The sequence below is a fragment of the Adiantum capillus-veneris genome, chromosome 1, assembly GCF_014529385.1.
Source record: "Adiantum capillus-veneris isolate H3 chromosome 1, ASM1452938v2, whole genome shotgun sequence".
In the NCBI taxonomy this organism is placed as follows: Eukaryota; Viridiplantae; Streptophyta; class Polypodiopsida; order Polypodiales; family Pteridaceae; genus Adiantum; species Adiantum capillus-veneris.
In genome coordinates, this window is record NC_140931.1 from 44,367,387 (window position 1) to 44,439,475 (window position 72,089).

At 42.7% G+C, this 72,089-nt stretch overlaps 2 protein-coding genes across 3 annotated transcripts; one reads left to right on the plus strand and one right to left on the minus strand.

Moving 5' to 3' along the window:
- Positions 1-14,556: 14,556 nt before the first annotated feature.
- On the plus strand, positions 14,557-51,937 carry LOC147464631 (serine/threonine-protein phosphatase PP1 isozyme 2-like). 2 transcript variants are annotated; one of them, XM_086516123.1, is made up of 4 exons: positions 14,558-15,033; positions 15,694-16,253; positions 16,329-16,550; positions 51,531-51,937. In XM_086516123.1, the coding sequence occupies exons 1-4, from the start codon at positions 14,856-14,858 to the stop codon at positions 51,543-51,545; spliced, it is 975 nt and encodes a 324-aa protein (XP_086372249.1). In that variant the 5' UTR covers positions 14,558-14,855; the 3' UTR covers positions 51,546-51,937. The 2 variants fall into 2 exon arrangements, with proteins under 2 accessions (XP_086372241.1, XP_086372249.1); XM_086516115.1 differs by lacking the exon at positions 51,531-51,937 and having other exon boundaries at positions 14,557-15,033; positions 16,329-16,604.
- Positions 51,938-66,701: 14,764 nt separating this feature from the next.
- LOC147464632 (uncharacterized) lies at positions 66,702-67,576 on the minus strand. Its single transcript, XM_086509818.1, has one exon. The coding sequence runs from the start codon at positions 67,319-67,321 to the stop codon at positions 66,857-66,859; it is 465 nt and encodes a 154-aa protein (XP_086365944.1). The 5' UTR covers positions 67,322-67,576; the 3' UTR covers positions 66,702-66,856.
- Positions 67,577-72,089: the final 4,513 nt, after the last annotated feature.

Here is a 72,089-nt window from a genome sequence, read left to right on the forward strand (position 1 = left end):
AGCCGTAGCTAATGCATCCTTGAGAGCATCAAAACTTTGTTTTTGAACTTCTCCCCATTGCAAGTTTTCCCCTTGTCTTTCAGCTGGTCCGTCATCAGTGAGCAGCAAACTTAATGTGTACTTGATGATGCCCTAACTGCAAGTCTATCTTCGTAAAGATCCCATGGTAATCTTCACACATATGCATACTATCATCTTTTTTATTCACCAACAAGATTGGAGAGGCCCGTGTGAAGAATTGGGTTGTATAAACCCTCTACTGAGATAGCAATCAAGCTGCCTGAGAATGACTCATTCTATAGGATGGTTTACTTACGGGCTTACTACGTGCAACCATGTCTATGCCATATTGCACAACACGTGTCGAAGGTGACCTTGGTGACAAATTAATTGGGAATACATCGTCGTATTCCATTAGTAAATATTTTAACTTATTAGCAACATTTTCTTGTTATGGAGAGAGATAAGTAGCCGTAGTGGGAAGAGAACAGAGAGAAGCAGGTGACATTGAGGAATTGTCATTCAAAACATTATCAACAATTGACTGAATAAGACACAGTAACACAAAAAGAGTTCTTCTATTTCATCTTGACAAGAGAGATTCATAAGATTGACTATACAAATGAGTGGCAAGGAACGAACATCCTTCTCTCCAAACACTAGCACGTGCACTCTATAAGATTTGCACATCAAACTATTGTGCTCATAACTACGTGTAAGTGATGATCCTAGACTATGTAATCACTCCTGACTGTAGACCATATTTGCCCATTCATATTCATCACTTTAAAATTCAAGGATGTGTGATGCCCTTGAATTTTCAACGGTACATCTTTCACTTGAGTATCCCACACTTTGACATCATGGCTGTTAATCATCTCTACTATGTAACAGTGGTGGGAACTCAGAGTCTGTGGTAGCTAACTTAAAGTTTATGGGATTGTGAGAAGCACCATCATCCACCAAGATTTACACCTTGTGACCTCGGATAGACCCATGCATATGCACCATCTCATGTGGACCAAAGGTTAGTTGCCACATTGAGGCCGTATACAACCTTTGTGCAGCGCTTCTGTGTGTGTTACCTCCACATTGGAGAAACGAGAGCAAGACTTAAGAGGCAGTAGTTGCACCAAGTGTACCACTTTCTCCTTACCTTGGGCAAGAAATTTCTCATTGGGACAATTCTTTTTGCCATGTCCACTCCTTAAACATGTAAAATATATTTTTTCCTTTTTAGCCTTCTCAAACTCTTCACTAGAGAGAGGGCCGCTAGACCCCTTTGTCTTCTTGGATGCCTCAGATGCAGCTACTATAAACTTTCTTTTCTTGTGCCCATGTTGTGTACGTGCATTTGCATATGGAGTGTCAAGTATATGAGTGTTATGGAATGCTTTTTCATTGGGATTGTCATGTATATGCGCTTGCATTATGGCCTCCTTGAGCGTCTTGGGGTCATCCTAGGTTTTGACATGCTTCTTAAGCTTTGGTGTCAACCCATGAATAAACCCACACACTTGTTGAAAGGTGTCTAAACCCTCCAGCTTGAGAATCACATCACGATAGTGCAAGATATACTCCAATAGTGTCTTATGTTGACACATAGAGAAGTTGTCCCAAGCATACCAATTTCTGTCCGCTTCATTTGTGGACATAAATTACTTTCTAAGCATAGTCTCAAAGGCTGCCCAAAGATGTGTTATGATGCCCTTCTCCTTGAGAGGACGAGTGAGAGAGACAAAGTGGCTAAAATTATTTGAAAGAAAGGACCAGCAATGAGATAGGAGATGGGGCAAGAAATTCGATTCACTAGTGATGAGGTTGTTTGGTGTAGAGGAGTGAGAGGAGCAGGATCCAGGGACTTGAAATTGCTTCCAACCTCTCACCTCAAGAATCCCACCCTTCCCTAATCTGCCTCATCCCTTAATCATCCCCCTCTTCTATATGAACCGCACATGTTTTCAAAACATGAAAATCCACATTTTTTGTTAGCATCAACAAGGGTACTTAAAACTATAGCCCATTCCCTTTAGGCATGCCAAAAAGAATATGCTACAAAAGAACCTAAAATACAAGACGGTAAAATCAATCTCACTACACTTCTTATCATAAAACTAAACATATACTCAACTTAGATATGATTACCACAGACTCACCTACTTGCATATTATTATGTAATTGTCATATTTTGCTACTAGCTCGACTTTCATTACACCAAATCTCTCCAAATTCCATTGACAAGATTAGCTTTCTCTACAAAAGCTTGTACCCAAATTTGAGGATCAACATTAGGACCTGAGCGCCAACCAAAGAACATTTCGCCTGAGGAACCCAATGAACGGTAGGATCAACATCGTAGTTGACGGACTTGCGACCTAGATGCCTCTTACGTACGTTTTTGGTAAGCATGTCAAAAAACTCCATATCTGTCAGCTCTATATGTGTCTCTAGGGAGCAGACCTACTGTACCTCAGCCTGTACAAATTCTGACAACACCTGTTGTGTCTCACTAGAGCACTACCACTCTATCTGTATCTTTACAGAGTCTACTAGCACACCCTACGAAGCTAAATGCTATGTCTCTTGAGCATGATGGAGATCACTGGCAAAAAAGACATGTCTTGTCTCTCGCTCAAAGCATGCTAGCAACAAAACCGAGACTACATCGTCTCGAACCTCAGACACATGCATAGGATATACCAGGCTGTTGCGGGCTCCTCCTGACAATTACTAGTGAACCGCAATGCATCTGAAAAGACTGCTCTCTAATCAGTACCTGACAACCAAAAGCTACCAACTGTCTCACTGAGATCAATTGAGATCAAGCTTTGTCTCAACGGAGGAACATAGCGCACATGTCGTAGCGTGTATGACGCACCACTGGGCAATGACAAACAAACATCTCCTACACCCTCTATGTCAAACGTTGAACCATTGGCCAAGTGCGCACAACCAAGTCTCCCACTAGAAAATGTGCTAAACCACTCACGACATGGTGTGACGTGGAAAATTGCATTGCTATCTAGTAACAACTGTGGAGAAAGTGTGCTATCCATAGACAAATCTGCAAGAGGTACACTCGAGGCAAGCATGACATCACCGTCATTGGCATACACTGCCACTTGAACTGCCTCTCTAACATCTGTAAAAGCCGTATCCGCACTACACGTACATCTCCGTTGTCGTCTCATACATTTGAAACAACGACATCTAATGTGCCTTGTGTGACCGCAATGCCAACAACGCATGTATCGGCAAGAACGAGACCGCCTTCTCTCAATGTCACACATGCCTGCTGCCATAAGTGAACGACAAAATGGCAACAAAGTGGGAGATCACTCGACCGCTATACAATCATGAAAAGCATGATCAATCGCATCAAAATTGATGCTCACATATGCATAAAACCAACTCTACAATCGGCAAACTCTGCAAGCATAAACTGGGACAAACTGCTCAACCGAGTGTAAGGCACATAACCATATACGCAAGTAGAGAGCAAACTAGCAAAAAACGCATCCCACAAGAGAAACTGCTTGCAAGAGTGGGTACAAGAACACCAAACTGTGTCCAAACTGACAAAACCTGTCAAAATTTGTCAAAGTGAAAGTAAATACTCGATCACTGTCAAAGTGGGAATATATCGACCATTGTACAAGATTGTATAACACTGCAAACTTTTATGGCAAGAAGACGGGGAAAAACGAACGAAATTTCCTTTGCAAAATGAGTCAAAACTCAACTAAAACCGCAAGACAAAAAATTGCAGATAACTGCCAGAGTGGGAGTCAACTCGACCACTAAACCATCACAAAGTAAACTATGAATACGTGCAAACCATGGCGAGAATGAGGGGAAAATCCGGCAGAGTTTCCCCTAGAAATTGAGCAAAAACTCAAAAAATCTCACCAAATAGCATGAAAACTATACACACAATGTCTCAGTAAACATATCCACAAATGGTCTACAGCCAAAAGCTTGACAAACTGGCTCACTCCCGACCGAGCGGCTCTTTGGACGTGTATCTGTCCAAAAACACATGTAAACATGTAAAATTTGCTATCTGCGAGCTACACCTAGCTCAAGTTGTATCCACATAAGCATACATAGCCTGAAACTGCACAAAACCGTGCAAAAAACTACTCTCGAGTGCTCCCCACAAGCTGCGCGGCAACCTGTGAGCAAAACCGTTGAAAACTGGCAACTACTACCTCATCGATCGGTAAACACGCCAATCAGAAAAACCACTCAAGAGTTGTCGTGCTCGAGGGAGAAATCCGCTCTGGAATGGTCTGTCAGAGCCGTATCTATGGGTATGTGCCATCAAAGCCGAATCTGGAGATGACCATCGAAGTCGAAAAGCCGGGGATGGCCGTCTTCTGCCATCGGGTGGAAGTGCCAATGCTATGGCCGCCTGTGCTCAAAGTCGAGAAAACGCTCGATGTCGGCTTCCGTCGCAGGCGAAAGTGCGTTAGTCGAATAGCTGCCTGATCGATGTCGAAATCGATGCGCTAGGACGGCTAATCACCGAGCTCAAGGCCGATCCTGATCCAATGCGAAACGCCGAGAAGAACCTCTAAAGTCGAGCCGCTAAATCAGTGCCGAAAACTGATGCCAATGTCGCCTCCAGCCGTCGGACGAGAGTCTTCGATGCCGAGAAATGCCGAGGAAATGGGCCGATGCCGGGTGATGTCCGGGCTTACTTGCCACCTGTGCCGAACACAATGTGTCTGCTCTCTCTCAATCTCTCTCTCTCTCCAAGCTGCGGGTGTGTTCGCCGATACCAGGTCCGGCCAAAAACCTATCCGCTCTCTCTCTCTCTCTCTCTCTCTCTCTCTCTCTCTCTCTCTCTCTCTCTCTCTCTCTCTCTGGGTGAGAGAGTCGTGGTGTGAGAAAGGGAAGGGCCGCGGTGTCGAGGAGTCGGAGGGGGAGGGGGAGGGGGGTGTCTCTCGCGGGAATGGACTCTTGCACACAATCTCAAATTTTTGTTTTAAAAAACAAAAAATTCAAAAGCTGACGAGCCAGCCTGCCTGCACACTATCGGTATTCTGATGAGCTAGGGAGGGGGAGGGGGAGGGGGAGGGGGTGTGTGTGTGTGTGTGTCCACACCACCACAGAACCAACTCCCAAATTGCTTGCAGCCCTGCTCCAATTGCCAGCACTGCCTCCTCAATCTGCTTGTGTTGCCTTTGACTATGAGCTTGATTGTCTGCAACTCCCAGCCGACCTCTCAAGCTCAATTTCCCCCTCAATTACCAGCGCGAGCTCGACCTGTTGTGGCTCTGTTTGGTCGATTGCCCCCTTCTGCTCGCTCTTTGAGTGCTTGACTCTGTTGACCTGTTGCCCGCCTAATACTCCATGCCTTCGATTGTATTGCAAGCCTTATTGTTGAATTCCCCTTCGATTCAAGCCTTCAAATTCCCACCATGCTCACGAGCACGGGCTCCTGCTTGGTGTTGATACCTGGCTGCTTCGGCTTGCATACACTCTCTCTCCTATGAGCTTCCAACTCACTGCTGGCCTGCCTGATGTTGCTCTAGTGCTCGGATCTACTAAATTCTCCCCCTAGCTTGAAGCCTGCTCGATTCTACAGCTCGATGCTATGTGTGTGTGTGTGTGTGTGTGTGTGTGTGTTGATACACCACATCCCCAAACTTGCAATGCCCGTAAACTCTACCTCCGTTCACTCCTCAATGCTCGATTTCCTGCTGTCTCGATGTTGTGTGTGTGCATCACACCACCAAGCTTCAAGATCTCCTCTTGCTCGATTGCAGATGCTCAAGCTTGTGAGTTCCAAGCTTTTTCAAGAACTCTGTTTTCCTGCTCCGACCTCTGCAGATCTACAATTTCTCCAAGATTCTTCAAGAATCTCCAAGATCTCCCTCCAAGCCAAGAGGGGCTGTGCGCGTCGAGTAGCCGGGAACTATTGACCTCACCCAATCTCTCTGATCCGTGTTGGATCCGCCCCGAATCAATCCGATTCGGTGCCATGAAGCACCGAGCTCCGATCGAGCTCTGCCATCGTCGAGAGATCTTGACCACCACCTAGCCGTAGCTCTGATACCAATTAATGAGTGTGCGTGTGCATGTTTACGTGCGTGTGTGTAGTGCGGTGCATGCGAGGAAGGGAAGAAGCACAAACCGGTGTGGGTGGAGCAACTTCACAAGACTAAAGATGGATAATGGACGTCCGGGCAGGCAAAAGACAGAGCGCCTTTACCCCAACAAAACACACCCCCCCCCCCCCCCCCCCCCCCCCCCCCAAAAAGAAAAAAGAAAAAAGAAAAAAGGTAAAACAAAACTTTTCGTTCAAAATCAACTCCACTAACTTAAATTTGGAAGCAAAAGCATGGCCTTTCCTTTTCACTTTCTCTAAACCCAAGGGATCTTTTAAGATTCCTATTAAAAAGACACGGTACATACTTACTATTTCTTTTTGAGCTAAGAAAGTATATTTATAGCATCAAAAGAATCTCATCCTGCTTATTTCATAAAAACTAGTGTAAGGAATCACTTCATATCTTTCAAAGTAATGATAATTTTAAGTTAAGAAAGAACTCACTCATCAAAAAGTCATCATCACTTTGCATTTAGCAGGAAAAATTAACCTCACCACATAGTCCTTCCTTTGGGGGAGGAGAGAGATGAGTGAGAGAGGAAGGGTAAGACGCACATTTAGTGCTTTAGGATGAAAAGCCGTACAAACGCTCAAGAGAGATCAAAGAACCGATACTTTGAGCATTTAAAATGCTCCATACGAGCTAGGCTTTCTCTCTCTCCCTAGCCTTGTACAACAACTTGATTTCTTTTAGAGAAAGCTATGGGAAAAAAGGAATGTGTGGCTTCTTTTTTAGAGAGTTAAATAACTTTCCAAATTTCCAATCAATGATGAGTCCTCGGGATCGCACAAATCTCATCGACCTTCACATTTCATGGTTGCTCTGGATCATTCAAGATCACAAACAAAGCTTGCCAAAACCACTTCTTCCTTTTCTAACCCAAGAGAAAAACAGAGAACACTTGAAATTTCTCAAATTTTAAGCCAAATTTTTTGTTCTTTACACAAAGCCTATCAGATTTGACCTGTTCTCAAGGCAAATTCAGAATGTAGCCAAGATTTTGCAAATTGAGCCAATTAATTGTTATGACACGCGAGTGTCCACGAGTGGTTTTTGTTTCATGCTTGGCATTTAGTGTATTTCATGGTTAAGCAAGAAGCAACCTACTGTGGCCACTTCCAGTTGTGAGGTTGAGTACAGGACAATCTTCACAGCTATGGTTGAGTGTGTATGGCTCAGACGCCTTATGGATGATTTGGGTGTTGGACAAGACATTGCCAAGATCATCTACACTGACAGTCAAAGCGCATTGGCAATTGCGAGAAACCCAATTTTTCATGCTCGCAAAAAGCACATTGAGGTGCATTACCTCTATGTCAGGGAGAGGCTCTCAATAGGAGAGATTAACTTGGCTTATGTGCCAACACATGACAACCTTGCAGATCTTTTCACAAAGGCATTGTCTCGTGAGAAGTTCAAAGCTTTTCGCAAAGCTTTGGGCTTGCTCCCCTTTGTAGATTGATCATGTCCTTAGGGCATGGCACTTCCCTTTACTCTTCAAGCGAGCCCTCGTTCACCGCATCACTCCCAAGGGCGATTTGTTACCATATACATGTGGTAGTGCTGTGTGTGAACACACTAGGACCGTCGAGGCATTTTTTCCCTCGTTAGGAGGTTTTTTCCCCCGTGCATTGTATATACGCCTATAACTCTAGGGCTATCCATCTTTCCATTGCACACTAAGTAATACACGCTCTGTTGTGGGCCTTGAGCTTCCTTCGTCTTCTCCAAGCTATGTGTGTTTCCCTGCAACCCTAATTCCAACAGTACTTACTACTGCAAGTGGCAATTTTTTCACACTTTTGGATGCTTTGTATGTATCGAGGATCAACGAGAACCTTTTGTCTATATCTGCATTTGCCACACTTGGTCTTGTAGTCAAGTTTATGAATGATAGATGTATTTTGCATTTCTCACTGTGGGTTGTATAAGTTCAATGCTTCCAAAAAAATTGTGGATGATTCAACATGCAGTTAAACAATTTCATTTACAATTTCAAATGCAAAATTTTGGCATGTACATATTGGTCATGCGTATTTTGCCAATATGCTGCATTTGCAAAATTCCGACATGGTTACTCCATTGCCACTTGATTTTCAACTTGTATATAGTGATGTTTGTGGTTTGATGCATACTCTTATCATTTGTACTTCATGATTTTTATTGTTACTCTAGGCATGCATGAGTGTATCAACTTAAGGCAAAGTACAAAGTATTTATGTGCTTCAAGAAATTTTTACTTATGGATAAAAATGTATATGGCTATACTATAGACACCCTATTGCCCGATATAGGAGTATATGCCTAAACAATTTAATGCATCAATGGTGAGTCATAGGATAAAATACCAAAGCTTTGCCACATGTTTTGGCTTGAGACTGTCATGGGTGCTCCTAATGATTAGGCAAGTTTTTGACTAAAGCTTTGTAGCCTATCACTCCTTATGAGGCTTGGCCTTGCAAGATGCCAACGATTGGTCAATTGCATATGTTTTGCTTCTTGGCTTGTGGTTTAGTGCATGAGAGACAATACCAAAAATTGAATGATAAGGCTATGTAATGTATTTTGGCTGGGTATAGTCTAGAAAGCAAAGGTTGCAAGTTGTATTTTCCACAAAAAAATGGATCTTGATTATATGTTTTTGTGGAAGATTCAAATTAGTCCTTGTTAGTGCTAACGAGGCACGCAAATGTGTAGCCTATGTAGGTTTAAAATGATGTTATAGATCGACCATCTTTTAATGCAAATTAACAAGATATAATTGATTAGGATAGGGTTGAAAATGACCAGGGTAGAGTTTGCCAAGATGGCTAGTGCAAACCTTGCGTGATAGCAAATTGGGTGCACTTTTGTCTAATCTTCCTCGCTCATGTTCTCAACATGCCTTTATGCATCAAATTGTTATGTTTTGACCTTGTCTAGTATGTGTGATGATCCAAAAACCTTTTTTTTGTGTGGTGAAATTCAACATTGGAATTTGTGGCTTCCATGCAATCTGACCATGATGTTATCATGAAGAATGGCACATTGTCTTTGTGTGACTTATCTCTAGGAAAAAAATTCATCGATACTAAGTGGATTTTCAAGTTAAAATGTAAGCTTGATGGTAGTGGTGATTACTATAAGGCTATGCTTGTGGGAAAAGGGTAGGCTCAAGAGAAGGACATTGATGTTCATGAGACTTTTGCTCCCACTTGTTGAATGACTACCATTAATAGCATTTACACATTGGTAGCCCATCTGGTTGGAACATGCACCGATTGGACATAAAAAACGTGTTTTTGAATGGGGATTTGAACCCAGCAGCGTATGTAGTGTAGCCTCATGGCTTCATTCAAAAAGGGCAGAAAAACAAAGTGTGTCGACTTAAGAAGGCTTTATATGGTTTGAAGCAAGCTCCATGTTCTTGAGATGCTAGACGCTCATTAGACCAAATGAGAGAGAGACATATTGTTGATTTTAAGGACAATTTTTGAATTCCTATCTTGACTTGTCATATTTAGGGATTTTGCATCATTATTTGGGCATATAGTTTGAGCAAGTTGATGGAGGCATTGATTTTTGTTAGGCAAAGTACATTGAGACATTGTTGTCTAGATTTGGTCTTGAAGATTGCAAGCCTATTGCTACTCCTCTAAAGACTCATTTGAATACTCTTCATGATACTGGAGACTACTTCTCTATCAATGGGTTGTTGGTTGCATGATTTATGTATGCATTACAAGGCTAGGTGTTTAGTATGAAGTCTTGCATGTGATCATAGCTATGCATAGCCCATGATCTATGCATTGAAATACAATTAAGTGGATCTTTCATTACTTGATTGACACTATACTTCTCAGGTTGTTTTATCCCAAGGGGAGATCATTGCCGCCAAATTACATGCTTTCTCAAACTCAAATTGGGCTAGTTGCTATGATATATGAGTGTCCACTAGTGATTTTTGATTCATGCTCAAGAGTTCATGCAGATCTTGGTTGAGCAAGAAGAGGTCTACAATGGCCTTTACATGTTGTGACAATGAGTATAGGGTAGCGTTCATGGCTATTGAGTGGATTTGGCTCAGAGGCCTTTTGCCTGACTTTAGCGTTCGTCACCATGTTCTTCCTTGACAATTGGAGTGCTTTGGCAGTTGCAAGGAACTCAGTGCTCCATGCTTGCATAAAGCACATCTGAATATAGTATCACTATGTCAAACAGAGACCCCCTCCATGAGAAGGAAACTTTGCTTATGTGCATGAAGCACAACCCTCTCGACCTTCTCACAAAAGCTCTACCTTGTGAGAAGTTCGAAGCTTTTTGCAAAGCTTTGGGCTTACTCCCTTTGTGGACTAGTCTAATAAGGTGTCACTTCCCCATACATGAGTGCCTACTCACATTCAATGCATCACTCTCAGAGAGGGATTTTTTGCCATACTATGGTAATCATGTGTCTTAACACATGTCGGATAGTTGAGGCTTTTTCTTTCCCTTGTTAAGAGGGTTTCCCCCCCTAGCTTGTATATACGCGCATCACTCTAGGGCAAGCCTTACCTTTGTATTAGCACAATGGGTAATACTACTTCCTTTATTGTGTGCTCTTGAGCTTCTCCTTCATCTTATCCATCTTTGCGTTCAAGGTTGCATTTCGTATTCCAAAAGCATCAATAACAATCAAAAGGAGGTCTAGAAAAATCAAGCAAATGAAGGTCGGCTGCATGTATAAGAGTGTGTTTATCAAAAACCTTTTATTGGTTTCCAACCCAATGAGAAGTAGGTTTCTTTTTCAAAAAAAAATCATGAGAAGAACTAAAATCAAGGATAAATTTTTAACATTTCATGCAGTAGTTAGACAACCTCCAATAGTAGAAACCTTTTAAGGTTCAACCTTTATGACATTAGTGGAGACTATGTGGCCAAGAGATTTAATTTTGTTTTCAAAGAACAAACTTTTATGAGGATTTACATACAAATGGTTCTAAAACAGTTTTTTTAAGCCAAATTTTTTAAAAAATGTTTTTATGTTTTTCATGCAATTTTCTAAAAAGTACAATATCATCAAAAAATGCAATCAGATAATTTTGATTAATGAAGATTCACTAAACCCTCGATTAAAAGTAGAAAATGTATTTGCGAGACTGTAAGGAATCAAAACGCAGAATAAGGAATTGATAGTGACCACTTTGAGTACAAAACGTTGTCTTACAAATGTCAAATGCATGCAATCGTATTTAATGACAGCAGGAATTTAAATCAATTTGATTGAACTAAAAGTTTGTATCAAACCTTTGTCAAGTAGTTCATTGACTCGGTTTTAGACTACTAAGAATAAGGTAAATCCTATGTTCCACGGGTATAGAAAAGGGAAATGTGAAGGGTACTCTAAGGGAAAACAATTCAAATTCTATGAAAGATACTAGTGATATATGTACCAGTCTGCAAAGAAAAAGACTCTTCGCCCTTCTTAATAAATCAAATATCTTTTCCTACAATTGCATAAATTATTGGAAACATTCTTAGTGATTTAGTACTAGAGAGTGTGAATAATTTCTAATCATTTTTAAAATCACTCTATGAGGAGTAAACAATAACATGATTGCATTGATGACAAAAAGGCATACATAGAATGGTATCTATGGAATGCAAAATTCATTGTTTCTTTATATTCCTCTTTTTGCACTTCTAGGTTCTCAGTCCTTGTATTCCATTATATCTTGTGTCATGAAATGTAGCTTCAACAATATATGAAGATAAAAGAGTATTAAATTCTAGTTTATGAATGAGCCATTGAGGAAAGAAAAAGAGAACTTACATCATCTTGTAAAATACCAATTTCATTGGCATTGATAAAACCATGCATATGGACTAAAGTGTTTCAATATATTATGATTTCGTGGATTGTCAATGTTGATTTCATTGAGCAGAGGGTCTTTAGTCCAATCTTGATGCTCATCCTTATCCACGCTTGCATGATATATTTCACCACAACAATAAGAAATCTAACATTGGGGATATCCTTCGTCACAAGTGGCTTGATACAGCAATTGGGAGCAATATGTCCACAACCCTTTTAATCTTTAAACTAATAGGATGGTTTCTTGTGCACATAATTGTGTTTAGGTTAAGGATCTCCATTTACATTGACAAGGGTAGACATATTATCTGCATCAAATACGCTAGTAGAGGGACAAGTGAGTGCACGTGGTGAATTGGATTACTTGTTTCTATTGAAATAACTCAAGCGTCGGGGTTGTTGTTGAAATGAATGTAGTGAGCAAAAAAATTGGTCTTATAGAGCCTTGTAGTTGTTCTATAAGAAATTGAATCATCATGAAAAGACATAGTTGCTCCATATAAAGATGTGATTCTTGTAATAGCACATTACTTGCAAAGAACATACCAGTGAGAATACATGACAATTATGGTGCACTTGCAAGTAGCACAAGATGTTGATCATGAGCTTCCAATTAGATATGCCATTTATTGAATTGAATCTTTGAACACCATGTCCACTGACATGGCCATGATAAAAGAAAAGCAACAAAGAAGATGATAGTCTGCGTGCAAGTCATAATAAACTAAATGCCCTTGAGAACTTTTGCATGAGGTAAGATAATTTTATCAACATCCATCCATGGCTAAAGTGGTAGAAACATCAAATTACTTAAAATTGAAATTTAATGAGAGATGAGTCTCCACTCCCAGTAGAAGAGTACTGTCAACTCGGTTGCTCCAACAGATAGCTCTTTGAAGGATACCAATCCTGCCCTTAGAGGCAAATAAGAAATCACCTACAATTTGGTGGAAAAAATAGTACTTATATGTGAAAGTGGTGAAAGCAATGGGACTATCAGTGAAGGATGTGACTGGAAACACTGATCCTTGGGTCCAAATTACAATTGCATTCACATAGCCATTGTTCCAAAAAGTCTCAATCCAAAATGGTTCTCATTTGCATGTCCACAAACCCATAGTATGAAATGAAGACCTGGCAAATAAATATGTTTTCTTGGGTGTGATTTGTTTTGACCTTTAGGAAATCCTTGTGAGAGTGAGCAATGTGATGTGATTGAAGATAAATTATTATGGCAAGGCTACTGAAAAGCAGCAGCAAAGGGCACTCAACTCAGTTAGAAGGTAATAAAGAGCTACACAAGCATCAAAAATAAAAAATATAGATAAATAAATATGTAGAGAGAGGCCTTCCCTTTGCATCTAGTATAAATAGCCTGGAGCTTCATTGGTACAATCATGCTCGACACCATATCCTTCTATGCATTCTAAGGGATGACAAAGGCCTTCCCTTCCATCCAATTAAATTTGGCAACATATCCTTCTATGAGCTCTAAGGGATGACAAAGGCCTTCCCTTCCATCCACTTAAAATTGGCCGCATTTGAGAAAGGCATTCCCTTCGCATGGAGTTAAAATGCAAAAAATAATAGGAGCAGTGAAATATAGACATCTTAACAATATAGACAACAAGAGCACAAACTTCATGACGAGAAGTGAGTGGGAGGTAATGGATTTTAGAAAACTTGAAGGTAATGAATTCCTCTAGATGCATTGCATAACCCAAAAAAAGTCACTCTCCTTATACTAGAGGAGAAGCATATTGTAACCCTTCACCATTGGAGGAGGAAACAAGTATATAGGGGAAGGGCATGCTACCTACGATTTATGATAATTGGGTGAGGACCGTGCCGTAGTTTTCTTTGATGATGGATTAGCAAGCCACTTAAATTGTTTACTCATTGCATCAATATACATTTTGTACGAAACTAAAGCCTTTTCAAATTGCAACTAACCAAAAAAAGTGGCCATAGACATTAGGGGCAACATGCATGTGCACATTATTGAGGGGTTTTGCAGCTTAGCTGAAAGAGTGTTTGTCTCTTAAGGTGTGGGTTCAAATTGCTATCTCCAAGGCTACCTTAGGTTGGGTGACTCCGCTAGCATCAAAGCTCTACTTCCACTTTTCACCTTGCCGAGGGCGTCCATGTATGGAGGTCACACACATGAATGCTTTCTTTCTCCTATGCTATCATGATTAGAATCTATCGATTGGTTGGAAGCATCTTTCCAATCTCATGGGCGGGGTAAGTAGCTTGGAACAGTTATGTCTATCTTGTGCTGTGAGTCAGCTTGCCATGAGAGGTGGGTGTGCAGGAGGAAAACTCATGGGCTAGGAAAAAGTTGACCTAAGCTAGAGAACCTAACGCAACCTAAATTTACCAAATGATATTAGGAGGGGGTCCGATCCCATTGCCGTCAAAGCTCGGTGAGTTGATCAGCTGATATCACCGATTATATAATACTGAAGTTTTCCTTCCTATCGCTTGGTGTGTCAACAGTGTGTCATGTTTCAACATGCTGTTCGAATGGGCCATGTTCCCATTTTTAGCTTTTTGGATGCTTATTGAAAGAAGATAGATAAAAGCAGATTAGTGTGAGAGGAGAGAGAATCAAGAGGCGGCCGTTGAAATCGCCTCTCCTCACACGCGCACACGCAGTGCCTTCTCGTCTCCGTGCGAATTCTCTCTCCTCTCGATACTCTTCACGCAGAAGGTTTTCACTCTTTTACAGGAAGGGTTCCTTTCGTCAAGCAGCTATTCCCCGAACACATCCACGCGAGGCATCAAACTTATCAAGCAAACGTTGCCCACAGAGGAGGAGAGAAGTTCTTCCTGTTTTCTGGCACTCGCAAATAGTCTGGGGTTTTTTCTTGTTTTCGAGTCTGCGGTTTTTCTAGGGTTTGATGGACCCTGCTGCGCTGGATGATATTATACATCGCCTTTTGGAAGTACGGGATGCACGGCCCGGTAAGCAGGTTCAGCTATCTGAAGCTGAGATCCGACAGCTTTGCAACACATCCAAGGCCATATTCATGCAACAGCCCAACCTGCTTGAGCTTGAAGCCCCCATTAAGATCTGTGGTAAGGACTTCTTACAAGAGATATAGAACCGTGCTTTGTTTTTACACTTACTTGATGGCATGCAGTATGTTGCTCCCATTTACTCACATTGTAAGGTTCGGCCTTTGTCAATTAAGCGGTCATGATGGTTTTGTTTGAAATGGTTCATTCCTGGGCACACATTGCGAAGCTTATGAGATTTTGTGTCGGTCTTTGGAAGTGCAGTATGTTATGGTACAATTTTAAATAGCTATGCACCATTCCCTTTATCTATGTGTTTGAGTTTCCACTTTTATGAATCAAGGACAAGGATCTTTACATATATAGAGGTTCTGCTTTTTGAGCTGTTTGAGCTCTTACAGAGGCTCATTTCAAGAGAGAGATCTCTCTACTACTGGCACTTGAATATGCAGGTAGTACTACTGTGGATTTGGAAATTATTTGTGTGTTGCTATAACTATGGTGAGCACGAGAATTTCTTTTTATTATTTCCTCATTGTCAATTGCTTTGCTCCTCCATTGCTCAACTATTTCACTCGTTTCACACATTTTTCGTTGTTTTATCTCATCTCATCTTTTGAATGTGTGGGCTATTTTCAAAAGGCATTCATTGAGATTCGTTTTGTAGAGCAATACAGTTGTTTGATTAGTGGTACATATCATTCTTTTTGTGTGCTGTAGGTGACATTCATGGTCAGTATTCTGATCTGTTGCGGCTTTTTGAGTATGGGGGATTTCCACCAGAGGCGAATTATCTCTTTTTAGGAGATTATGTGGACAGGGGCAAACAGAGTCTTGAAACTATCTGTCTCCTGCTAGCTTACAAAGTCAAATATCCAGAGAATTTCTTTCTTCTAAGAGGCAATCATGAGTGTGCTTCCATCAATCGCATATATGGCTTTTATGATGAATGCAAGAGGAGGTTCAACATCAGGTTGTGGAAGACCTTTACAGATTGCTTCAATTGTCTCCCCGTGGCAGCCTTGATAGATGAAAAGATTCTTTGCATGCATGGTGGGCTCTCTCCTGAACTACAGAACCTGGATCAGATTCGATCCATACATCGTCCAACAGATGTACCTGATCAAGGGTTGCTGTGCGATCTCCTGTGGGCGGATCCTGAAAAAGAGCTATCTGGCTGGGGGGAGAATGATAGAGGTGTTTCTTTCACATTTGGGGCAGACAAGGTCAATGAGTTCCTACAAAAACATGACCTTGATTTGATCTGTCGAGCTCATCAGGTTAGTCTGATTTGTTGCATTTGTAGCTGCAATCGAAGAGATTGATAATGAGCTCACCTGTCTTTTTATGGGCAGGTTGTAGAGGATGGTTATGAATTTTTTGCAGACAGACAGCTTGTGACTATTTTTTCAGCCCCAAATTACTGTGGGGAGTTCGATAATGCAGGAGCGATGATGAGTGTTGATGAGACCCTTATGTGTTCGTTTCAAATCTTGAAGCCTGCAGACAAGAAACCGAAATTCTCTTACAACTCCGTGAACTCCGCTAAACCTGGAACGCCACCTCGTGGTGCTAGGGTACCACTCTGTCTCCTTAGTCTGGGGTTGCTTGCATGAAACCTGTTTCCAGATTTTCTTGGCTGTTTATGCTCAAGAGAGATTGCTGGCTTGTGTGTGTGTATAACTGTAAATAGGTGGCTAGAAGTGTATATGTTGGAAATGTGAGGGACTGACTGAAAAGCAAGAAATAGTTTTGGTGTTTTGTAATGTATATATTGAGAATTACCTCTTGTGATTCATCTAGTGGTACCTCCTATGTACAAGAGCAGTCACAAGAGGAGAGTTACACGTAAAGATGCAAGCACATGAATAAAGATGGATGCTAAGAAGCTTTGAAGAAAAGTCGGATGTTTTTGAGTGCTTTCTAGGAAAGCAAATGCTTTTCCGGAAGGGAGTATGTTTGCATTGCATCCATGCATGAGATTGCATCCAGGGACGGGTGGGGAGTGTTGTGTAAGCATTGATTTTCAGCTCATAATTTTTGATGGAGTTTTGAACATGTTCACACCATGTTTAAAATTGTCCGGCTTCCCACTTAATCAATTGGATGCAACCATTGCAGCCCAAAGTTGTCGGGCTTTCCACTTAATCAATTGGATGCAATCATTGCAGCCCACTATTAAAAAAGGCTCAAAAACCAAGGCGTCCCCATCTCTGGCTATGTTGGGCTGAAATTGAATCCCCTCTCTTGGCTTGGAGTGCACCCCGAGACAATCCTATTCTCAGCCTCACCTCTAGAACAAGCAAGGCGCCCCCTTACTCCGACTATTCTTGGTCGCCTGCTACACCTATAAAAAGAAGGCAAGCCCCCTTGTTTGCTTAGTCTTTTGGAGCGTTGTGAGAAGAGGAAATTCTACCTCTACGGACCAGCAAGTTCTCACGACAAGTTTGCGAATGGAGGTTGCTTTCTGTGTTGGGAGCATTAGATGATGAGTTATACACGAGTTTTGCTACTGTGTCTGGAGAGAAGCCTTTTTGCTTTATTTTAGGCAAGGGTTCAGAGAGAGAGGAAAAGCCTCTTTTGCTTAATTTTTCAAAGCTTTTGATTTTCAGCTTTTGGGACAGCTTTTGAAGCTTTTGGGGCTCTGCTTTTAGTAACCCATGTAATCTTCAAATAAGTGGGTTGGCCTCTCACAACTTAGAGCATCTGGACGCAGAGTCTGAGTGTGAGCGGCTGCCTGCACTCTTGTACTTTGAACACAGATTGATACAAAAAGAAATACAGAAAGGGGCGCCAGTCTTCGGGGCCAATATCTCTAGGCACGGAACTCCGCCGGGCCAGTGTCGAATCAATTGTGAACTGTGAACTGTTTGAAGCAATTATTTGTGATCTCGTGTCTCGACTTGAGAGTGTCCAAGTCTGTTACAGTGGTATCAGAGCACGGCCGATTTCTCTTCTATTGGAAATTCGATCCCTTTTTTTTTTCCGCGGCACTTATGGCTTCAGGCAAAGATTAGTCGACTCCCTGTGCATCCCGAGATGCGAGAAGGGATCACAACGAAGATTCACGCGAGGAGTATGGCCCGCCTCAACCTACTTAGGCAGAGTGTCAAGAGATGGAGCGTCGACAATTGATCGGCGATGCAACAAAGATGATGCTCAATTTTGCAAAGGACCCGAAATTGGCAAAATATATGAGCCAGACTTCTTTAGACCAGGTGTATACGCAGTGGCAAAAGACCACAAAACCACCCCGCAAACCCGCTCTCAAGAACTAGAGTGCTTCGTTAGCCGCCGCAGAGTCCGAGGGTAAGAGAAAACAAGAAGACAAAAACTTGAGAGAGAGAGAGAGAGAGAGAGAGAGAGAGAGAGAGAGAGAGAGAGAGAGAGAGAGAGAGAGAGAGAGAGAGAGAGAGAGAGAGATGTATATTTTTTATTATCTCCACATAGGTCTCCAACTATCATGGGCAAGCAGAGTCATGATAATATTGTTAGGAAGGGGCTATTACAAAAAGTTGTCGTTCTTGGCAATGCTTTGGTTGACATGTATGCCAAGTGTGGTGTACTTTTTAAGCCCATGTCGACATCTTCTGTATAGCCACATGCCTTCAAGATGCACGCTTATTTGATTGCATCTGGAGAGAGGCCCTCGCTTTGCATTGGACATAAGTATATATGGCTGCATTTGGAGAGATACACATTCTTTGCATTTGCTGCAAACATTGTAAATCTTTCTGGCACTTCTCTTATTGCACATATCACGCAATTAGTGAATTCCAAGAGGCGACATCCCGGACAGAGCACTTTTTGTGCTTTCTCAAGCGCTCCACATTTGGCATACATATCGATCAAGGTAGTGCCAAGCACGACATATCGGCATCTTGTGTACATCCACATGCCTTCAAGATGCACGCTTATGTGACTGCATCTGGAGAGAGGCACTCGCATCGTATTTGTTGAAAACAGGCTAGAGCTTTCTGGCCTTGCCATAGGGGGAAACCTTGCAATGAGTGCATTCCAAGAGTCCACACTCCGGACAAGAAGCTCCTCAAGCAAATATTGCGTAGAGCCACATGCCTTCAAGACAGAAGTATATGTGGCTGAATTTGGAGAGTAGACGTGCTTTGCATCCCGCAATCGATGCATTCCAAGAGGTGACGTTCCGGATAGAGCAATTTTTGTGCTTTCCCAAGTGCTCGACATTTGGCTTACATATCGAGCAAGGTAGTGCCAATCACAACATATTGGCATCTTGCGTACAACCAAATGCCTTCAAGATGCATGCTTATGTGATTGCATCTGGAGAGAGGCCGTCCCTTTGCATTTGCTGAAAACAGACTAAAGCTTTTTTGTCGTGCCATAGGAGCAAATCTTGCAATTAGTGCATTTCAAGAGTCCACACTCCGGACAAGACGCTCCTTGTGCAATTGCGTAGAGCCACATGCCTTCAAGATGTAAGCATAGCCTGCAATACAAAATTATATATGGCTGAATTTGGAGAGATACACGTGCTTTGCATCCCGCAAGTAGTGCATTCTAAGAGGCGACATTCCACACAAAGCACTTTTTGTGCTTTCTCAAGCGCTCGACATTTGGCATACGTATTGACCAAGGTAGTGCCAAGCATGACATATCTGCATCTTGCTTACAGTCACATGTCTTCAAGATGCACGCTTATGTGATTGCATCTAGAGAGAGGCCCTCGCTTCGCATTTGCTAAAAACAGACTAGAGCTTTCTGGCCCTACTATAGGGGGAAATCTTTCAATCAGTGCAATCCAACAGTCCACACTCTGAACAGGACTCTCCTTGAGCAATTGTGTGGAGCCATGTGCCTTCAAGATGTAAGCATAGCCTGCAAGACAAAATTATATATGGCTGGAGGGATACACGTGCTTTGCATCGGCTAGAAACATTTGTAAAGCTTTGTGGCACTCTTCTTGTTGCACATATCCCGCAATCAATGCATTTCAAGAGGCAACATTTCGGACAAAGCACTTTTTGTGCTTGCTCAAGCGCTCCACATTTGGCATACATATCGACTAAGGTAGTGCCAAGCATGACATAACGGCATCTGGCGTATATCCACATGCCTTCAACATGCATGCTTATGTGATTGCATATGGAGAGAGGCCCTTGCTTCGCATTTGTTAAAAACGGACTAGAGCTTTTTGGCCCTGCTATAGGGGAAAATCTTGCAATCATTGCATTCTAAGAGTCCACACTCCGGATAGGAAGCTCCTCGAGCAACTGCATAGAGCCCCATGCCTTCAAGATGTAAGCATAGCCTACAAGACAAAAGTATATATGGCTAAATTTGGAGAGATACACGTTCTTTACATCCTCTAGGAACATGGTAAAGCTTTTTGGCATTGCTCTTGTTGCACATATCCCACAATCAGTGCATTCCAAGAGGCAACATTATGGACAGAGCACTTTTTGTGCTTTCTCAAGTGCTCCCCATTTGGCATACATATTGACCAAGGTAGTGCCAAGCATGGTATGTATTTTCTGACTAACAGTATAATTGTGAAATTATGTGTCTATATTGACATCTGATGTTGCCTGATGGAGAAAACAATCAATGAGTTGCACATGCCTTCAAGATGTAAGCATAGCATTCAAGACAAAAATATATGTGACTGAATTTGGGGATACACCTGCTTTGCATCCGTTGGAAATATTGTAGAGCTTTCTGGCGAAGGCTGAAGTTGCACTAGCGAAGCTTTGATATGGAAGAGCTTTTTGGACCTGCTCTTGTTGCGCACATCTTCAATCAATGCATTCCAAGAAGCAACATGAAGCTCCTTAATCAATTTTTGTGCTTCAAGCGCACCACATTTGGCATACATATCAATCAAGTCAGTGCCAAGAACGACATCTTTTTTCAATAGCCTCTAACCAACAATATAATTGTGAACTTTTTTGTCTATATCAGTATCTTGCGTAGAGCCACTTGCCTTCAAGATGCATACATAGGTGGTTGCATTTGTTGAAAAAAGACTAGAGCTTTCTCTTGTGGCAAATCATGCAATCTGTGCATTCCAAGAGTCCATAGTCTGGATAGGCAGCTGAAAACAACCTAGAGCTTTTTGGCCCTGCTGCAGTTGTGCATGTCCCACGACGAGTGCATTCCAAGAGTCCACACCCCGGGCAGGACGCTCCTTAAGCACTCGCGTAGAGCCACATGCCTTCAAGGTCTAAGCATAGCCTTCAACACGAAAGTATAGGTGATTGAATTGGGAGAGATGCACTTGTTTTGTATTCACTGAAAATAGCCTAGAGCTTTCTTGCCCTGCTCTTGTTATACGCATATCCCGCAATTAATGCAAGTGGCGACATTCCGCGCACAAGAAGTCCTCAAGCACTTTTTGTGCTATTGTATAGGAAAGAGAGGCAACATGTGTGTATAGGAAGGTGCAATCCAAGAATGTGGAAAAGGCGTGAGTTTGCTGGAATTGTCTCCATAAACTCCACCCACTTCTGAGCAAGCCAATGAAATGTCTTGATGAAGAGTAAAAAAGTCACCATAGCCACAAAGGGCACATTGAATTCGTCTCTGAAGATGATCATGGCAAAGAGGATCTCCATAAGCTCGCGCCAAAATTGTTCATTGAGTCGCTCAACTTTAGCTTCCTTGAGGCGACCAAGAAAGAGGAGATTCAAAGCAGCACACATGAGGACGAGGGCCATGTTGGAGAGGAGAACAAGGCTGATCTCAGAGGTAGCATTCAAAAACTTCAAAGTGCTCGCTCAAGCAGCTCAACCAGGCAGTGCTCCTGCCATGCAAGTTTTGTAGTTTTGATCAGTAATATTAAGGCTCGCTTCAGGTTGCCTGGAGCCTATGGGAGATGCTAAAGCGATTGAGCGCAAGAGACGAGCTGTGGAGCCGACGAGCTGCGCGAGTACCTGCGATTGAAAAATCGAGGCTCGTTAAAAATAACAAGGGGCCGGACACGTGGGTTAACAAGAGGGCACCATTGCGATTTTGCCCTCTACGCTAACGAAGTAAAGAGCCCAAGTTCCTCGTGAACTTAAGAACCCACAAGAACCTACGACTTCAGAATGATCATCACTCGAAGCGGAATGGAGAATGGATACTTCGCTTGGAAGTGATGAGCATGAGAGAGGCGAAGAAGAATTTTCCCCACTAGGAGGTTTTTCTGACCCTTCCCCATCTCTGACACCGATTGCACTAACTCCTAAGGAGGCTTTCGACAAGAGGATGATTGACAAGAAGTTAGCAGACAAAGCAAGAGATGCCGAACGAAAAGCAGAAATAGAGCATGACTACGAAGAAAAGATGGCAGCCATAGAGCATTAGTCCCAAGAAAGAATGGCAGCCATAGCGCGTGAGAGCGAGCAAGCACGCTTGGAAGCCAAAGCAAGAGAAGCAGAAATGGATCGCAGACACGCAAAAGACAAAGCAGAAAGAAAAGCAATACAAGAACAGAGCGACCGACAAAACACAGAGTTTTGGCGACTCTATTCTCAAGTTCAGGCACAGATGCAAGAGATTTGGGGAAAGGAGACTCTCTCAGTCTCTTCTTCTCCAATGCATGATACACAAGATTTGCATGATTGTGTGAAGCATGATGATGATTTGAAGCACAATGATAAGCATGATGATTTGGATGCCAACGAGTCGCATAATGATTTGGATGACAATGACAAGCATGATGATTTGCATGATCAAGATGTGATTTCTCACAAGCATGATGATTTGCATGATCAAGATGGGATTTCTCACAAACATGATGAATTGCATGAAGAGGATGTGATTGTTCACAAGGATGATGTGTTAGTGGATGCTTTTCCTAGCGAAACTAACCTCGTAGAAGATTTGATCAATCACGAAGATCCGATCTTGGCTTTTGAGTCGAGCTCTAAAGAATTCCCACAGGACGATTCGATCATTCAGGAAGAATCGATCTTGGCTTTCGAGTCGAGGTCCACAGATCCCCCACAAGAAGATTCAATAGATCCCGAAGAAGCGACCTTGGCTCTCGAGCCTTGGTCCAAAGAACTCTCACAGGAAGTATTATGTGTTCGCATGATTGGTACGCACGCATTGTTCGAGTGTTTCATTCGTGAAGGTTTCCTGTATTTTAGTCAGCATCGTTATGTGATCCCTTTTCCTAGGCATGACATATTGTATGTTGAGCATGTTTCTCTCATGGATGAGCACGAATGTATGCGGATTGTTCATGAAAAGTTGAAAAGTTTGTATGTCAGGAAGTCACATTCCATGTCTCTTCCTTGGCATGACACAGTTTCCGAAAGAGCACATGATAGTATGAGCACCAAGCATGGGCATTTCCATTGTGATTTGCCACAGTTTATTGATTTCGATCAAACAGAAAAGATTCGAGCGCATTGTTTGTATATGTTTGATGAACAGGTTGTCACTCCGTCTATTTGTTCATCTACATTGCATGCACAGTCTTTAGAGAAGACACGATTTTTTTCCTTCACTTTACATGGAATGGGTATGTTCATCGTTTTGTGTTGGAGATGGTTTCAGGAATTTTCAGCCATGGAGATTCTTGAAGACGAAATAAGCAGGACTCTCGACGAAGTTGAAGCAAGAAAGGAGATTCAGAAGACTGTGTCGCTTTCGGCGCGGCCCAAAAAAGCAAGCGTTGCAGACCTTTATGAAGTTCAAGTACCGCTCGACCCACACAGCAGAGTGGGCCGGCGAAGAGTCTCTTCCAGGATTCCGGATGTTGTTGGCGATCTCCCTCGACGCTATACAGTTCGGTACCAGTACCTCACTTTGAAAAGAAGGGGATGTCACGTGACACATCCCAACCCTATGTGTCCGTGGACAAGCTATACCACAGCAGGGTTCATTCAGTCCAGTCAAGTTAGATTAGCAGTGATCTGGCACTTTTGTGAGTCTATTCGTAGACCGTGCATACCCAATCACTTAGCATAGATGCATATCCTCCGGTTGCACACAGCATGATCATCGGAATTCCCATCAGAATCCATTAGCATCAGTTAGGAGAATTTTCCAGTGCATTTAGCCTATTTTCCTATTTATTGGTATTTTCACTTATTATTTTTAAGTGACTTTCCTACAAAAGTAGGTAGGGCAATTTTGCTAAGTTAATATATAAGCAAACCTCAGTTAGCACTTTCTGGTAGAAGAGGCAGCAGGAGCTTCCTGCTCAACAGGCAACTTCTCAGCAGTACCGCCCAGCACCCCCAGCGTTTTTGGATCCCCATCCTCGCCGGGCAAGTTCCCATCCTCATCGTTTTCCTAACATCAGCCATCGCCATCAAGCCCCCCCTTTTTGGCGTTTGTTCCCCCTTCAGGCAGCCCCCAAAGCTAGCGTTTTTGGGATTGCAAAGCATCAGCAGAATCAGCGTTTTGACATCAGCAATTTCAGCCAAGCTAGCGTTTTTGCTGGCGTTTTTGCCTTGCTGCAGCGTTTTGACCTTCAGCCCTAACTTGCCGCAGATACACAGCATTTTCAGCCTATAGCAAGGTAGCAGATACATCCCAGATTGGTTGCAGAAGTTCCCCCATCTTTAGCCCAAGAAAACGTAGCCAAAACAGTCATTTTCAGCCAGCGAAACAGTCCTGAGATTCAGCGATTAGAAGATCCCAAATTCCAGACATCAAGTCGTCGTCGTCATCGGCATAGTCCCATTGCATCAGTCTATTGCATACGCATTGTACACCTTTGTGCAATCAAAGAATAGACCACTCTCGCCGATGAGAGTGGGGCCTTCGGAGGAGGGTTTTACAACCTCTCGGGTGTCGTATCTCTTCTCTCTCCTTCTCTCAGTCTCATTCACTTGCACGCACAATCCACTCACTTTGTTCGTGATCATAGCACTTTCCATAAGACGGAAAGCTCTCTCTTTCCCTAAAGAACTAAAAGGAACCTTGAGCAATAAAGATCACTAATCTTGAGAAAATACAACATGCATTCCGTTGCACCTAACACAAACTCACTCCTCAGGAGAGAGCTCGCTACATCAAGGAAGGGAAGTGCTTTGGACACGGGGAAACTGGACATATCTCCGCGAAGTGCCCTAAAAAGGCACATAAAGAATAGAACGACACGGTGACGAAAGGCCTGAGAGTTCGAGAGCAGTTAAGGAACGTGGAAGTAAAGGCAAGATGAAAACAAGAGTGGTTCCAGATTGTGTGGGTACCGATCCCAGCACGATAAATGAGAGTACAAAACTTTGCCGAGCTTGGGGCAAAGTGAAAGACCAAGAAGCCCTGATCTTCTTTGATGGGGGAGCCAAGGCCAACTTCATTTCACCATAATTGGCGGCGCGGCTCGAGATCACTCCGGATCGGATGGGACCACTTGCAGAGGCAGTTCTAGCGGCACCCAGCAGGGACGTAGCCATCACAACCTTTCTCTTGGGAAATTCCTGGTACCACAAGAACAACGCCGTGGTTGATACCATGAAACGAACGCAAGGAGTGGATCTCCCGGCTACACGGACCGTCTACAGACACGCGTCGGACGAACCACTTGACCATAGCCACCATCCGGCAGCTCCCGCATTGGAATGAAATTGGCCTATTTAATTTGAGAGTAGCGGAAATTAATGAGAGTACTTTTGAGAAATGACTTTGTGAGCATAGCGGGTGAATATAATTGAAGATAGCAACATAATCATATCAATTAGTTAACTTGGCATGAACAATACTTTTGCAAGAGAGAGAATTTAGAGAACATGACAATAGTTGAGGACCGGATTTATGTGGAGCGGGTCCCCCCTCCAATAGGCATTTGTATTATGATTTCTCCCATTAAGAGAGACTTGTTACAATACAATCTTTGTGTTCCTTGTGACCTAGGTGATGCAATGAATATGGAAAGCTTCATGCATCACAAACATAACATAAACTTGAAGAAAGCTTTAACTATCCCAAGCCTCAGTCCCAAGACCTCAAACACTGTCACGTGACACATCCCAACCCTATGTGTCTGTGGACAAGCTACACCACAGCAGGGTTCAGTCAGTCCGTCAGTTTAGATTTAGCAGTGATTTGGCACTTTTGTGAGTCTATTCGTAGACCGTGCATGCCCAGTCTCTTAGCATAGATGCATATCCTCCGGTTGCACACAGCATGATCATCGGAATTCCCATCAGAATCCATTAGCATCAGTTAGGGGAATTTTCCAGCGCATTTAGCCTATTTTCCTATTTATTGGTATTTTCACTTATTATTTTTAAGTGACTTTCCTACAAAAGTAGGTAGGGCAATTTTGCTAAGTTAATATATAAGCAAACCCAAGTTAGCCCTTTCTGGTAGGAGAGGCAGCAAGAGCTTCCCGCTCAACAGGCAACTTCTCAGCAGAACCCCCCAGCAGTAGATCCTCGCCATACCTCCCACCTACCATTGGCATTTTTCCCAGATCCAACCCATCGCCATCCCAGCACATTGGCTTGGCGTTTGTACACCCTTCAAGCAGCCCATAGCCCAGCATTTGTGGATCGTTAACCATCAGCAGGCAGTAGTGTTTTTGCTTCAGCTTTCAGCCATAAAACGCAGCCAATGTAGGGATCGACTAACGCTAGCAGAAGCATCTTCTTCAGCGTTTTTCAGCAAGGAAATCTCTGCCACAACCAGCGTTTTCTCAGCCTTCAGCAATAGCAGAAAACGCAGCCAAAGAAGGTACATCAGTCAGCGTTTTTGACCTCAGTAGGAACCCCGTCAGATCCACCGATTTCAGCCCTTAAAGACAGTCATAAACAGTCATTTTCAGCCCTAAAACAGTCCAAGAATTTCAGCCTAAAGAAGAACACAGATTCAGCCATCATGTCGTTGTCGTCATCACCGTCGTTGTCATCGGCATAGTCCCATTGCTTCAGTCCGTTGCATACGCATTGTACACCTTTGTGCAATCAAAGTAGACCACTCTCGCCGACGAGAGTGGGGCCTTCGGAGGAGGGTTTTACAACCTCTCGGGTGTCGTATCTCTTCTCTCTCCTTCTCTCAGTCTCATTCACTTTCACGCACAATCCACTCACTTGTTCGTGACCACAGCACTCTACAAGATGGAAAGCTCTCTCTTTCCCTAAAGAACTAAAAGGAACCTTGAGCAATAAAGATCACTAATCTTGAGAACAAACAACATTCATTCCGCTGCACCTAACATTGGTATCAAAGCTTTGGAAGCGTTCTGCATTACTCAAGGGAAGAACCACAAGAACCACAAGAATTTTTTCACTTGTTGCGATCGCACGAACCCAAGTTTACTTGGGCATGGCGATTCCTAATCGTGTTTTGTTGAAGAGTGACGGGAATCCCAAGAAAGAAGGGCTTGTCCAGCCTCCCCTTGTGTCTCTTTTCACTCATTGAGAGCGGACGGTGCACTTAGCGGCCGGCCAATCGACGTGAGGTGGGAAAAAGCAACCTTGGTGTGAGCGCAAGGCCGCCAAGGGGTGCACCCGCAGAAAAGGGTAGAACTCGGGTGAAGAGAAGATCCTTCTCCAACGCGATTTGCAAGCGAAAGAAAACCTCAAGAACCCTAAGAACCCAAGACCCTCAAGACTCAAGAACCTAAAGAACCCAAGATTCTCACGAATCAAGGACCTCAAGAACCTCAAGACCCCCAAGAACCCAAGTTCCTCGTGAACTTAAGAACCCAAGAACCCACAAGAACCCACGATTGCAGAATGATCATCACTCGAAGCGGATTGGATATTTCGCTTGGAAGTGATGAGCATGAGAGAGGCGAAGAAGAATTTTCCCCACCAGGAGGTTTTTCTGACCCTTTCCCATCTACAACACTGATTGCACTAACTCCCATGGAGGAGTTGGAACTGTTGTTTATGAAACAGACTTTACAACGCAAAGCAAGAAATGCAGTAAGAATGACAGCCATAGCGCATGAGGGTGAGCAAGCACGCTTGGAAGCCAAAGAACGACAAGCCACATTGGATCGTGAATTCAAAGAAATGGAACGCAGACACGCAGAGAACCAAGCAAGACAAGCATAATTTGATCGTAAGAACAAAGACCTCAAAGAACAGAGCGATCGACAGAACAAAGAGATGTTGCGACTTTTTTCTTAAGTACAGGCGTACTTTGCACAGAATCACGAAAAGGAGACTCTCTCCGTTTCTTCTTCTCCAAAGCATGACACACATGATTTGCATGATTGTGTGAAGCATGATGATGATTTGATTGATAATGATTTGCATGATGAGAAGCATGATGAATTGAATGATAATGATTTGCATGATGATTTGGATGCCAATGATTTGCATAATGATTTGGATGACAATGACAAGCATGATGATTTGCATGAAGATGATGTGTGATTGTTTCCAAGGATGATGTATTAGTGGATGCTTTTTCTAGCGAAGCTAACCTCATTGTAGATTCGATCAATCATGAAAAAGTGATCTTGGCTTTCGAGTCGAGGTCTAAAAAACCTCCACAGGACGATTCGATCATTCAGGACGAACCGATCTTCGCTCTCGAGCCTTGGTCCAAAGAACCCTCATAGGAAGTATTGTGTGGTCGCATGATTGATACACACACATTGTTCGAGTGTTTCATTCGTGACGGTTCCCTGTATTTTAGTCAACATCGTTATGTGATCCCTTTTCCTAGACATGACATATTGTATGTTGAGCAAGTTCTTCTCATGGATGAGCACGAATGTATGCGGATTGTTCATGAAAAGTTGAAAAGTTTGGATGTAAGGAAGTCACATTCCATGTCTCTTCCTTGGCATGACACAGTTTCCGAACGAGCACATGATTGTATGAGCACCAAGCATGGGCATTTCCGTTGTGAATTGCCACAATTGATTGCTTTAGATCTGCAGAGAAAGATTCGATCTCATGGTTTGCATGTGTTTAATGAACGGTTTGTAACTCCGTCTCTATGTTCATCAACATTGCATACAGAGTCTTTAGAGAAGACACGATTTTTTTTCTTTCACTTTACATGGAGTGGGTATGTTCATGGTTTTGTGTTGGAGATGGTTTCAGGAATTTTCAGCCATGGAGATTCTTGAAGACGAAATAAGCAAGACTCTCGACGAAGTTGAAGCAAGAAAGGAGATTCAGAAGACTTTGTGTCGCTTTCGGCGCGGCCCAAAAAAGCAAGCGCTGCAGACCTTTATGAAGTTCAAGTACCGCTCGACCCACACAATAGAGTGGGCCGGCGAAGAGTCCCTTCCAGGATTCCGGATGCTGTTGGCGATCTCCCTCGACGCCATACAGTTCGGTACTAGTACCTCACTTTGAAAAGAAGGGGATGTCACGTGACACATCCCAACCCTATGTGTCCGTGGACAAGCTACACCACAGCAGGGTTCAGTCAGTCCGTCAGTCTAGATTTAGCAGTGATCTGGCACTTTTGTGAGTCTATTCGTAGACCGTGCATGCCCAATCACTTAGCATAGATGCATATCCTCCGGTTGCACACAGCATGATCATCGGAATTCCCATCAGAATCCATTAGCATCAGTTAGGAGAATTTTCCAGTGCATTTAGCCTATTTTCCTATTTATTGGTATTTTCACTTATTATTTTTAAGTGACTTTCCTACAAAAGTAGGTAGGGCAATTTTGCTAAGTTAATATATAAGCAAACCTCAGTTAGCACTTTCTGGCAGAAGAGGCAGCAGGAGCTTCCCGCTCAACAGGCAACTTCTCAGCAAAACCCCCAGCAATAGATCCTTGCCATACCTCCCACCTACCATTGGCGTTTTTCCCAGATCCAACCCATCGCCATCCCAGCACATTGGATTGGCGTTTGTACACCCTTCAAGCAACCCATAGCCCAGCATTTGTGGATCGTTAACCATCAGCAGGCAGTAGCGTTTTTGCTTCAGCTTTCAGCCATAAAACGCAGCCAATTCAGGGATTGACTAACGCTAGCAGAAGCATCTTCTTCAGCGTTTTTCAGCAGGGAAATCTCTGCCACAACCAGCGTTTTCTCAGCCTTCAGCAATAGCAAAAAACGCAGCCAAAGAAGGTACATCAGTCAGCGTTTTTGACCTCAGCAGGAACCCCGTCAGATCCACCGATTTCAGCCCTTTACGACAGTCATAAACAGTCATTTTCAGCCCTAAAACAGTCCAAGAATTTCAACCTAAAGAAGAACACAAATTCAGCCATCATGTCGTCGTCGTCATCGGCATAGTCCCATTGCATCAGTCCGTTGCATACTGTACACCTTTGTGCAATCAAAGTGGACCACTCTTGCCGACGAGAGTGGGGCCTTCGGAGGAGGGTTTTACAACCTCTCGGGTGTCGTATCTCTTCTCTCTCCTTCTCTCAGTCTCATTCACTTTCACGCACAATCCACTCACTTGTTCGTGACCACAACACTCTACAAGATGGAAAGCTCTCTCTTTCCCTAAAGAACTAAAAGTAACCTTGAGCAATAAACATCACTAATCTTGAGAAAAAACAACATTCATTCCGCTGCACCTAATAAACACCTTCGAAAGTGGAGAGAGCTAGCAAGGAATGAGGGTAGGGAAGAGGAGGAAAAAACATTTCGTAGAAGGAAGAATTAGTTCCTCACTTATCATAATTCTTGTTGCTAGGATATATAATAGCATAGTAATGAAGAAGAAGGAGATGGCAAGCTTAAGCATTGAAGCATGGCTCTTGGTCGGATTTGCACTCCATATCTAAGAGTGTTGGTGTAGGCTCTCAACCTCTACTTGCTTGGAGAAGGAGAGGGAGCTCTTGCACTTTGCATAGCACACCATGAGAGTGTTTGTGAGTGTGTGTGGGTGAGTATACCCCCTAAGCAATCCCCTAGCTTGCTTGGGTCGACCCCCCCCTTGTAGCTCATGCTTGAAGCTCATTGGACCCCTCCAGGCCTAGCCAATCACAAGCAGGAGGCATTACAAGCAGCAAGGGTAGCCTTGAGACAAGCGTCCCCCTTTCCTCTTTGAGAGAGAGGGCTAGATAAATGCTAAATCAATTAATTAAATCTCCTAAAGTATTATTGGACCCCTTGGGTGGCCAACCAATAGGCTTCAAGCACACCATGAGGGCAACATGAGGAGGAACTTGACAAGTGTCCCTTTTGCTTTCTTTGTACCATGCATGCCTTGTGTGAGTGTGTGGGTGTTCTCTCTCATCCCCCCTCATGTAGGGCTCGCCCCCTCCTTGTAGGGATTGAATCTTTGACTTTTTGACACCTCAACCCCTCATGCATAGGCCCAGTTTTCACCACAAGCTTGGCTCATAAGCACTTTAAGCTTGGGCTGGGTTCTCACCTCAAGTGCAACCCTAGCATCTCAAGCACGTCAAGCATCTCAAGCATCTCAATAATTAACCACCTCAATCATCAAGCACCTCAAGCACCTTAGTCATCAAGCATGACAAGCAGGACAAGCACCTCGAGCTGGGTCGGGTTCTTGCGCCTCAAGCTCAGCCCTAGCTTACCTAAGGTCAAAGGCCTTTTACACACATTATTGGAGGTCTTCAATGAAGCTAACCCTAAGGTCTTATGCTCCATTTGTTAGCCTTGCTCTTTGATAGACCATCTCTTATTTGTGCCCCTTTACCATTGGCCCCGTGTTGAGATCGATCTATAAGCACATCTCTATATCTTAACACTTGTTCCCGTTTATTCTCCTACATTAAGTGATCAATTTAATATCAGAAAATCATTTGGGTTGGTTAGATATTAGATATTAGGTTTTTTCTGACATTACCTCTCTCTTGAAATCATAGTCGTCGTCCTCGACTATGAGGTAGAAGAGATAAAGCCTTAGTCATTAGTCAATTTTACTTAGCGGGTAGAGAATTTCTTTTTACTCACGACATCTTTGCAAGATGGATGACTAATCCATTTGGTGCTTGGGAGACATAGCTGCCGCAAGCATGTCTGTTCTTTAGTCCATTTCATTCTCCCAAAGTAGAGTGACAAATTCTACTTGGTGTTTTAGAGACGTCGTCATCACAAACATGATTCTAAGCGTGCATACTAATTAAATTTGTGCACAATTAAAAACAGGACTAGTCTTATAAGACAAAAACATGAGTCATTTAAAAGAAATTTGTACATTTGCTTACTCTAATGTAGCATTGTAAGCATTGACAAGGTTCATTCTATTCTTAAGTTGTATTCCTTGCATCCATCTAGCATCTTCAAAAGGATAATTTTTGAACTTAATAAGATACCGTCGGATAATCTTACCATGTCGTAGTGCCTTGTCTTCATGCCGAAGAATAGCTTCGGGTTGTAGCACCTCTTCTTGGTCTTCAACTTCGGGAGGATCTTCAATAATTGCTTCAGTTGGCGGCTCTCCTTTGTAGGGCTTAAGTAAGCTTACATGAAAGGCATTGTGTATGAGCCAATGGTTGGGCAACTTGAGTTGATAAGCCTTCTCATTGATGGGCTTCAAGATTTGGAAAGGACCATAGTATCTTTTTGCTAGTTTAGCATAATACTTTTGATGGCCCGTAGGATTTTTGCCCGTCGTTTGCCTTAATCGAGCCTTAGGAAACTTGAGTAAGACCCAATCATTTTCTTTGAACATTAAGGCTCTTCTGTGCTTATCAGCAGCAGCTTTTTGCCTTTGTTGAGAGATGGATATAGTCTCCTTAATCTTTTGAAAAGATTCTTGTAGGTCACGGCTGTACTCATCGGCAGCGAAGATCTTCCCATGTACTTTGAGTAGCAAGGGACTTTTAGGTCTTCTCTCAATGATCTCAACAGGTACTTTTCCCGTAGAAGTATGTACAGTATTATTATAGGCATACTCTACAAGAGGTAAGTACTTTTCCATTGTGAGCGTTGATCTACTTCAGTAACATAAGTCTTGAGTAGATCGAGTATCGTAAGATTGGCTATCTCACTTTGGCCATCCGTTTGTGGGTGATAGGCCGAAGAGAAATTCAATCTTGTTCCTAGATTTTCAAAGAGACCTTTCCAGAAATTACTGGTCATCCTGGGATCTCTATCTGACACGATGGATGTGGGTAATCCATGGTACTTGAAAATCTGAGATATGAAGAGAGTTGCCATTTGATGTGCCTTAATAGTCTTTTTGACAGGAATAAAATGTGCTTGCTTGCTAAACCTGTCAACTATTGTCCATATTCCTCTATTCCCATGGATAGACTTGGGTAATCCAAAGATGAAATCCATGGATATACTCTCCCATAGTGAATTTGGGATAGGCAATGGCTGGAGTAATCCAGGTTGCTTCCCTCTATCATACTTGGTCTTTTGGCATACTACACATTTTGAAACATACTCTTGTATGTCCACTTTCATGGTAGGCCAATAGAAGTACGTCTACTCTCCTCGGAGAGTAGGTTGAATACCTCTATGCCCCGCATATGGAGGAGCATGGGATTCATACATAACTTTCTCACGAAGGCAATGGGTAACACATAGCCTATTGCCGTGGAGAAGATAACCATCCTGCAAGGTGAATGGTTCCTCTTTCTTCCCCAAAGCAAGGGCTGACATTATGTCTCTAAAGTCAGGGTCAGTAGCATACTCATCTATCATAGAGGATAGATCATTGTGAGTAGCTATAGACACCGCATTAACTTTGGGTCGTCGTGAAAGTGCATCAGCCACTTGATTGTGCTTACCAGCTATGTGAGCAATATGGAATTTAAATTGCGAAAGAAAATTTGCCTATCTCATTTGTTTGTTGGAAAGCTTGGTTTGCGATGAAATACTTGAGACTTTGGTGGTCGGTTCGTAGGATAAATGGAGTGTAGTGCTTCCATGTCTCTGGGGCATGTAGAACAGCTAAAAGCTCTTTCTTATAAATGCCCAAGACTCGTTCGTCAATATTGAGCCTTCGGCTCTCATATGCTATGGCATGCCCTTCTTGAAGCAAAACTGCTCCAAGGCAATCACCACAAGCATCACATTGGACCTCAAATGGCTTTGAGGGATCCGGAAGCACGAGGACTGGTTGGGAAGTAAGCTTCTTTTTGAGCTTTTCAAAAGCATTTTGCTCATTAGCAGTCAACACAAACTTAACGTTCTTCTTAGTTAAGTCGTGTAGTGGTCCTGCTACTTGAGAGAATTTTGCTATGAAGCGTCATAGTATGCGCACATACCGACAAAGCTTCTTAGCTCATGTAGATTTCTTGGGTTAGGCCATACTTTTATTACCTCTAACTTTGATGGATCCATTTGGATACCATCTTTAGAGATAATATGACCTAGGTATTGAATCTCTTGTAGGAAGAATTCGCTTTTCTTTTGGTTGAGAAAAAGCTTGTTCTCCCTCAATGCTTGAAAAATCACTTGGAGATGTTGCTTATGTTCCTCCAAAGACTTGGAGTAGATGATGATATCATCAAAGAACACTCCGGTGAATTTGCGGTATGGTCTAAAAATTTTCTCCATCAAACGATTGAACGTAGCTGGTGTATTACTCAAGCCAAAAGGCATGACTAGATATTCATAAAGACAAAACTTTGTGCGAAACGCGGTCTTTAAGATATCTTCATCCACTATCCTTATTTGATGATAGCGACTCTTAAGGTCAATCCTACTTAAGTAGGTAGAGCCTTGTAGCTTATCAAACAAATCTTCTACCCGAGGTACGGGAAATCTGTTTTTGATAGTGATATGGTTTAGTGCTCGATAGTTTACACACATATGGTATGTACCATCTTTCTTTTGCACTAATAGGACTGGAGAACAAAAGGGAGAGGAACTAGGCCTCACCATCCCTTTGTCTACTAGCTCTTGTACTTGCCTCATGATCTCCTCTTGTTGAGCTTGTGAGACTCGATAAGGAGGCTTGTTAGGTGGTGAGCTTCCAGGAAGGAGCTCAATGCGATGGTCATCATCCCCTCGTTTTGGAGGTAAGTCCATAGGGATATCATCGATGAACACATCTTGGAATCCTTTTAGAAAATTAGACAAGTCTAACTCTTCTTGATTCCTACCATTTACATTTGATGAAACATTAGTATCTTTTAGAGACTCTTTGACAAAAATCATGTACGCAGAAACTGAGCTCTTCATTGACTTATCAAAAGCAAGAGGATTTACAAGTGGAATAGTACTACCACGCTCACTAGCATCTATATACATGTTCTTTCCCCTGTAGGTGAAGTAGATTCTCCTTTCAGGGAACTTCATGTTGGCAGCCATGCGATCAAACCATGGTGCCCCTAGGATAACATCCTCATGTTGGAGAGGAGAGATGAAGAAGTCTTCTTTGTCGACATAGCTTTGGACATGAAGCCTCAACTTCCCAATCAAGGGAGTAACGGAGGCTTGTTGTCCCTTGAAAGCTGTATCAGCCACTACTATATCTCCCATCTCAAAAGCTTGAATGCCCAACTTGGTGGCCAACTCCATTGATATGAAGGTAAGAGTAGACCCAGGGTCAAACAAGATGAAGGCATCATGCTCTCTTACCTTTCCCCAAGCATAGGAAAGTGATGATCCTTTGCAATGAGCATCCTCTTTTGGAGCTTCGATGGTGGAAGCCCTAGGAGTCTCATTGCGAGTATTCTTCTTGGGGCAAGAACGATAGCCATGTCCTTGCTCCCCACACTTGAAACACTTATGGTCCTTGCGAAAAACTTCAAGCTCTTCAGGAGAGAGTTTGTTTTTACCTTTGTAAACTCCCTTCTCCTTGGACCGATTATTGTTGTTGTTGGAAGTGACTTGGGAAGTATTTTGAACATTGGTTTTCCCCTTTGCATCATTTTTGTCTTTGTTTTCCATAGGCTTGACATTACGTCTAGCCCCTTGATGGAAATTGATGCGTGAAGCAACCATGGCGGCCTCTGTGGCTGAAATATATTTAGCCTCTGTAGTACTCAGTGCCACAATTTTCTATAGTCTTGAACACCAAAAAATAGCCCCACCGACATGAGTGAAGACATACCCACTGGTGGATTTTCGAGTGTCAAGATCTCCTGCCATGTCTGAATCACAGAATCCCCGCAATTTCAATGTACCCTTCCCATAGCGTATACATTTCTCCTGTGTATCTTTTAAGTACCGAAAAATGCATTTTACTGCTTCTCAGTGTGGTTTTCCAGGTTTAGACATAAATCTACTGAAGTCTGACAACTCCCACTGCATGAGAAATGTCAGGCCGTGTGGCAACCATGGCATACATCAAAGGTCCACAAGCTGATGCATAAGGTATACCCTTCGTAGACTTTGCAGCTACATCATCTTTTGGGCAATCAGCTTTGCTAAGCTTTGTATGTGACGGTAAAGGCACACCAAGAGGCTTAGCATAAGCCATAATACATATTAAACCATTCAAGTACTTTGTCAATGTACTTGTCTTGAGAGAGAAGTATTTGTCACAAACTGTTGACGTGTCAAGTCAGTAAGAGCAGAGCTAACCTTCAGATCACGGCCGAGGGGCCTAAACCCTAAGAAGAACAAGCAACAGAAGAAGAAGTTCTACCAACTTATGGGACCCCGTCTTATTGGGCCCAAGTGACATAAAAGATTAAAATAAAGCAGGACCCACACACACACTGAAAAACTTGCGTAGCAGCTGTACGGAAAGACCCAGAAATTGCGTTGACATAATGATGCGGCAGATTGTACAGATTTTCCTGTTTTGCGTTGCTTGTTGACGTGACGGTTGTATGGAATTCCGTGATTTACGTTGCCAGCTTTTTTGCATTGCTTTTGGACCAGAAGCTTTTGAGTTTGAAGGCTTTTCATGTAAATTGCTTTTGGGGCCTAGGGCCTTTAAATATGAGGCCATGGGCTCTGTAACAGACTTGGACACTCCAAGTCGAGAATCTACCGCGACACCACAAACAATCACTTCAAAACAGTTCACAGTTTACGATTGATTCGACATCGGCCCGACAAAGTTTTGTGCCTAGAGATATTGGCCCCAAAGACTGGCGCCCCTTTCAGTATTTCTTTTTGTATTAATCTGTGTTCAAAGTACAAGAGTGTAGGCTGGCGCTCACTCTCAAACTCTGCGTCTAGATGCTCTGAGTTGTGAGAGGCCTACCCACATATTTAAAGGGTTTACAAGGGATGCTAAAAGCAGAGGCCCAAAAGCTGGAAATCAAAAGCTTGTTCTCTCTCTCTCTCTCTCTCTCTCTCTCTCTCTCTCTCTCTCTCTCTCTCTCAATTCATTGCGTAGAATAAAAAGCAGGTCCCAAAAATCTGCCACGGCAGCAACCCGAAAAATCCGCCGTAGGATTCCGTACGGCAGTGCCACGTCAGCATGTTGCGCAGATTCCGATGCCTTCTTTCTGCCAGAGTGCATTCCCCGGCTTGTCCATGCTAGTGTGTCTGTACACATGGGCAACCACATCACTAGTTTGTGACATACCCCCCTCTTGAAAGCATTGTAATCGTCGTCGATTACGCCTGCAAAACAGACAGAGGCCATAAATTGTCTTAGCAGACACTGATTGTTAGCACTGACGCACTAGGAACACACATCTAGCACATGTACCAATCGGCAATCACATCACACGACATCACAAGACATCACATGAGTCACATTCAACATTCATTCGGATCTTAGACCATGATTTTATTGGCAATGCAATTAGCAACCGCATCTAGATCCACTCATGACCTCATAGATGCCCGATTGACTAATCCCTATTGCAACCATGTCTATCGAAATCATTCAGACCAAAATGCTGCAGTTGTTTCGTCTATCAGTTCTGCACATAAGCAAGTCAAGAACAAATCAGTTTCATATAATCCGGAATTCCATTTCATAAAGTCATACAACAGAATACTGTCAGCTCTCAGTATCCCTGAAGCTCAAAGAGATACAAGTGACTAGTATTCAAAAAATCGAGGCATCTGTTGACAAAGGAGCGGAGTAACTCCCCTCTTGTGCAAACCCATTGCACTGAATCTCCGGCCAAGCTGAATTCGGGGCTCCATGTGGAGTAGACTATGCTAAACCAAAAGCTTCAAGGTAAAGTGTCACAATCTGAGGAGTATCTGCTAGGTCCTCCTCCTCCTCCTCCATCCACTTCGCATCCAATGCAGGAGAGTTCTTGAATTTAACCAAGAATCGCCTTCTCACTTTACCCTTATTCTTTCTGTCCTTATGTACCAAAATCTGTTCAAGAACAAGGTTCTCCTCATTTTCTTTCACTTCGGGCACATCATCTTTAAAAGGTTTCAAGAGACTCACATGAAATGCATTGTCAATCCTCCGAGTGTCAGGCAGTTTCAGTCGGAAGGAGACATCATTGATCTTTTCGGAGATCTGGAAAGGTCCGTAGTATCTCATACTAAGCTTTGGAAAAAGCCTTTCCTTTCCCTTTTTCTTTCTCAGGCGTGCCTTTTCAAAACGTAAGAGGACCCAATCATCCTCCTCCAATTTCAAATCGCAACGATGGTGATCTGCTGCTTTTTCTTTCTTTCTTGAGATTTTTGCAAAGCCTCGCGGACCTTAGCAAAAGTCGTGTCCAAGTCCTGCGTCTACTCATCGGCTCCAAAAATCTTATCTTTCGTGCTTAGGAAGAGTGGAACCTTCGCAACACCTTCAATAATCTTAAATGGCGCCTTCCTCGTCGAAGAGTGTATCGTGTTGTTGTAGGCAAATTCCACCAAAGGTAGATATTTTTCTCATTGAGTCTTCTGATCCGAGAGATAAGACTTCAATAAATCTAATACCACTGAATTGGCAATCTCAGATTGCCTGTCAGTCTGCGGGTTGAAAGATGACGAGAATTGCAACCGCGTGTCAATGTTCTCCCAAATTGCCTTCCAAAACAAACTCGTAAATTTGGGGTCCCTGTTGGAGACAATCGTCTCGGGCATGCCATGTAATCTCAAGATCTGGGCCACAAAGATTCTTGCTAAGTGATCCGGCTTGACTGTTTTCTTAAAATGAGCGTGCTTGCTAAATCTGTCAATAACAGTGCAGATACCACCGTGACCACTCTGTGTTCTCGGGAGATAAAAAATGAAGTGCATTGCAATACTTTCCCAAGGTCGGGTGGGTATGGGCAAAGGCTGTAACAATCCCTGTGCTTTATGCGTGTCAAACTTGACCTTCTGGCATACCATCCTTCTTGAGTCTCGGCCAAAAGAAGTATCTCTCTACTCCTTTCAAGGTGGTAGCAATGCCGCATTGACCCATAAAAGACGGACATTGGTATTCAGTCATAACCTTTTCCCTCAACAACCGTGTAACGCACAACATGGTTTTCCTCATCAAGTAGTCATCTCGAATGGAATATTCCGATACTGTTTCCCCATCCCGTATCCGTGTGAAAACGTCTGCAAAATCTGTATCTGTAGCATACTGATCGACCATATCCTCGAAGCTCCTATGATGTATCGCGGAAATAGCCAAAACTAACGGCTTTCGAGACAAAGCATCTGCCACCAAATTCTTTTGTCCCTGCACATGGACAATCTGGAAGTGAAACTGTGACAAGATGTTCGCCCACCGCATCTGCTTTTTTGATAGCTGCTTCTGTGACAAGAAGTAGCGTAAACTCTGATGGTCTGTGAAGACGGTAAAATCCGCTCCGAGTAGGTAGTGCCGCCACTGAGTAAGAGCATGGATAACCACCAAAAGCTCTTTCTCATAAATTTGTGCTCTCAATTCCGGCCTTGAGAACAATCGGCTCTTGTAGGCAATGACATGGCCTTCTTGCATTAAGACCGCACCCAGACTATGACCACAAGCATCGCAATATACTCCAAATGACTTTTGCAAGTTCGGCAAAGTCAAAACTGGTCCCGTTGTCAATTTTTTTTCCAAAGTCGGAAAGGCAGTCACCTCTGTGGGTCCCCACGAGAAAGGGACTCCTTTCTGTGTCAAAACATGCAAAGGGGAAGCAACCTCTGCAAACTTTCTAATGAACCGCCTGTAGTACGAACACACAATCCTAAGAAGCTTCTAACTTAATGGACATTCTTTAAATCGGGCCAATCACGGATAGTCTCTATCTTGGCCGGATCCATCTGCACTCGTGCTGCCGAGTTAATGTGTCCCAAAAAGTGTATCTTTGGTAGGAAAAATTCACTTTTCTGCGCATTAATCACCAACTTGTGATCTCGTAATGCGTGAAAGACTTGAAGCAGATGATCTCTATGCTCTGCCTCATTCCTTGGAGAAAACAATGATGTCGTCAAAGAAAGTGTCAACGAGTAGTTTGTACTCTCTAAAAATCCTGTCCATCATCCGGTTAAATGTCGCAAGAGCATTGGTTAAGCCAAAAGGCATCACCAAAAACTCAAATAACCCAAAAGTCATCCGAAAGGCTATCTTGTAGACGTCTCCCGGCCCGATTCGGATACGATGATATCCACTTTTCAAGTCGATCCTGCTAAAGCACGAGGATCCCTGAAGTCGGTCAAGTATATCATCGATTCTAGGAATCGGAAATTTGTTCTTGATGGTGATTTTGTTGAGAGCTCTATAATCGATGCACATTCTTTAAGATCCGTCTTTCTTCAAAACCAACAACATTGGAGAGCAGTACGGTGAAGTACTAGGCTGGACAAGACCCTTTTCCAAGAGGTCTTGTACTTGGTTCATAATCTCTTCATTCTGGGCTCGGCTCACACGATAAGGTGGCCGGTTCGGTGGTGTGCGTCCAGGTATCAGATCAATGGTATGATCTTTAGGACGAGCGGGTGGTAACTCGCCTGGCAGGCCTCTGAGAAGCAATCGGCATGAGAGTGGAGAAAATCTTGGCGTTCTTTATCAAGTTCAGACATATTTGTCCTATCCTCATCACTCAACTCTTTCAAAAAGATCGAGTAAACAAACAGACTGGATTTCATTAATTTAGAAATGGTCGAAGCCGATACAATAGGGACAAACTCGTCCTTAAGTTTTACATCGAGTACAATGGTTCTGCCCTTCTCTGTGGTCAATGTTACTTTCCTCGCCTGATGGTTGACCACGGCGTTGTTCTTGTGGTACCAGGGAATTCCCAAGAGGACATCACAACCTTCCAAAGGCATTATGTAAAAGTCCTCATGTCCCAAATACCCCTGACAATGCAACCGAAGTTTTCCAATGACGGGTTTAATGGCTCGTCCCTGCCGGGTGCCGCTTGAACTGCCTCTGCAAGTGGTCCCATCCGATCGGGAGTGATCCCGAGCCGCGCCGCCAATTCCGGTGAAATGAATTTGGCCTTGGCTCCTCCACTTGGTCTTTTACTTTGCCCCAAGCTCGACAAAGTTTTTTAATCTTGTCCATCGTGTTGGGATCAGTACCCCCGCAATCTGGAACCAGTCTTGTTTTCATCTTGGCTTTTCTTCCACGGTCCTCAGTTGCACTCCAACTCTCAGGCCTCTCGTCGTCCTTGTCGTTCTGTTCTTTCTGTGCCTTTTTAGGGCACTCCGCGGAGATATGCTTAGTTTTCTTGCATCCAAAGCACTTCCCCTCCTTTATGTAGCGAGCCCTCTCTTGAGGAGTAAGTTTGGGTTGTGCATCCTTTTCTTTCTGTTCTGGGTTGCTCTTTCTCTTTCTACTTTCATTTTTCGAAGTTTGTTTGGCTCTTTGCGTCATGATCTCATCTGTGGGGTAGGTCAGATTGCCAGAGTGAACGGCAAAACCCTGTTTCGCATGACTCATCAACCCTGAATGGGAGCTGACTTTTGTTCTAAGCATTGATCTCGGATCTTTGTGGGAAGACCCAAGGTAAACCGCTCAATCTGTTCCTTGAACGAGTTCTTCTTAAATGAAGAGGCGGATAGAAAAGAGTTGTAGAATCTCTCTCAATAAGTGACCACTGTATCCTTCTTGGTCATCCGAAGATGGTTCCAAGCAGTTCGTTTGTCGCATTCATACTTTCAAGTCAACCGAGAAGAAATAAAAAGCCTTTTGAATTTCAGCCTTTTAATTGGCGCTCTCTTGTGTAAGAGAAGCGTGGACCACCAAGTTCGAGCATTCCCTTAAAGTAAGAGGCAGCCCTCCGAATCTTAGAGTGCTTTGAGTAACGCCCTCTTGAGAAAGCTGTGTCAAACTGCTGTATAAAAGACAAAGTTTTCGAAGCATCTCTATAACCAGAAAACGTGTCAAATATAATTGACTGCCCACTTTCCTTAAACTCTTGGACTTTCTTGCTTTTATCTTCCAGAAAGTCATACTGGTTGGCTTTATAAAAATTCTTCTTCTTTGCAAAAGATGTTGTCATCAGAGTCCGAACTATCTGAAGACGAGTCCTCTGTAGAACTGTCAACCACGGGGCGAGATTTAGGCTTCTTTGCCTTTTTCTTGCCCTTATTAAAGCTTTGCTTTTTGCTTCGCTTTTTACCTTTTCTGTCTTCTTCGCTTGAGTTAGATGAGCTAGAAGAACTGTAAGAAGAAGAACTGGGTACTCCTTCAAATCGAACATGCTTCTTCTGCTTTCTTGCCAATTCAAATGTAGACTGATGACCCAAATAATCCGGGAAGTCAGCGCCTTTCTTCTGCTTTTTGCCGTGCTTTTTAGCTTTGTTTTGCGCTGTAAGGTGCATCGGAATGAATGTTGTATTTTCTCAAGATTAGTGATCTATATTTGCTCAAGGTTCCTTATAGTTCTTAGGGAAGGAGAGAGCCTTCCGTCTTTATGGAGAGTGCTATGATCACGAACAAAGTTAGTGGATATTGTGCGTGCAAGTGTATGAGATTGAGAGAAGGAGAGAGAAGAGATACGACACCTGAGAGGTTGTAAAACCCTCCTCTGAAGGCCCCACTCTCGTCGGCGAGAGTGGTCTACTTTGATCGCACAAAGGTGTACAATGCGTATGCAATGGATTGATGCAACTTGGACTATGCCGATGACGACGACGACTTAGGGCTGAAATCTGGGATCTTCTATTTGCTGAATTTCATGGCTGTTTCGGGGCTGAAATTGATTGTTTTACTGCTGTCCTTATGGCTGAATATGATGGGTGTTTCGGGTGTCATGTTGAAGACAAAAACGCTGATGATAAGTCTCTTTCTGGCTGTGTTTTGCTGCTTTTGCTGAAGGCTGAAAAAACGCTGGATATGGCAGTAATTCCCAAGCTGAAAATCGCTGAAATGACAGGTCTTTACTAGCGTTAGTAAATTCCTGCATTTGCTGAAGTCTCCGAGTCAAAAACGCTATTGCTGAGGTTTGTTGGTCGTGGGAAAAACGCCAATGGATGACACTTGCTGGCGATGGGTTGCTGTGGGAGAAAATGCCCAAGGTGGGGAGAGGGTGATGCTTGATCTAATGCTTGAAAACGCTAGGGGTGCGGAGGGGGGGGGGGGGGGTACTGTTGAGAAGTTGCCTGCTGAGCGGGAAGCTCCTGCTGCCTCTTCTGCCAGAAAGTGCTAACTTTGGGTTGCTTATATATTAACATAGCAAAATTGCCCTACCTACTTTTGTTGGAAAGTCATTAAAAAATAATAAGTGAAAATAACCAAAAATAGGAAAATAGGCTAAATGCACTGGAAAATTCCCCTGACTGAATCTGATGGATTCTGAAGGGAATACTGATGATCATGCTGTGTGCAACTGGAGGATATGCATCTATGCTAAGTGATTGGGCATGCACGGTCTACGAATAGACTCACAAAAGTGCCAGATCATTGCTAATCTAAACTGTCTGGACTGACTGAACCCTGCTGTGGTGTAGCTTGTCCACGGACACAGGGGGTTGGGATGTGTCACATGACATTCACGTCAAAAAGCTGAGCAATTCGTGCATCAACCACCTCTTCTAATTCTTGCTCTGTGTACATCCTGGGAGTAGGAGGTTTCTTGAGAGCCGGTTTAAGGGGTGGTTCTGTGGTCCGCCACCAGTGTGAGTGCACCTCATCCAAAGAGGTCTCGCTCATATATTTTGCAAATTTTGGGTCCTTCGCAAAATTGAGCATCATCTTTGTCGCATCGCCGATCAATCATCGACGCTCTATCTCTTCGAGCTCCGCCTGAGTAGGCCGAGGCGGGCCATACTCCTCGCGTGAATCTTCGTTGTGGTCTCTTCTCGCATCTCCGGATATAGGGGAATGGAAGCAAGTTTCCCCCTCGGGGGAGTAAAAAGTCTTTTCATGCCATGATACGGCATGGAGGCGCTTTTCCCCTTGTCGGCAAGTCCGCAAGGTAATTTGCCGGCTCTAGCCCAAAAAAGTAAAAAGTAAAAAGTAAAAAAGGAAGTCGACTGATCTCTGCCTGAAGCCATAAGTGCCGCGGAAAGAAAAAGGGATCCGATTTCCCGTAGAGGAGAAATCGGCCGTGCTCTTATATCACTGTAACTGACTTGGACACTCCAAGTCGAGAATCTACCGCGACACCACAAACAATCACTTCAAAACAGTTCACAATTCACGATTAATTCGACCCTGGCCCAACCGAGTTCCGTGCCTAGAGATATTGGCTCCAAAGATTGGCGCCGCTTTCGGTATTTCTTTTTGTATTAATCTGTGTTCAAAGTACAAGAGTGTAGGCAGGTGCTCACTCTGAGAGTCTGCGTCTAGATGCTTTGAGTTGTGAGAGGCCTACCCACATATTTAAAGGTTTTACAAGGGATGCTAAAAGTAGAGGCCCAAAGCTGGAAATCAAAAGCTTGTTCTCTCTCTCTTTCTCACAAGCTCTCTTGAGCCAATAAAGCAAAGCTTTAAAAAGTAAAGCTCTCTCTCTCTCTCTCTCTCTCTCTCTCTCTCTCTCTCTCTCTCTCTCTCTCTCAATTCATTGCGTAGAATAAAAAGCAGGACCCAAAAATCTGCCACGTCAGCAGCCCGAAAAATCCGCCGTAAATCGTGGGATTCCGTACGGTAGTGCCAGTTCAGCATGCTGTGCAGATTCCGATGCCTTCTTTCTGCTAGACTGCATGGCCTGGCTTGTCCATGCTAGTGTGTGTACACATGGGCAGCCACGTCACCAGTTTGTGACAAGCTCATTCTCTAGCATGCTTCGTCGGTTGACGTGGCGGTTGTACGGAATTTCGTGATTTACGTTGGCAGCTTTTTGGCATTGCCTTTGGACCAGAAGCTTTTGAGTTTGAAGGCTTTTCATGTAAACTGCTTTTGGGGCCTAGGGCCTTCAAATATGAGACCATGGACTCATTCTCTGGCATGCTTCTTGGAGAAGGTGTAAAGTCTGGAGTACTAGCTTGTACTGTGTTGATGCAATATAAAGAAATACTCTCTGGGGTGGAATTCGGCCACCCCGTGTCGCGTGTCGTCTCTCTATTTCTCAGTTCATTTGTTATTGAAGTGCTAAAAGTCTGTTTAGTTTGTTCTTTTCTATTGGCACGTGGTGCCCGTGTTGTGACATTAACAAGCGTCTCTCTCTATCTCTTCTAATCCGCATGCCCAAAATGTGTTCAATTGTTCCCAAATCTTTCATTGAGAAGGCTTAATTTAGCTGCTTTTTAAGAGCATTAACAATACTCTTATGCTTGCCTATAATCAACATATCATCCACATATAAGACTAGCACAATGAGGCTTCCATCATCAACCATTTTCGTTTACATGAGCATAAAGGTGTGAAACTTTTTGTGCCACTGTCCTGGGGCTCGTTTTAGCCCATACAAGCTGAGTTTTAGTCTGCATACCAAATGCTCTTTTCCTGGAATGACAAAACCTTCCGGCTGTTCCATGTACAACTCCCCATCCAAGTCACCATGAAGAAAAGCAGTATTTACATCCATTTGATACATCTCTAAATCAAGGAGAGCAGTGAGAGCAAACAATACACGGAGGGTAGTCATCTTCACACTGGTGAGAAGACTTCTTGGAAGTCTATACCTTCCTTCTGTTTGTAACCCTTGGCAACCGACCGTGCTTTGTACTTGGGCTTCCCGTTAATACATTTCACTTTGTAAACCCATTTGATAGAGATAGCTTTCCTTCCCTTAGGCAAAGGTACAAGCTCCTATGTATCATTTGCATACAGAGAATTTATCTTGTTTTGCATAGCAAGCTCTCACTTACTCTTGTTCTCAAATGATTGTGCCTCTTTATATGGTCATTTTCATCTGTCAACAAAATGCAAACCAAAGACGGTTGAAACCTCTGTGGTTGCCTTCTGACAAGTGTAGATCTTCTTACCCAATGGTCCATGTTTTGTGGCAATGGGCCTACATCCTCGGGAATGACCACACCATCATTAGGTGCCTGATTTTCAGCATTTCCTTGCTGCTGTAATCTGTTTTCAGCATGTTCGTCATCATGTCCCACCCCATCGTGTGCATCCATTGGTTGTCCATGATCTTCTGACAGTAGCACAATGGGTTGCTGCTCATTTTCAACACCGTTAGGAACAAAATCCTCAGTTAATGGTTGATTTATGGCTGGCTGTACATGCTGAAATTTGACCTTCTTCTTGTCAAGATCACATTGTGTAGCATTGTTCAACAACTTTACCTCATTAAACACTACATCTCGGTTGAGTACAATCTCTATCTTCTGAGGCAACCAAATTCTATAACCCATCTCTCCCTCATCTCCATATCCCATGAAGATGCCCTTGATGGATTTCATGTCAAGTTTGGTCCGCAGTTCTACAGGTACATGCACAAAGGCCTCACAACCAAAGACACGCAAATGGTCATATGAAGGAGGTTTGCCAGACCAAACCTCTTCTGGAATGACATTCTTCAAAGCACGATTCGGAGAGCGATTGTATACATGAATTGCAGTTTTAAGAGACTCCCCCCAAAACTCCTGTGGGGGATTAGCTGTGGACATCATGCATTTGACTCTCTCACAAAGACACTAGATGGGGTCCCAAATCCCCCTTCAAGGGCCCCCCTCTCTGTTGCTAGAGAGGTATTTGCTTTAGATTGAACAAATGCTGATACACTTGTCCTAGATGCGGAGATGTTGATGGGATCTCTCTGTAGATGCTTGGATTTGTGAGGCTAAGGGCTGAAATGCAAAAAAGGGATTTTGGCTGCGATCTGCAATGGTGACGAGGTTATGGGCTGATCTGCTATCGCCGATCGTGGCATGGGCTGAAAACTGAAAACACCTGGCCGATCTGGTGCGAAAATCTAAAAATGCTAACGCTAATGGATGGATCTGGGACGGTGCTGTGAGGCTATGGCTGAAAACTGAAAACGCTGATGTTGATGGGCTGATCTGGTGCAAAAATGCCAAATAGACTGAGGTATTGTGGTAATTTATTTTTGTATTGAGGGTACTGACTTATGCTTGAGAAGTCCCCCCTAGATCATTATATATGGGATAAAAGCTGGGTCGGGGCAATCCAACTTAAAACTCCCACGATTCTAAAAATGATGCAAAAATGTCACTTATTAATAAGTTGATGAACTATTAATAAGAAGTGATTCACATGGAGATAAATACCTAGGCTGGGTACTAATGCAACTGTATGAGAACACTCCCCAATGCCTACACCAAGCGGACATTGGTTGTGCTCATGTGCAATCAAATGGTATGCAGCTACTCTAAAGTGCTTGGACATGCACGTCCTTTGTACAGTCCCACAAGGGTGTGCTGGAACACTTCCTAGGCTAACATAAACCCTAGAAGTACAAGTTGTAGCTTGTCCACATGCACATAAGGTAAGATGTGCACGTGACAGTTTGCTCTATTCCGATGTGGGATTGAGTCAGTTATAACCTCAGAGTGTACTTTTGAGAGTACTACTCTGTTAGAGGTGGCTTGCACGTTTCTATCTTTAGTTGACTTCTGGTGCTCCATTTAATGAAGCACCATGCACGATGTCTTACAGTCCTTTGTTTCCTTGCCCATTTCTTGGGGCTTTGTGTGCTTTAGCCCACATTGTAGTTAGTACCTTGGCGGATGTTTTCTTTAGCCATCTCGGTGGTTGCTTCGTCTTACGGATTTGTGGTGTGGCGACTGCTCTTCCCAGTGCATATGAGCAGTAGTTCCTATGTTTTGTCTTCCATATTGGCACCCGGAGACTGTATCATCCATGATCCAAGACACATCTACTTCCCTTATCCTTGGACTAATATGTTGCTTTGTATAGGTGGATAGTGGGCCTTTTTAGATTGGGAATTAGTTATAAGCTCGAGCATTCTTCATAGTGGGGAGACTGTCTTCTTGGTTCTCCCAGTTTTTGTTCTAAGTTCCACATGTATATTTTTCTTTTAGGTACACCTACTACCTCGAGTGATCCCATACACAAGTAGAGACTGTTGGAGAGATGTGATAATTATCTAGGGAATGTGGAGCTAGCTTGGGAGTCAATTTGTGTAGACTACTTTCTTTCAGGTCTTGTGGTTCCATGTGCAATGGACAAGATTGACGGTCTGTTTGGCGGCTTCTATAGCACCTTGTCCTTCTCTTGCAAATCTTGGGTGCAGGGTCTCTACATCTTGGCGTGTTAGTTGCAGTCTCAGTATTGATGTGTGTGCCTTTTTGCTGGATGTGTATTCCCGATTCACTTTGAGAGAGGGGTGGTATTGTCTGGGGATTTGTTCCAAACAGATGAAGATCAATAGCAGGTTCACTCTCAATTCCAATGAAGTTCCTGCATATACAGGTAGCAGTTCATCATTGTATTTGGTGGTTGGTGCAGTTATTTGGTTCTTTGTCATTGAACAATTGATTTCTCAATAGCTTTGGTTGTCCCATTCTTTGGACTTATTGTAGCAGCAGCTTGGAGATTTTGGCATGTGGTTTGTGATCGAAGGTGCAGGTTTTGGGAAATAATCCAGATGCCTTTACCCTCAATTTCGATGCATTCTCTTGGAGTAGTCAACAACATTACTTTCTGCAATGCTGGTTGAGGGGATTCTTGAAAGAGTTGGATTTATTTTCAGGACAATATTTTACTTCTTGGATGTTTTTCGGGGGTAGCAATTGGATCGTATGTATTGCAAGATACTTTTCTAATGCGGAGTTTGTTGTAGATATCCTCGTCCGCGAAACATTGTCTTTATAGTTGCAGATTGCTCACTTTAACTTCTTGATTTGTCTTCCTTTAAGGAGCTGAGAGGGGATGTTAGAGTTCAATCATCACTCTAGATTCGTCTAGTTGGTTCAAATTTCTCTCAAGGATAGGTGTTAGGGAGTGAGGGCTGTTTTGTGGTTGTGCCCAGCCAATGTAAGGTTGTCTTCTCATGTCAGGTTGTGTTTAGGTGTGTTTACCCTTGGGTTTTTTCTTGGTTCCATGGTCATGTTGTCTCCTCCAGGCCCTATGCATTTTTGCCCTACTGTCTGGGTGTGCCACATGACTTGCACCCCCCTTTCCTCTCATTTATTTAGGGTTTCCCCCCCTTTTTCAAGTCGTGAGATGGAGTGTTAGGTCAGGCTCAATGGGCTGCCGAAGGTCCAGGCTGTAACGGAGAGGCTAGCGCTAGCAAATCCGGGCTGGTTTCGGTGAGGGAAAGGGCTGAAATCTGAAAACGCTGGGCTGATTCGTCGACAATGGTAGCGCTAGGGCTGATCTGCAATGAGGAAGCAAAACGTTGGGCAGGGAGATGCAGAAACACTATGGCTTCACCTGGCGTTGGCTTATGTGATGCAGAACGCTAGGTCCTTTGCTGCCTTTATAGACCAAGTTAGTGGTTAAGAACTTTTAAGGCTTAGGTAGGACCAAAGTTGAAGATAAAGCTTCACAAATAAATCATGAAAATAATTTTTTAATATACTTGAATTAGGCTAAGTTTTTGGGTGAGTGTCGCACATCTCTTCACCCGGGAATCTGGTTGACGCAAGGAATGGCTTGTTGGATTCCTCTAACCTAAACCATATGCATGTCATGCCAGATGTCGAGCTAGTGTAATAACATCCGTCAAAACGCTTGTACAAACCATTTATGCTAGAGGGTTTCAAAACTGGAAATCCTAATCTAATGGACTCGTCTGGATGTGCAGGTCTTGTAAACCGGTTCACAAAATTGCCGGTACTAATCCTCCTAGGATTCTAGACACTCCTTGTAATCACTTCCGTCGAGTGATCGACGCAATCTACACACTTGGCAACACTTGAGTACTTCAAAACACTTGAATAAAAGAGAGAGACGACGACATGGCACGACGGAGTTTCGAGCCAAGACACGGTGGCCCCAAAAACTGGCGTCTTTCTTTATTATTGATATTCAAGAGTACAACTCCCGTTGGGTTTAGGTCTGCGAGCTTTGCATCTAGATGCTCAAAAGAATGGCCCTAGGGACACTTATAAAGAGTACATGGGTTGCCAGAAGTAGAAGCCCAAAAGCATTAAGCCTAAAAGCACTTGGTTCTAAAAACATATGGTCCCTAAAAGCTCACGTGAAAGATGCCAAATGTGGCGAGTGCAAAAAAGCGAAAGTCCGTACAGCAGCGCCAACAATGCAAAACGTGGAAATCCGTACAGTAGTGCTACGCGGCAGGGCAATGCGATTTACAGAAGTCATGTCTAGAGGTCAAGCTTTGGTTATTTGGGTTTAAGGCCCCTTTTCAATGCTCCATAAGTTGGGAGGGGTTAAGTTTTTTAATCCCTAATCCCTAGATACTTTAGGCCACTCGACATGACTTTTTTAAGTTGGTTTTCTTGTGTTTCTTCTTCGTCTAGGTTTTAGGCCTCTCGCTCGGTTCTTGCAAAACTCAATCAAGTCAGTCTAGACTCCAAGGCCTCACACAATTGTCCTAACATCATGCAGATGACTTTAGATGCAAATACTTGATAGAGAATTCAAAGAGTGAATCTGGGACAAGCCAAACGAACGCATCGGACTAATGTGTCTATGACCTTGGCAGAGAAACCCTGATGAAGCATGTCCATGTGGCACACAAAGCCATGTGCATGTGACATTGGGACGTGGCATGTGGTGTTGTCTCTCTTTTCTCTCTGTTTGCCTCTCTCTTCATTGTGCTCAGTTTAGTTCTCTCAAGTAAAGTAAAGTAACCTTGTGTATGTGCGAAGTACCAGATCTGAGCAAAATCCTTAAACCCTTCCGTTGCACATGTGACATATTATTATGCGCTTCTGTTTGTGACAATGGGTGACAAGCCCTTCTTTACTGGGCTACCTGGCACTCTTCAAAAACACAGATTAGAGATTGACACGCCCAAGCGGTCTTGGGTTACATTTCATGTGATTCTTTATGGCTTAATGGCCCCTAAGACCAGCGATGAAGATGGGAGCGTGCCCGATGTGTGATTGACTAAGGGTGGGAGTGGCTAATAAGCCTCAGATGGGGTCCACTAAACTTCTTTGTTAAATGCAACCCTGATTTTTTGAGTATTTTAAAAATAATTTGCAGCATTCAAGTCCAAATAACCAATTATTATTAAAATAGAGCATTTGCAAGCAAATACCATTTTCATGACATTACGACGTTATGCACTAGAAGGAATTGTGAATCAATGAACATTGCAAACAAAACCCAATTTTTTCAAAACCCATTTAGGGTTGAAGTTTGAAACCCAATTTTGAACCCCAGTTTTTTGAAACTGTTTCAAACGTCTGGTAGTCATTTCAAACAAGTTCGAATGCAACTATGATTAGGACATTTATTCCCTTGGCATTTTTTTCTGTATTTTCAGTTCTTTTGGTTGGCCCTTGTTATTGCCTAAGGATGCCTTTGTAACAGTTTTTGGGGTAGGCCCCTTTTCTGACAGCACAAGGGGGGTCAAAGTAATAGAATACAGCTATGCCTTTTTTAATTTTTTTAGAGAGAGAGAGAGAGAGAGAGAGAGAGAGAGAGAGAGAGAGAGAGAGAGCGCTGAGGCAATCTCACTGCTCTAGGGTGGAAAGGTGTAGTTTTGAAGAAGATTGAAAGAATACACAAGATGGATGTTTAGCTTTTCGAATTTGGAGTAGACGCCAAAATGACTTTGCTCCCTTTAAAGCAAACAAGGAGCAGCCTTGAATGCTTCAACAAACAACCGTCTATGTATCATGGAGACTTTGGCTGTTAGATGCTTTTGCAAGGTGGCCATCATTTTGATTGAAGTATTGGCAGGCAGCAGGCTCTCAGTGGCTTTTGATCTATTGTATAACAAGTATCCATTTATTTGATTTTTGTACCAACCTTTGAAGATTCTGTGTGGGTGGTGCCTTGTTTGTTAAAAAAACAATGCTTTAATCATGCAACATGGAAGAACTGACGATGGGCTTTAAACGTTTAATGTGTTGGCTGGTGTTCCGAGGTATGCAGGGTCTTTTTTTTGAAGTTCATTGATATTGTCTTCGTGAAGCGAACTGTTTGATAGTAAATCTATTATTAAAAGAAACTGATTGCATGAAGGTTTGCCAATATGTTGAGGGCTTATGTCGTATATGCTCTTCTCAATAATGGAATGTGCCCATCTCTGTTAAACAATTGTTGTTCTTTTCATAAAGCACTTGACACAGAATTTTATGTCCAGCTAGCACCCGCATCCTTCGCTTTATGCGTGTTGGGTTACATAATATGATGAGTGCAAAATTGTGCAGACTCACTTTGTGCGTTGTTTTTATAAACGTTTTTGAGTAAACTGCTCATATTTATTTGGGGTCTCTTTATTCAATGAATCAATATCTTTGCTCTTTCATAGTTGTGCGTTCTTGATGCAGCTTTTTGCATGTATTTCAGAAGACGGTTTTTGGTGGATTGATTGTCTCCATTCAATGTTTGCATTTTTCTTTAAAGTTGAATTTGGGCTCCTCTTGGCTTCAGTTGGTTTCTGTAAGTCCTAGCTATAGGCAGAAATGAGCTCATTTGTAAAAGCTGTCATGATTGTAATATGAGCTGCAGTTTGACAAACCACCTCTTTCCTATGCAGTCAAATTTCTCTTTGAGAACATCGGTCGAAGTTTCTGATTTTTACTCGCTTCTAACGGAAAAGCATACTCTGATCAAAGCCATGGTGCATTGGTTTAAATCTTGGTTTAAATGCCTTCTTGTTTAATGCTTGGCAGAGTCTGCTCTGCATCTCTAAGAGTATTTAGAAACTTGGTATACAGATTTTTGTGTTGTGTGGTATTGTTGCTTCCAACATCTCAAAAGGTTAGGCAAGTTATGTCTCGAGGCTGTCAGTGTCGGTTTCAACATTGGATGGTACAATGGTGCATGTGCAATTTGTAATTTGGGCAAATAAATGCTCATTGTGCTTGATTACTGGAGTATTGAAGTAGCTAAGGCGGGTCGCTCCATCTGTCTCACCATAAGCTCATACTTTAGAGGTGATTGTTCATGCTGGCTACATGAACAGGGTTGGCCTTGTTAGTGGTCGATGCATAAATGGGTGTAAATTGTAGTTAAAGCGTAAAGAAAATGCTACGGATAAATTACTTGATAATTGTTTACTAAACAAAAATAACAGATCAAAATAAACGTAGAACATTTTATGAAACACATGGTTGAAATCACAGCCTTTTTTTTTCAAAGCGCACATGCATTACGTCCATAAAGAGGAAAGCACTAACCTTATGCGTAATATCTTCACTTCAACAACTTCGTAGGAGGGCAAAAAGCTTGCCTTAGAGGAGCTATGAAAGAAAAAGCAAAACACTAGTCGAACTTTTAGTACTCAAGAAAATTTTAAGTAAATATAGTTGAAGAAAATGCATGGTCTACACGAGTGCCATATGGAAGTATGGTTGAGAGTTGGTAGATTGTCTCCAAATTTTTAAAGAAATAGTAGCCATGCCTTGCTCCATAGTCCATTTGTTACTACAGTCATGGTATTCAAGAAGAAGATAATGAGCTTGAATTTAATTATTGTAATTTGGTGTTTTTTTTTGCGTTTTGGTCAATGTTGTTGGTGGGCATTTCACTACAATTCAATTTGACAAAAGAGGTGTAAATTCCAAATGTTAAATCATAAAAAAGAGATTAGCTATATCCACCAATGTAAACGATATCATTGCACATTTGATCATCAATTCTATTTGTTGTAAATGAGATTGCTTGATTAAACACTCTAAACCCTCTAGTATTGCTAGGAAATTGAGAAGACGACTGATAGGTATTGCTATGTCGAGGACTTCGTGGTCACAACTTTTGAGGAGAATCAATAACAAGCAAAGTACCCCCCTATACGTAAAGGAAACGAGGTGTGAGCAAACATAGGATAGATATGGGATTGACCTTGTGATTAGTCTCTTCTTTGACAAGGTGAGAATGATGAGAGCGTTCCCCTCTGAGCATTCCAAGTTAGTGTTCCCCTCAAACTAACTTCCCCTTTGAGTAACTTGGACGGAATACTCATCAATAACTTTATATGCTTTAGTAAGGACACCACATTTGACATACATATCAACCGAAGCCTTCCCAAGCACAACATGGATTCTGAGTTTTGTCACCCACGTGAAGATCTTGCGTACGACCACACACTTCAAGGTGCAAGCATAGGTGATATCATTTGTGAAAGGCCATCCCTTTGCATCTAGTTAAAACAAACGAGAGCCATAGCCATGTTGGGCATATTATACAATCAATAACATATAGATTCCTTCCCATAGCCATGTTGGGCATATTGAGCAATCAATGCATTTTGAGAAACTATATTTCGAACAAAAAGCTTGTCTAGATAGACAATACATAGATAAATTTTACATCCTAGAAGTAAAAATATGAGCTATCATTAATTATACTTATTCAAAGATTTAAAATAAATGATTTGTAACTAGTTGATTTTTTTTGTTTTGGATGCTTTAGAGCTCTAAGTTTGAGTATATTATTGATATTTGTGTTATAACTGCTACCATCGATTTCCATGTGAGAGGTAGTTACAGTTGTTATACCGAGGCTGTCCCTTATTTAGTTCATGAATCAGAAGCGAAGAAGAAGCTTTGGACCTATCTTTGAGTGAAGCCAATCTTCCTACCTCTCCCATATTCAAGAGTGTTCTTGATGAATGCCATGGAAACATATCACCTATCCTGTCACTCATCGTCAGGATTTTTCTTTGATTTTTTTTTTTTGTGAGCTTCTAACCTTCACTCGAACGGGAGGTAGATAGCTCACAAGGCCTACCACGATCACTTGCGTTTAACTGCAATTAACCAACTTAAACTATGCTATGCTTTATTTATTAGTTGTCCATGCAATTTGTTGCTTGATGTGGCCTTGTTGTCTTGTGGTCCCTTTGATGTGCATTTGATGCCCAAGGCCTTGTTGTAAGGGTGCTTCATTCCTTGAATATCCTCGAGGATCTAATTCTGTAGTAGCTCTAGACCAAAGAGTGTTGGACGTTTCGGTGAAAGGCATCCCTTCTACAACTTTTGCCATCGTGTCGATTGTGGCGTTAAATTTTGCTAACCTCTCTTCCAACACCACTCCTTTTGTGTTTTCCTCTTCTTTCAACATGATGATGCAGATCGCGATAGACATGATCGACACGAGAAAAGGTATGAAAGGCGAAAAGACATTGATGCAGAGAATGAATATAGAAGGGGTCATAGCCACACGAATGGTGGTCAAAGGACTCAAAGAGAGCATGATGATCTCAAGAAAATATATAGTTATCTCAAGAACAAATACAATGGATATGTTGACTATATGACGATGAGTGCAGAGACAGGAAGAGAAGGGATTACAGATTAAGCATGCTAATCACAGGTTTCATAGAGAGCATGATGGTCATAGGGATAGAAACAATGGCTTCGTGATCGAATACAGACCTTGCGTAATGTTTTCCCTGCCAGTGTTTTGCTTGCCAATGACTAGAATACCTACTCTGCCTTGACTTTACACAAGTGGGCGTAGACTCACCTTGATACCATCAAACACTATGACTGTTGATGGCTCCCTACTCTCCACATACCTTCTCAAAATCAACAGCCTTGTGAAGAAATCAATAGTGTTCCAATGAAAAAGGAATATCTCTTTCTTTCTTTCTCCAAATGCAATAACCTATGCTTACACTTAGAAGGCCTCTGATATTGTTAGTCATGGGTCGTTTAAAAAAAACATTGTTATGTCTGTCATACTGGAGACGATTACTGATACTCCAAATTGTATACTTTTATGTATACATTAGTGGTCCAAGACTAGAGGACGTATGAACCTACACTCTCCACCCATCCATTGCCTTTATATAGGCAACCTCGAGCCATTCAGGCTGGCCTTGCTGACCTCTAGCCCTTGGCTTGACATAACTCTCCCCTTGGGGAGTTTTCATCCTCAAAAACAAAAGTGGGAAATAATATTTTTCTAAGTAGTAGCTTCTTTAGGCTGTTGTCTTTCCACTTGACTTATGCTTATCGACGCACATGATAACACATACAGAGATTATGATCGTTGAGAGTACGCTCACATTCATGCGGGGTGGGTTGGAGATCCAATGAGATTAACCAAAATCTATCGGGTTGATGACATTGTTGTTCCTATGCAAGCGTTTATGTAAACAAATTACATAAAATATCGATGAATGCGAGAGTGCGCAACCAAAATCTATTAGGTTGATGACATTGTTGTTCCTATGCAAGCGTTTATGTAAACAAATTACATAAAATATCGATGAATGCGAGAGTGCGCAAATAACAAAAAATTGTAAGCCATTTTTTTGACTCTCTCTAGTATAACACGATATTAGAGAATTTAAAAATTTAGAGCCAATATGGCCATTTTTTTGACTCTCTTGAGTATAACACCATATTAGAGAGTTTGAGACTTTAGAGCCAATTTTTTTGACTCTCTTGAGTATAACACGATATTAGAGAATTTAAAAATTTAGAGCCAATATGGCCATTTTTTTGACTCTCTTGAGTATAACACCATATTAGAGAGTTTGAGACTTTGGAAGTCACTAGTCTTAAAGATTTGGCCCTATAGGTCTCAAACTATTTTTAAAGGCCAATGTCTTCCAGAAGGTAGGGCTTGAAAAGCTCTTTCTAGTCATTCTCTTAAAACTAAGATTTGGCCATGTGGTCAAATCCAAATCTTAAGCTTGTTTTGAAAGTGGTGATTCAAAAATTCCCAAATTCACTAATATGGTGTTGGATTTTAAAGGGCCCACAAAAACTTGGAGATAACTTAGGTGTTGAGACAATCTTCAACTACTTTCTGAATGCTCTTGCACACATAAAAACACCTCTTTTCCTTCCATGAAGGTAACTTGCTGACATTTCTTAGTTTCCAACCTCTCCGTAATTGGTGGTCTAGGTTGAAAACCATACACAAGCATGAATAAACTTACACCATTTCTGTCACCATTGTAAGCAAATTCCAACTAGAGAAACAACCTTTCCCATTAGATTGCTTCCTGTTAATGCATGTCGTGAGCATATCCTTTAGCAGTGGATTAATACTTGTAAACTTCCTATCCATTAGTGGCAATACATATTGAGTTGTTTTTTCCCAACTATTTAGAAACAGTCCTCCAAAAATGATTGGTAAATGTAAGGTACAACAATGCCCGCTATTTTAGAGTACTTATAATCAATACAGATTATAAACAATCAACTTGGTTAACTTTGGAGATTGGAATAGTGGATTGAATAAATTGTACAAAGTTTAGTCAACTTATCTACAAGCACCCAAACTGAGCCATGGCCTCAGATGGTGATTGGTAGACCCACAATAATCTCATATTATACAACACACATAGTGCAAAATGCTTTAGAAGCTATCAATTTGATTAACTAACATGCCGATCTACATCAACCCTTGCTATAAACTCTTGGGCCCATAACAACTAGTGTGCATGCATTTAACAAAAATGGATCCGAACATACATCTCCATGACCATACTTGCCAATGATTATGGATAATGTTATGCTTACAACCCACTGAAAAATAACTAAATAATTTCCCTTGCAATTACGTGAAAGACTTGCTAACATAGTTGGATCATAATAGAACGTGAAAATTCATCACATCTAGGTGCCAACAAGAAAACATATTCATGAACAGAACATAGCTTTGCTACATGTGTAAACAACCATCCATTATAGTTGTTTAACAATACTTGTAACCTTAACAAGTCTTACTAGGTATCCAAAATATTTTGACCACTGATATTGTTCTTGATACTACATGCTCAAAATGGTCTAATAAATGGATCTAACCAGCACCTAGGCACTTTGTCGCGAGACATAATTGAAATAACAGGCACCAATGCTAGTCCCAGAGACTTATATTCTTTACATGTAGAATGTGTTTTAGATATTGTTAAGTATGGAGCCTGATTTACCCGTTGTAATTTTTTGTGGTAAAAACGAACATTTGTAAGGCACCCATTATGAGGAGAAGCCATCGTGCGTGAAGGAAAATCACACCGAAAATAAAAATCACTCGTTGGAAACCAAATTTTTCGAAATATTCATTTTCGCTTGAATATTATGGCCGGATGACGGCCAAGAAGTGGTCGGAAAATGACCGGTCGGTTGGCTGGTAGACCGCTGGTCAGTAGTCAATGGCCGGTGGCCGATGGTCGGAAGTCAATGGCCGGTTGGCCGGTGGCCGAATTGAAAAGTGGACTTGTCTTCTCAAGGGCGTCCACACATGGGCAGATTGGAGGGTCCGATTTGGACTTATCTACACAAGGGCGGCTACACATGGCTGCTTCTCATGAGAAAGGGCATCCCTTTTGGCCTATAAAAGGAGGCCATTTCTACACACATTTCATAGTGTGAAGTTAATGCAACAAGGTGGGTGTGAGGTGGTGAGAGTGAAGCAAGGCGGGAGCTCTATAAAGGGTATAATCCCTTTGTAAACTACTTCTTGTTTTGAAGTACTAAAGCCATTGAGTGATTGCTTTCCCGTGGACGTAGCCCACATTGGGTGAACCATGTATATCGTGTGTACTCTCTCTCTCTCTCTCTCTCTCTCTCTCTCTACTCTATAATCTCTTGTGTGTGAAATCTATTTCTCTCCATTAAGTAATCTACTCAAATATCTATTTAGCTACGTCATATTTCGTAACAACTGGTATCAGAGTAAGGTTTGCTCGTAGCTAAATTATCTCAAGGAAAGGATTCCTTGAATTGAGTGGGAGTTATGGCGGAGGAAGGGAAGCTCAAGATTGAGAAGTTCAACGGCAAAAACTACCAACATTGGAAGATGCAGATTGAAAACCATCTCTACTAGAAGGACCTCTATTTGCCACTAGGCGGTCTTGCGAAGAAGCCCGCAACAATGGCAGATGAAGCATGGATTGTCCTTGATCGAAAGGCACTGGGAACAATCGGGTTAAGCTTGGCGTCAATGGTGGCCTTCAATGTTTTGGAGATGAAGACCACGGAGGACTTGATGAAGTCACTTGATGAATTCTACGAGAAACCATCGGTATCCAATAAGGTATTTCTTATGAATCGCTTGTTCAATCTAAAGATGACAGAGAATGGTTCAGTTTTGCAAAACACCTAAATAATTTTAACACAAACATAAGTCAACTTCGATCGGTGAAAATCAGTTTCGATGACGAAGTGCGAGCTCTCCTTATACTATCATCTCTACCGGATAGTTGGGACAACATTGTGATGGTTGTAAGTAATTCTATTTCTGGCACAAATACTCTTAAGTTTGATGATGTTGTGGGTGTTCTCCTAAGCGAGGAAATACGAAGGAGAAGCACAGGAGAATCATCAAGTGCTGCACTGTCAGTGGAAACAAGAGGAAGGCGTAAGGAGAGGTTCAGAAAACCAAAAGGGTCATGATCGCTCAAGATGGAGCAAGTCATGCACAAAGTCAGTTCTTGAATGTTGGAACTGCAGTAAGAAGAGCCACGTCAAGAAGGATTGCTGGTCCAAGAAGAAGAAAGAGACTGACTCTCAAGGCAACAAGCCAAAATCAGAGACCAATGTGGCAGGTAAAGTAGAGCAAGATGCTCTAATTGTCTCATTAGACAATGTGTCTAATTCTTGGATAGTAGATTTCGGGGCTTCATTCCATGCGACACCACACAAGCAACTTTTCCAAGATTGCACCAAAGGTAATTTTGGGTATGTATACTTGGGAGATGATGAAGCTTGTGAGATTGTCGGCAAAGGTACAGTTTCTGTCAAAACTGCTAATGGAAATGAATGGAAGCTTAAAGAAGTTAGGCATGTTGCTTCTCCTCGGAAAAAATTGATCTCTACAGGACAATTGGACGATGAAGGTCACAACATTGCGTTCGGAAATAAACGGTGGAAGATCTCAAGGGATCTTTGGTGGTAGCCAAGGGAGAAAAGGTCGGTACATATTACTTGTGTACTATCAACACGCAACCTTCAGCTTGTGCAACAACTACAGAAGTGGACAGTGCGGTGTGGCACTACCGGCTTGGACATATGAGTGCCAAAGGAATGTAAATCCTTCAAACGAAGAAGCTTCTATTAGGTTTGAAAGAAGTGGACTTAGAGTTCTGGAAAGATTGTGTTTATGGTAAACAAAAGAGGGTAAAATTTTAAAAATCAGAAAATGAAAGAAAAAATAAAAAACTTGAGTTGGTTCATCCTGATGTTTGGGGTCCTGCAAGTACACCATCACTTGATGGCTCATTGTACTATGTAACATTCATAGATGATGCGACTAGAAAAACATGGGTTTATGTCATGAAGAATAAGTTTGATGTATTTTCCATATTTCAAAGGTGAAAACCCTTTGTCGAGAATGAAACAGGTACCAAGGTTAAATGCCTCAGATCCGACAATGGAGGCAAATATTGCAGCCAAGCTATTGAAAGCTTTTGTGCTAGCAATGGCATTCGGAGGCAAAGGACAACCCCAAGGACACTTCAACAAAATGGGATTTTGGAAAGGATGAACAGGAAAATCATTGAGCGAGTACGAAGCATGCGGCTGCATGCAGACCTACCGCTTGAGCTTTGGGTGGAACATGACAATCATTGAGTGAGCACGAAGCATGCGGCTAGGTGGAAGCTATAAGTACGTCTGTGTACTTAATCAACCGGTCACCCTCCACGGCATTGGATGGGGGAGGTCCAGAAGAGGCATGGGCAGGTAAACCGATGAATTATGCATTTCTCAAAGTGTTTGGGTGTGAGGCTTTCATGCACATAGATAGAAGTCTAAGATCAAAGCTAGATGCAAAGTCCAAAAAGTGTTTTTTCATTGACTATGGAGAAGGTGACTTTGGGTATCGCCTATGGAATCATGAAGATGGTAAAATGTTAAGGAGTAGGGATGTAATTTTTAACGAACAAAATATGTACAAAGATTACTTGGAAAGAAAACAAACAAAAGAAACAGGTGATGAGTACATGGAGCTTGAGGACGGTGAAGACTCAAGGACTGTAGACGGTGACAATGTGCAACAATGTCAACCAAATGAGGAGCCTCAACCTATTCCCCGAAGATCTACAAGAGCAAGTAGACCTCCAAAAAGGTTTGTTCCTTCCTTCAACCATCTCTTGATCTTAGATTCTGGAGAGCCGGAATCATACGAAGAAGCTATGCAACACGAATCCAAAGAAGAATGGACGAAGAGCATGCAAGTGGAGATGGACTCACTACATCGCAACCAAACATGGGAGTTGGTTGAGTTGCCTAAAGGTAAGCGGGCACTTCAAAACAAATGGGTTTACAAGCTGAAGAAAGAACAAGGTGGGAAGAAAAAGTACAAGTCTAGGCTTATGGTAAAAGGGTTTTCTCAAAAGAAAGGTATTGACTTCAATGAAATATTTTCTCCTGTTGTAAAAATGAACTCAATTAGGCTTGTCTTAAGCCTTGTGGCTGCTCACGATTTAAATCTCGAGCAAATGGATGTAAATACGGCATTCCTTGACGGTGACTTAGAGGAGGAAATCTACATGCTTCAACCAAAGGGGTATGAAGTAAAAGGCAAGGAGAAAATGGTTTGTAGATTAAAGAAGAGCTTGTATGGTTTAAACCAAGCATCAAGACAATGCTACTTGAAGTTCGATCGATGGATGTTAAATCATGGATTCAGAAGATGCAACTCAGATCATTGCGTCTACACAAAGAATTTGGGAGATGGGAAGTTCATCATCCTAATGTTGTACGCTGATGACATGCTGATTGCAAGTGCTAACATGCAAGACATCAAAGACCTAAAAGAGGAGTTGTCTAAATCTTTTTCAATGAAAGATTTAGGTGCTGCAAAGTAGATACTTGGTATGAAAATACCAAGGGACAGAATGAAGAAGACAATAAAGCTATCTCAAGAGGATTACATCAAGAAGGTACTAGAAAGGTTTGCAATGCAAAATGCAAAACCAATTTCTACACATTTGGCTGGTCACTTTAAACTAACGAAGGATATGTGTCCAAAGACACAAGAGGAGATAGCCTATATGTCTAAAGTTCCATATGCTGCAGCGGTAGGTTCTCTAATGTATGCTATGGTCTAGACAAGGCCAGATATTGTACATGCAGTGAGAGTTGTGAGTAGGTTCATGGACAATCCAGGTAAAGAACACTAGCAAGCTATGAAGTGGATACTTAGGTATCTAAAAGGGACAACAAAAAATGCTTTGTATTTTGGAGGAACTAATATTTTTCTAGAAGGGTATGCTCATGCAGATATGGCAGGTGACAAAAATACTCGAAGGAGCACTACTAGCTATGCCTTCACGGTTGGAGGCATAGCAGTAAGCTGGGCTTCAAAGCTGCAGAAAGTGATCTCACTTTCTACCACAGAAGCAGAGTATGTAGCAATGACGGAGGCAAGCAAAGAAATTCTATGGCTTCACAGATTCTTAGAAGAGCTTGGATTCAAACAAGACAATTGTGCCTTTCATTCAAGGACAAAGAACATTGAGGTGAGATATCACTTCATATTCACTCTTTTGGAAGAGGAACATCTAAAGCTAGGAAAGGTGCATACAAGTGAAAATCCTGCAGACATGTTTACAAAGGAGGTGGTCAACAAGGAGAAGTTGAGCTTTTGCTCATCTTCAATTGGCATTCAAGGATAAGAAGCTAGGATGGAAAGCAGTCACAGGTTTGGTTTGGAGATCAATCTCCAAGTGGGAGATTGTTAAGTATGGAGCCTGATTTACCCCTTGTAATTTTTTGTGGTAATCGTGCATGAAGGAAAATCTCGCTAGAAATAAAAATCACTCACCGGAAACCATAATTTTTACGGCCAATCTCGAGCATCGCGGAATATTATGGCCGGATGGCGGCCGCCGGAAAGTGGTCGAAAAATGACCGATCGGTTGGCCGGTTGGCCGGTGGTCGGAAGTCAATGATCGATGACCGAATTCAAAAGCGGACTTGTCTTCTCAAGGGCGGCCACACATGGACGGATTGGAGGGTCCGATTTGGACTTATCAACACAAGGGCGGCCACACATGGCTACCTCTCATGAGAAAGGGCATCCCTTTTGGCCTATAAAAGGAGGCCATTTCTACAGACATTTCATAGTGTGAAGTTGATGCAACAAGGTGGGTGTGAGGTGGTGAGAGTGAAGCAAGGCGGGAGCTCTATTAAGGGTATAATCCCTTTGTAAACTACTTCTTGTTTTGAAGTACTAAAGCCATTGAGTGGCTGCTTTCCCGTGGACGCAGCCCACATTGGGTGAACCACGTATATCGTGTGTACTCTCTCTCTCTACTCTATAATCTCTTGTGTGTGAAAGCTATTTCTCTCCATTAAGTAATCTACTCAAATATCTATTTAGCTACGTCATATTTCCTAACAGATATGGATGTTTGAAGAAATGATATCCATCAAGTATGGGATGTACTTTTGTATGGAGTTAATTGTAAACACTTAGTGACATGAGTGAGAGGGACCCTCATAAACCTTACTCTGCACTCGCTAAACCAAACTCCATGAGTCCTAGGCCATGTTGTATCCTTATGACTATTGTACCAAAATTCTTTGCTCCTACATGACCTTGTCAAGTGTCCGAAGAGAGAAATGGATGAAAGTATTCTAGCATATACATATTACTTGGAAAACTTAAGCATATTCTAAAATGAAATAAAACCAAATCATGTGCTTACTTCGAAGATATACTATGTCTTTCGAGGCTGGTTTTTTGGTAATGTACCATTTAGATTGTACCTTTTAGGTTTAGATAGTGCACTTGGGTTGGAGTAAGTGGACGCTATTTTCAACCTACAGTGTGAAACACTAATTGAAAGATTAGTGAAAATAATCAAATCTTTAACTAAAAACCCTAGGTTTTGCCTTGGCAATCTAGATCCTTTGGTGAGATTCTACAATTTCAAACCCCTTGGTTAGATTTTGCATTAAAACTACTTAAACTAGCATTTAAGAATGACCAACATAGTCTACCGTATCCAATAATGATTGTAATCAACTTGTAAAGTTGAAATTATCCACTACCCTTTAGCACACCGAGGACTTCTTTCCTTGAAAGTACAACTATGAAGAGATCAATTAATGACCATCAATAGTCATGGAGTTATTTGGATTATCTGGGTTATATCCGTGGAAATACCACGCCTATAGGCACAATCTGTAAGGACATGGGTCCTATGGGTAAGGCCACCGGCACGACCGGACAGTGTGTACGCTAGAAGGAGGCTATAAGATAGCATGGTTGGGTGGAGACTAGCACGAGCATTACCACCGCCCTTTTACTGGTATCCGAGCTATTTTTTGCAAAAGAGGAAAAGCGGGTTATATCCGTGAAAATACCACGCCTATAGGCACAATCTGTAAGGACATGGGTCCTATGGGCAAGGCCACCGGCACGGCCGGATAGTGTGTATGCTCGGGGGAGGCTATAAGATAGCACGGTTGGGTGGAGACTAGCACACGCATTACCACCGCCCTTTCACTGGTATTCGAGCTATTTTTGGAGAAGAGGAAAAGCGGGTTGCATGTGCATGCGACATGCTGCTTCTCTTCCATGTTCTGCAGATAACGACGTCTCCGCTTTGCAGCAAAAGAAAAGAAGCACGCTTTCCTATGCACAGTACGTGGACAAATAGTCGACTGCGATCGCCCCATCTACGCCCTCCACAACGAGCGACCAAGGCAAACTCGATTGAAAACTCGACAACACCGATGCTTTGAAGGCTTTCGTTAGTGCCATTGGTTGCGCGCATAAGAAGGCCCACTTAACCCTTGCATGAAGGAGGGTTGAACCCACCCCATGAGGGTAAGAGGCCAACACTTTACCATCAAGCTATTGACCCTTGTTGTGTATAACAAGGAAAGATAGCCTACTTGTGTTGAAAGGAAAACTAGAAGGAGAGGGAAAGCTTCAAACTTCAAGGAAGTAGCTTCACCCTTTCTTTTCACTTCTTGGAGGAAGGCAAGTTTTCCTCCAAAAATTCTTTTTTCCTCAAGGAGGTAACTTCAAAGTAAACAAAAGCCTTCACAAAAACAATGGGTTTTTGTGAAGAATCAACAAAGGTGTTCTTACAACGAACGGCAACTGAAGCGCTCAAATTTTTGCAAGGCGAGCTTCGCATGCAACGCAAATCGTAGAGCATACAAAATACAAAGAATTCAATTTCACAAGGTACAAGTTGTTGTTTTTTTCTCTCTCTTTGCATTAGTGTGTGTTTACCATGGCCAGTGAGGATATCCCACCTACACACACGTTTGATTTTGAGCACGTAGATCAAAATTAGGGCACCACGGGTGCTGCTGACACTAATATGCATGATGATGATGATCTAGGAGATCATGTGCTTGTAGATATGGCTTTTTTCAAGACTTTGGAACATCGCCAAAGCGTACTTGAAAGCAACCTCTCTGCACTCAATGCAAATGTTACCAATCTTACGGAGTTACTTGTGAAATTTATGAATTCACAGACGACTCAAGGAGCCACAAGTGGCACGGTTCAAGGGAACCAAGCTTGCACGACTCAAGGAGTCCAAGAGACAAGTGCTGCAGAAGATGCTGAAGGTAGCAATGCATTACTTAAGAATATCACCATTCTCGAGTTTCACGGAGAAGAGCGTGATCGCAACAAGAATGCGGTCAATACGTTCTTACACAAATGGAGTGATATTCATAGATTGAGACACACCCCGGATATAAACACAGATGTGGAAACAAGTCTATCTATGAAAGGCAAGGCCTATAAGTGGTGGATGACATTTCCAATAGATGCTCGTCCTCCGTCTTGGGCTACGTTTCAAGCTTCTTTCTCCAAAGAGTTTTTGGACTCCAATGAAGAAGATAAGAATTGGTTAGCATGGGATGCATGCCGCATGTCTGGCCTCTCTCTCACACATTACCTTTCGAAGTATCAGGAAATCATATTAAAACTAGAAGGTCTAGATGAATTCCAAAAGATACGGGGTTTTAATAGGGGTCTTGACAAAGACTATCGTCTTCATGTCAAGACCCAACATCCAAAAACTGTGGAAGAAGTCATCAGTCATGCGCAAAGATATGTGATGACCAAGAGAGGAAAGGAAATGTTCCCTACTCTAAGAATACTTTTGCTAAGAGTAATGTGGCTAAGAGCCAATGGGGAGGTAGATCTCCCACACGTTGGTGCGCCCAAGTCATGTCGACCCAGGAAATAGCCAGGAACAGATGCATAGCTAGACAGAGGGATAGCAGAGTGCTTGGACACATGATAGGTGTAATTTTGAGTTGGGGTCCTCATGATATGTATGCCATATGTGACAATATGCAGGTCAAACATTGGTTAACGAGCCTGACAAGTCGGATCCCCCAGCAAGCAAACATAAGCTCAATGTGGAAGAAGTCCGCGATCGTCATGGTTTTTTTTGTGGCGGGGATCTGGACATTAGAGGATTGACTATGGGAGCGGTTTCTATTTTCTTGCGGCCATGATGGCCTTGACACAAGAGCCTGAAGCCCCATGTTGAGGTGTGCGGAGCCAGGCACGATCATTTGGTCGTGGTTTGCTTTGCTCGCGGGAACGTGGTCCAAGCCATAAGTCAAAAAAGCAAAAATATTTCCTTAAAATAGCATGCTAAAAAAACAGGCTGCTCTGCAGAAGTAGAAGGGTTACGAGTTGCAGTGCATGAGGAGGGAGCCACTTGGGCCATACATGAGGAGAAGGCGGCCAGTTTTGCATGGCAGGAGGCTCGCACTGCAAGGAGGGGCCAGAGGGAACCAAGAATGGCAAGTCGAGGGTGGCCAGTTGAAGACTGAAGAGAGCGGGAAGTTTTGTATGGCAAGAGGGGGGCTCACGGGCCTGCAATGGTTGGGGTCACCACGTGATGGCGCAGGCAGGAGGTGAAAAAACAAAGTGTTGATCCTGGGAGGAGTTAGTGCTGCCAAGGGGCGAGTGAGAGGAGGGGCCGAGGGCCGCCTGGAGACGGGAAGGTAGGGCTGCCAGGAGGTGGCAGGGTGATGACATCAAGCAGGGAGCCAGTTTGCATGGATGAAGGGAGGGCTGCCAGTTGAGAGGGAGGCCGCCTTGCTGAGGGGGAGCCACACCATAAACAAGGTAGGCCTTTGATGATTGCAAGGGGAGTGCTGTCAAAACAACCAAGGGCCGCCAGAGGTGTCATCATCAGGAGGTGAAGGGAACGCTGCAAAAGAGGGCGGTGACCTGAGAAGGTGGGCCGTTTGCAGGCTGATGAAGGGAGAGCCAACGCTGAGAAAGAGGGCGACCAGCTCGTGAGAGGGCATCGAAGAGGAAGCGTGGCGGCCGGTTGTGGATGGTATAGCGAGAAGGTGGCACTGCTTTTTGGAGGGACTCGACAGAAGAAGGAGGGCGTTGACTGCATGAGGGCTGAGGTCCACAAGGAAGCTGCTACAGAGTGAGGGACGAGAACGGTAGGAGAGGGCCACCAAAGGAAGGAGCACTACAAGTTATCCAAGAGGCGAGCTTGCCATGCGTGTCGTAGAAGGTCGCAATGAGTTTAAACCCCAAACATCGCACACTCGCCATATGTAATTAGTGCAAACATCACCTCCCTAATATTTGTAGCTTTGATGTCAGCTTAAACTATTCTCCATACTTCCTCTTCTCCCACGTCTACATATGCTAAGGTGTGTGGTTATTGGATTCATGTACATTTCTTCTATGATTGTGGTAGATGTAGGTATATGCCAAAGATCTGGAAAGGATCTATGTGATGGTCGATTATGAGGTGTATATGTGTGGGTGAAGGTGCTTTAAAGGGCTATGGGTGAGAACCTTGATGGTATGTTTTGTGGGTCCATGTATATAGGCAAGGTTGGCTGGGGTTGGGCATCGACAATAGTCGCTGCTAGATTGTGGGCCTAGGTGTGTTTGCTAGGGGATAGGGGTGCAATGAAATCGCTGAGCTATAGAGAGGCAAGCATTCAGTGTGCCGGTGGTTTTCTGACTTCCCACTTTCCAACGTTCCAAGAGGAATAAGAGACAATCTATGTCTCCATGCCCACAAGACGCTAAGAAGCCTAAGCAATCACGAGATATTCCATGTAGGTCTTTCAGCACTGCTGATTTTGAGCGTGCAAAGAAACACAATTTGTGTTTTAGATGTCTTTTGGACCAACGTAACAAGAAAGATTGTCCTCTTTTGCAAGGCAAAGGAAAGGCCATGCACACGGTGCAACACCTCACATTAGATTCATCTCCTTAACACTAGAATGGTAACCTAACAGGACATAAAAGTGTCCTTTCAAGGTTTTGGGAAAAAATTCCAAAACCATAGTAGATCCACTCATTTTGAAAAATCCTTTCATGAGTTTATAGTTCAATAACTACTACATATGGAAAAAATGAGAAACTTGTAATTTTTCTCATCCCTTGGTCACTACAAGCCTCCATAGTTGATGGACCAGTGCATTTTGCCCAAAACAGCAATTTCTTAGGGTTGATTGCATATAAATAAGAGTGAAGATTTTTGTAGGACATGAGATAAAATGCCCCGTTAACTTCAATGGGTTGGTGACCAAAGCATATGGTTGCTTTTACCTCACTAATTTTTTTTTGGGCAAAAAAAAAAGGTACAAAAAAGTTGCATTTTTGCCATTCTGCGGACCTATAATCAAAGTTTCTATAGTCACGCTCAATACAGATACTATATACATGTTTTCTTAGTTCCCTTTGGGCCTCTGGATTCAAAAGGATCCATGGAGCATGTCAAAAGGATAATGGGTCTCTTACAATTGGAACCTTGGGGTCCATGATAAAGTGCTAAATACAGCAAACATGAAAAAATTGGGTTTAGCATTATGACCTCTAGAAACCCATAGAAACTACTCAATATCTAGCCAAGTTTATAGTCTATGATTCGATATGGTCACTACCTACAAAATACACACAATTGGCCTAAGAAACTAGCAATATTGAGAAAGTTATACTTGCTATTCTAAAATGTATCGTATTCTTCAGCAATCAAAAAACTCAACCATCATCATATACTATGCTATATAGCATATTAGGTCCCCCAAAAATCAAGGAAGATTAGCTTTATGTTGTACATTACACTTACACAATCAAAATTGAATTTAGATATCAAGAAAGCCACCAAAAAAAATCATAAAAGTGCTAATTTTGCCCAAAAAACAGGATTATGCAATTCTTGTAAATTGGTCATAACTTTCAATTTTAACACTTAGCTCTCCCTACAAGCATCAAAACATGTTGAGAACTATGAAGGCTTAACCTCTAGCCATCTAAACCTCACAAACATGAAGTTTAGAGTGGTATAGTTGCCAAAAATTGAAAAAAAGCCAAAAACAGGACCTGTTTTTTCACACAGTTTAGGTTCAAAAATGTTGTGCAAGAGTAAGGTTAATGGTGAGATCGATACTCAAAAAAAAAATGCTAAGTTTTTTTCAGCTCATAAGGCAACTTTGTGGATATATAGCACCTATAAATTCATTTTCATACTCTCCAAATAATTCAAGCAAAATGGTCACTTAACAGGACACAAAAGTGTCCAAGGACATAAAAGTGTCCTGTTACCATTCTAGCGTTAATATTGTGCTGTAGAGGTTCTTCATATGGAAGGAAAGCACAAGTGTTGTGTGCCTGCTTCAATGTGGCAACCCACCTTTGGCCCCCATGATTTGATTCTCATGCATGGCACTATTAGTGGACAACGTGTTCGTATTTTAGTGGATGATGGTGCAACTCATAATTTCTTGAACTATAAGCTAGTCAAGAAATTGAAGCTTACACAGACTCCCTGCTCTCACAAGTATGTGGTGGAGCAAATGTTTAGGAATGATAAAGAAGTATGGGACACGGTATTTCAAGGGGTTGAGCTTATTGTTCAAGATCATACGATGACCCTTGACTTCCAAGTTATGAACATGGACCGTGCTAATGTAGTTTTAGGACGGGAGTGGCTGTATGGTTTAAGAAACACATTGCACACTAGTTATGAACACAACTCCTTATCCTGTGCTTTTTCTTGGTGAGAAAAATATACCATCTGCACCTCTTATATGTACAGCCAAGCTTTCTATTTTGCAGAAAGCAGATTTAATAGATGGTCTTTTTGTGTTACTGCTTGTCTCCAAGTCTTGTGGATTCTCAAGAGCAAAGTGCGGTGAATTCTAGTAATGGTATGCAAAGTGCAATGAATTCTACTAATAAAAAAAGTGTTAACAAATCTAACGAGCAAAGTGCTCCCAATTTTAATTCTATAGAGCAACGTGCAACTGTTGTAAAACAAACATTATAGGAATTACAAGATTCTCCATCCCAGCATAACTCTAGTTTACTCTCTCCTTTTGCATGGCAAAAGCCGACTCACTTACTCACGGAGTATAGTGATGTGTTCTCAAGTGATTACCACCAGGTTTACCCCCTGCATGTTGGAAAGGGGGAAATGGGAAAACCACCAGCACATAAACTCGATGCCTCTATATAGCTCAGTGATCTCACAACACCCCTATCCCCTAGCAAACACACACCATGATACGCAATCTGCAAATAGCTATTGTCCAAGCCCAATCTCGACCAACCCAGACTATACGTACGTGGCTACAAAGCATACGACCATGGTAGTCGACTAAGACCCTTCAAAGCACCAAATACCATAGAAAGTCAATTAAAACCTTGCAAGATCTCCGACAGGCATAAGTTTTCTCACATATGATTGATAACCGCTTGGCATACAAACTTCCCCTCGCTTGATACTCCCATACATCTGGTATATGTCAAAAACACAGGTACATAGCATACATCCACTCAACACAAAGAAAAAACAACTTTCAGAACCCACGAGGTATAACCTCATGTAGACAATTTCAAAGCCCGGCAATCACACTCTGCAAATAAAATGATAGTAGCAAGTGGCTTCAACACTCAATAATCATGCAGTGTCGCTCTTCAACTTCTTAGCTGCTGCACCTTGAAGGTGCCCCTCGACCACCTATGGCGAGTTCCACCATACCATCTGTAGCCCTTGCTCGGATGCAACCTCCGGTTCCCCCTGATCACGACCCCTCCTCTCATGCACTTGATACCATCTTTCCAATCACCGCCTTCCTTCAATACTCACGCCATGCTCCTCCTATTGCCACCTGTGGCGACTCTCCTCAAGCCCTCTCCTTCAGTTTAGCCCTATGGCGACCCCTTACCTTGGTGGAACCCGACCCCAAAGGTCTCGACTGTGCAGCGCCCTTCCCCGGCTTTGATCACGACCCCCTCTTGCTTTCAGCTGGCCGTCCATAGGCCCTTACCATGCAGCCCTTCGTTCTTCCACTCTCGGCCCTTGGCGGCCTCCTGTGCCACCTTACATCCGGCTGACCCTCGGCGTTTCCTGTCCAACCTGCCACCCCATGGCCTCACTGCTGTCCAGTGCTCCTACGAGCCCTCCTCATCAACCAACCATGCCTTTGCCTCTTGACTTTGCAGGCTTCTCCTGCCTGCCACCTCAAGTGGCGGCCCCTTACCTTCCTCCTCTGCTAGGCCAATAGCGACCTCGCTATTGGTCGCTATCTCTATCAACTGGCCTCTCCTCTTCATGCAACTGGCCGTCCTTTTTGTATTCACATGGCGTCCCTCTCTATCATTCTCGTCCTCATGCACGCCCAAGTGGCGGTTCTCCCTATGGCGCTTCCTCATGCATTGCTCCACGAGCTGCCCCCCGGTGGCGGCCTCCTTCTTTGTTCAACTGCTCGTCGACTGTAGACAGAAAGAAATACGTTTTTTTAATATTAATAGCTTAAAAAAAAGCTTCGGGCTTAGCCCCCTTGCACACGCCATAAAATGCCGACCTTCGAATGCCTCCTTCAACCCTCTCCCGTTCACCACGTGTCGAAGCTTGAGCTCCACCCCCTCATAAAAAATGTGACTAGCTTCCCGTCGCGTTACGAATGATCAGAAGCAAGCCCGAGGATCACTTTTTATGCCGCCGGCCTCATGATCATAAGCTGTTACCCATTCATCTTCAAGCATCACCAAAACTCGGACCTTGTCCAAGCAGTGCAAGCATTCAACATATCACAAATCATGGTACTAGCCCGTGCAAGAATATTTGACCACTTTAAAAGACCCGAGCGACTAAGCCTGAAAACCCTCGTCGGTCTGCTAAAATCCACATTTGA

What these genes read in the sequence shown, in the direction of transcription:
- LOC147464631 (XM_086516115.1), top strand. Translation starts at nt 14,856, where the DNA reads ATGGACCCTGCTGCGCTGGATGATATTATACATCGCCTTTTGGAAGTA. An exon ending in AGCCCCCATTAAGATCTGTG is followed by an intron (nt 15,034 to 15,693) that starts GTAAGGACTTCT and finishes TGTGTGCTGTAG; the next exon opens with GTGACATTCATGGTCAGTAT. An exon ending in TGATCTGTCGAGCTCATCAG is followed by an intron (nt 16,254 to 16,328) that starts GTTAGTCTGATT and finishes TTTTATGGGCAG; the next exon opens with GTTGTAGAGGATGGTTATGA.
- LOC147464632 (XM_086509818.1), bottom strand. Translation starts at nt 67,321, where the DNA reads ATGCAGTCAACGCCCTCCTTCTTCTGTCGAGTCCCTCCAAAAAGCAGT.